Source organism: Callospermophilus lateralis, unplaced genomic scaffold (assembly GCF_048772815.1).
Source record: "Callospermophilus lateralis isolate mCalLat2 unplaced genomic scaffold, mCalLat2.hap1 Scaffold_261, whole genome shotgun sequence".
Classification (NCBI taxonomy): Eukaryota; Metazoa; Chordata; class Mammalia; order Rodentia; family Sciuridae; genus Callospermophilus; species Callospermophilus lateralis.
The window spans coordinates 1,172,230-1,244,318 of record NW_027513386.1 but is presented as its reverse complement, the minus strand read 5'-3'; the positions used below and the strand labels follow the sequence as shown (position 1 = coordinate 1,244,318).

Here is a 72,089-nt window from a genome sequence, read left to right as displayed (position 1 = left end):
TCAGCACAGGTGAAGAGTCAGTCACAATGATGAACTGGCGAAAATATAGGGAAGCAGATATCAATAGAGACATTACAAAATCAGGCAAAGTATATAGTGAGTGATAGGATTAGACATTTTCACCAGGGCTCAGTTTGAATATATAATCTTAGGAAGAAACAAATATGTAGTCACCATTACGATTAATATTTGAGAGCATTAGGCAATCTGGCCATGATATTTTTAGTATTCCATGCTCAAGTTCCATTTAGGCTTTGGAAAAACCATCAGTGTGACCTTTGCAATTTGTTTCCAGATTATTACTGTGATAAAATGTATGTGTATATCAGGTGACATGAGTATTTCTTCCACCATTACGGGGAGCAATATTTTGAAAACTTATAAATTAGTACTGGAGATATAAATAGGTTTACCCTGTGTTGATGAATATAGAGATGATGCATGAATAGACCATACTGTGAATAAATTATATAACTAGTTCCAACTTTAAATAATGGATCGAATTGATATCTGTAAATATACAGGAAATATTATATTGATATACATGCATTCATTGCAACCAGTTATATATCTAATGGGAATATTAGGGTTACGGTTTATCATGAAGAGTGTGTGAGTTTTGCTTCAAACATGATTATGGAATCGAAAATAACGTGTTTTGAAAGAAGTCTAGTGAAAAGACCAGTAAAGAAACATGGAGGAATACTTGTGTTCTGTAAGGAGGAGGTGATTGAAAGTGAACCAAATGCATATATATATGAAAACTTGTTGATGAAATGATATATCCTATGATGTCCATAACCTGAAGAAATAGTAATGTACCAGTGTTGAGTAAAAATGAATTTCAAAATACACATGATGTCCAATAGAAATCTACTTGCATTTATGTTAAACTGGGTCAGTTACTGTAGAAATATTAGGATTTGTAAGCACCATTCACTGAATTTAGTTTTCAGTACTCGGAAACAAATATGTATTTCAGGTGGTTGAATATTTCTGAGAATAATGTTGTGAAATGTTGATTATAATGCCACACACAGGAACATGAATGAATTTAGGCAGTGTATAATAAGACACATATATTTCATATTTTGGAAAATCTGGATATATATATATATATATATATATATATATATATATATATATAGAGAGAGAGAGAGAGAGAGAGAGAGAGAGAGAGAGAGAGAGAAAGAGAGAGAGACAAACATGCACCCCCACACACACATTAAAATGTAGCAATATATATTCCAATCGAAATTCATCATTTAAAATAATTCTTCCACATATCCAAGTATATTCATTTTACTGAACATGGAATAATGTATAATATTTTTTATTAGGAAGCTCACCCATTGGTTGAATTTTCAGTTCCATCAGTATTTAGGGGGCGTGATCTCTTCTCACAATTTGTATATTTGAAAATCAGTGAGCTCACAAGAATGTACGTGTGATACCAGGTAGGATTCATTATATGCATAAAAAAAAAACTACATGTGCTGATAGGCTACAGAGAAAGGAAGACAAGAATTAACATATGTTTTAACTTTAAAAACTCATGGAGAAGTATTACAATGAAAAGTTGACTAGATTTATAACACATACGCTTGATAAAGCATAAGGCATGTCCTAGTTTACACCATGCCTCCTATGAATGGCCTGTATTTCTATTCTGTTATGTTTCTTTTTCTCCATCATATTAGGATAGGTAGTGAGAGTTTAGTAGTGTATGGATTAGTGTCAGGGATTCAGTATTTCAAATGGAAAATAGGAGAATCAATCAAATGTGAATGCAAATATGTGCTAGAAAAAAATCTTCTCACTCTCCTCCAGAACAATGCGTTGACATTAGCTTCGTCCCTATTAAGACACAATTAGAGGAGAAGAATAAGAAAATCTGTGAATACATATCTGGAATGGAATATGCTCAGGAGTTCACAACCTGAAAGGAGGTACAGAAGTTTCCAAAAGTAAGGGACAGCGTAAAGACCCCACAAACATGGAGCTCTGCCAGCCTAAATACTTCTTGAGAAACTGCCTCTGAGGTGGGGCATTTGAAATATATGTTGTTGTCAGAAGATTTAGCTTCCTTTGTAGTGAGACCATCAAAGCTGGGTCTGCATCTATGTTACCTGGAGGATATGGTTTCTGATTTTCCAATGAACTTGAGGCAGCAGTGCTAAATTCTCTCTTTGTAGGTAAACTGTGGCAACTGGGGGCTAAGTGTCTCTCCATGTGGACTGTAGAGCCCTTTGGTCATCCTCCAATGTGCGATTCAAATTATACAGGAACCATTAATGTTGAGGAAGCTCATTTCAATGAAAGCTCTGGAGAACACTCACAGGCAAGTATTCCCAAAGAGTGGCCAAAAGGTCACATGAAGCCAGGCCAATTGAGGTCTACAATGTGAGGTCAATGAGTGTTTTGACTCTCAACTATGGCTGCCAAGTCTTTCAGAATAAAATCAGGTAATATCCTGGCTGAGATTCCCAGTGCTCTGTGGAAAGACACCCTGGGCCTTGATCTCAGTTTCCAAGGGTGACTCTCATGCGTGGCCTCCTAAAATCCCAAAACAATTCATGGCAATACTTCTCTGAGGTCAGTTCCAGAACTCAGTCTCTAAAAGGAATCACACCAGAGTTCAAACCCAGGTGGACCTAGTCATCTCTTCCAACCACCAAACCAATGACCACAATTAAAATCAAAACACTCCCACATGGCCCTCACCTTCTTCCATATTGACACTCATCAGTACCTATGCCCGGAGCTTTCCATGAGGGGAACAGCCCAAGAGAGTGTCCAAAATAAGCTTCCTTGCCCCTCATTTGCCTAAAGTCAGGGTGGCCTGGACACCCTTCCTGTGAACCAGGATTGATCAATATTCCTGGTATTCATACTGCTCCATTTCTGCAATTTGAGGCCTACTGACTGTGTTGTTTAGATTCTTTATGTGAATTGGAGTCATGAGAATACCCAAGCACCTATGAGATAGCCTCTTCAGGGGTATGAAGAACTCATTTGACACAAAGGATCCCTATTCTCACTTGATAGAGGTCAGGAATATTACAGAGGAAGGCGAGAGGCTTCATCCACAATGACTGATATTTTTGCCATTTTGGTTTTGGATGCACACATGGGATCTTTTTTTAGATCGATCAGGTGCTGAACATCTAAACTACAGCCTCACACAGGGCCAAGAGGCTTATTCAGACACAGCCCTTTCAAAAGCAATTAAGCAAAGAGCCAGAGGTGATGCCCATTCCTTTCCATTTGAAAACTCTTTTCTTCAATCTTCACACAGATTTGGGCTGAGGCAAAGACCTTTCTGACATTTAGGGAAACAGAACAATAGGTAATCAAAAGGCCCCAAGCAGGGTTTCTCCACTGAGACTTTCCTGGTCACTCTGATATCTGAGTTTTCTGAGATCCTTGCCATTCCCTTCAGCTATCCAGTACATGGCCATGTCACCGAGGTTGGAGGTGGCACATATCTTGTACAAAAAGCATGAAACTAATGTTGAGAGTGGCCAGAATTCAGGAAATAATGGGAACTAGAAAGATAGCAGGTTTTGCCCATGGATAAGGCAAGCATCAGTCCATTCAGTAATTGGGCAATGAATGCTGGGAAGCTTTCTACTAAACAGGACACATAAATTGAGCCATTTTCTTTTCTAATATCTACAACCAAGGACACAGTGGGATACACAGACATAAAAACAGTCTCCTTTTCAAATGACTTACTAGAAACAGTCAACTCCAAACCAAACAAACCTCTTTTTTTGCCTATTCTCAGAACATGAGACAAAACCACAAAATGACATTCACACACACCAAGGCACCTCCTTCCCCCAAGTAGGTCTGTTACTATCCGGAGTGTCCTCTGACTAGTAGGCCATACGATGTTCCCTAGAAATGGCCAGTCCTGTGACAGATCTGGTCTCCTTTGCCAATTCTGTGAAGTTGTCAGGAGGCAGTGGTGAGCCATTTCCTGCCCTCTCAGGAAAGGACCATCCTCAAAGCTTTCTTGGCATTTGGCCACCCTCACATCAGTAGGTACCAAGGAAGACTGACTCTGTTCTTGGTAAATCCAAACAAGTGAGAGCAGTGGAACTGGGACAGGGACTGACTCTGGGTGCCTGGCTTCCTGAATCACAAAATTTAGAGAGTTACATCACCAAGGAAGTGAGGTGAGGTCACTTACTTCAGTAAATGATTGAGGTCACCGCCTTGGCCTCCACTTTGTCCTAACAGTTGCTTCCTAGGGTCTCAGGAAATGGAGGCTTCCCCTATTTCCTGTGACATTTTCACAAGTTAGAATGGTACAGAAACCATAGGCACCTGGGAACAGCTCTCCACACAGGCCTTGTTTGATAAATCTTCCCTACATTAAGAAGAGATAGGATGATTCAGACACATCCTTACATCCTGATCGGGTTGTTTGCAAAAGAAGAAGACTTTTGCTGGCTCAGGTCCTACAGAGCTGCCTACATCTTTTCCAGGGATCATTTCTGCATGGATTTTGAGGTACTAAGCAGTTGGAAGATCTCCTAACTTCCCGTATTGTAAGACCTACTTTGTCTCTGCTCTTCTTTAAAATGAGATTGAGTGAACAGTGTATGGTTATGGTTAATAGCATGTTTGATTTGGGTTAGGAATCATTTTGTTGGATGAATAATGATATTGGTAACCTGCGATATTAATAAGAATATAGAGGTGAAATATAAGTATGAAAACAGAAATCTAGGTAATATTTGAAGCCCAGAAGGATTTGGGCCCTTGATTGGGATGCTTAGCTTGAATTATGTTCTGCACCGAGGTCTCAGTTAAATCGATATACAATGGCATAAGACCCTGTACCTCAGATGATTGAATGTAGAAGAGAACATCTAGTCAAAAAGGGATAGTCTGTAGGATTAGGACGATAGTCAGTTGGTTTAAGAGAAAGAGTGAGTCTAGGATTTGGACCAAAAGTTCTTTAGCAATAGGGTTTCGGTTAGAGAGTGAATATAAATGAAACCACATGTGAAGAGTCAGGCACAATGATGAACTGGGGAAAATATGTAGGAAAGCAGACATCAATAGAGACATTAGGAAATCAGGCAAAGTATAACGTGAGTGATAGGATTAGACATTTTCAACAGGCTTGAGGTTGAATATATAATCTTAAGAAGAAACAAATATGTAGTCACCAATAGGGTTGACATTTGAGAGCATTAGGCAACCCGGACATGGATGTTTTTACTAATCCATGTTCAATTTCCATTGATGCTTTGGTACAATCATAAGTGTGACCTTTTCATTTTGTGTCCAGAATATTACTGTGATAATATGTACATGTATATCAGGTGACATGAGTATTTCTTCCACCATTTCTGGGAGCAATATTTTGAAAATTTATAAATTAGTACTAAGGATACTAATAGGTTTACCCTCTGTTGGTGAATATAGAGATGATGCATTAATAGACCATACTGTGAATAAATTATATGACTGGTTCCAGATTTAAATAATGGATTGTATTGATATCTGAAAATATATAGGAAATCTTATATTGATATACATACATTCATTTCAACCAGTTATATATCTAATGGTAATATTAGGGTTACCGTTTATCATGAATAGTGTGTGAATTTTGCGTCAAAAATGATTATGGAATCAAAAAAAATATGTTTAGAAAGAGGTTTAGTGAAAAGATCAGTCAAGAAACATGGAGGAATATATGTGTTCCGAAGAAGAAAGTGATTGAAAGTGAAAAAAATGTTTATAAATTTGTGAACTTGTGAATGAAAAGATATACCTTATGATGTCCATAAACTGAAGAAGTAATAACGTACCAGGTTTCAATAAAAATGAACTTTAACAAAAACATCATATCCCATTGGAATCTACTTGCATTGATGGTAAACTGGGTCAGTTACTGTAGAAATATTAGGATTTGTTAGCACCATTCCCTGAAGTTAGTTTTCAGTACTAGGAAACAAATATGTATTTTAGTGGATGTATATTTCTGAGAATAATCTTGTGAAAAATTGGTTATAAATCCCCATACAGGAACATGAATGAATTTAGGCAGTGTATAGAAAGACACATATATTTCATATTTTGAAAATTTGGAGTCTATATATATATATATAGACACACAAACACACACACATTATAACGTAGCAATATATATGCCAGTCGAAATTCATCATGAAAAATAACTCATCCGCATATCCAAAAATATTCATTTTACTGAACATGGATGTATGTATAATGTTGTTCATCTAGGAAGCTCACTCATGGGTTGAATTTTCAGTTCCAACATCATTTAGGAGGAGTGATCTCTTCTCACAATTTGTATCTGCCAAGTCAGCCACCTCAGAAGAATGTACGTGTGAAACCAGGTAGGATTCTATTTGTGCATATAAAAATACATGTGCTTAAAAGACTACAGATAAAGAAATGCAGGAATTCACATATTTCTTACCTTTAAAAACACATGGAGAATTATTTCAACAAATAATTGACAAGATTTATAACTCCTACCTTATATCATGCAAAAGGCAAGTACAACTATACACCATGACTCTTCTGAACTGCTTGTATTTCTATTCTGTTTGGGTTATTTTTCTCATCATATTAGTATTAGTAGTAAGAGTCTAGTAGAGTATGGGTTAGTATCAGGGATTCAGTATTTCGAATGAAAAATTGGAAAATGAATCCAATGTGTATGCAAATATGTGCTACAAAAAAATCTTCCCCCTCTCATCTAGAACAATGACTTGACATTACCTTTGCCCCAAGTAAGTCACAATTAGTGGAGAAGAGTTAGAAAATCTGTGAACACATATCTGGAATGGAAAATGCTCATGAGTTCACAATCTTGGAGGTGGTAGAGGAGTTTCCAAAAGTAAGTGACATGGTAAACACTCCACAGACATGGAGCTCTGGTGGCCTAAACACTTCTTGAGAAACTGCCTTTGAGGTTGGGCACTTGAAATATACGTTGTTTTCAGGAGCTTTAGCTTCCTTTATAGTGAGACCATCAAAGCTGGGTCTGCATGTATTTGACCTGGAGGACATGGTTTCTGATTTTCCAATGAACATGAGGCAGCAGTGCTGAATTTTCTCTTTGTAGGTAAACTGTTGCCACTGGGGGATAAGTTTCTCCCCGTGAGGACTGTGAAGCCATTTGGTCATTTTCCAATTTTTGTGGTGTTTCTTGCTGCTGCACTGGTAGTTTGATCTTGGCTTCACGAAATACATGGAGTTCAACTGGGACACAGTGCTGGAGGGAGTTCTGTCACGTCTGGTAGGTCAGGGTCTGCAGTAGAATGTACCAACCAGGATTCTATCCCACATAGCTTGCCCCCTTGACAACAGCAACCTGATTTTTAACATTACCTTGAAACTTCTCCATATAACAAGATGCCTTTATATAGAATGGTCTGCTGGCTGCACCATGTCTGTCTCAAGCCATTTGAAAGACAATGGCAGATCCACATTGCACCGCCACAGATATTTTATCACACACCTGCCCACCACTGCTCTAGGCCCACTACTCAGCAGGCTCCAAATTACTGGCATCTCTGTTCTACACATTTTCATGAAACCTGGTCAATCAAGGCACTGTCTGGTATACTCATGATCAGCAAAAGGATATCCAAAGGTTCTCCAATGCCATCTGGTCATGGGAACTTCTAAACATTCATGGTATTTATCTAGCCATTTTTCACAGATGAAGTTGCTGGCACTGCGGGTTTCAATTCATTCAGGAACCATTAAATGTTGAGGAAGCTCATTTCAATAAAAGATCTGGAGAATTCTCACAGGCAAGGCTTCCCAAAGAGTGGCCAAAAGGTCACAAGAAGCCAGGCAAATTGAGGTATACAATGTGAGGTCTATGTGTGTTTTGACTCTCAACTATGGCTGCCAAGTATTTCAGAATAAAATCATGTGATATCCTGGCTGAGATTCCCAGTACTCTTGGGAAAGCCAGCCTGGGCCTAAATCTCAGTTTCCAAGGGCGACTCTTATGTGTGGCCTCCTGAAATCACAACACAATTCATGGCAATACTTCTCTGAGGTCAGTTCCAGAACGCATTCTCCAAGGGGAATCACACCAGTGTTAAAGCCCAGTTGGACCCAGTCATCTCTTCCAACTGCCACACAAATGACCACAATTAAAACCAAAACACTCCCACATGGCCCTCATCTTCTTCCACATAGACACTGCTCATAACCTCTGGCTAGAGTTTTCCATGCATGAGGGGTGCAGCCCAAGACAGTGCCCAAAATAAGCTCCCTTGCCCCTCATTTGCCTAAATTCAGTGTGGCCTGGACACCCTTCCTGTGAACCAGGAGTGATTAAATAGGCCTGCCATTAATACTGCTCCACTTCTCCATTTTGAGGCCTTCTTACTGTGGGGTTTAGATCCTTCTTTTTTAAAAATATTTGAAATTTAATTGGAAAGTTAAAAAAAATGAATTGCAGAATATTAAATTTCTTATGGAAAAGCCTTCATCTTGTTTGTGAAGGAAACCTTGATGCCTTGCCAATCTGATTATATGGAGACACTCAAAAATTTCTGTTACATACTACATGGATGAATGGCTACAGCACATAGTTTTTTCAAACTGAAAGGCAGATAACAGCAAGTAAGATAACAAATAAAAGACAATTTTATTAAAAAATAAAGTTGTAAAATGTCTCAAATATTGGAAATTAAATTCCTTTTTTTTTTCTTTTTTTTGGATGTTCAAAACATTATAAAGCTCATGCTATATCATCTTTCATACATTTGACTCAATTGGGTTATGAACTCCCCTTTGTACCCCAATACAAATCGCAGAATCACATAAGTTACACACTCACTCATTTTTACATAATGGCATATTAATGATTGTTGTATTCTGTTACATTTCCTATCCCCTACTACCCCCCTCCCCTCTCCTCCCATCTACTCTCTCTACCTCATCTGCTGTTGTTCAATTCTCTTCCTTGTTTTCCCCCTTTCCCCTCACAACCTCTTATATGTAATTTTGTGTAACATTTAGTGTCTCCTACCATTTCCATATGCTTTCACTTCTCTCTCCCTTTCTCTCCCCCCTCTCATCTCCGTTTAGTGTTAATGTTTTCCTCATTCTCTTCTTCGCTGTTCTGTTCTTATTTGCTCTCTTTATATCAAAGAAAACATTTGGCATTTGTTTTTGAAGGATTGGCTAGCTTCGCTTAACATGATCTGTTCTAATGCCATCCATTTCCCTTCAAATTCTATGATTTTGTCATTTTTAGTGCTGCATAATACTCCACTGTGTATAGATGCCCCTTTTGTATCCATTCGTCTATTGAAGGTCATCTAGGTTGGTTCCACAGTGTAGCTATTGTGAATTGTGCCGCTATGATCATTGATCTGCCACTATCCCTAAAGTGCGCTCTTTTAAGATCCTCAGGGAATAGTCCGAGAAGGGCAATAGCTGGGTCAAATGGTGGATCCATTCCCAGCTTTCCCAGGAATCTCCATACTGCTTTCCAAATTGGCCTCAACAATTTGCAGTCCCACCAGCAGTGTACAAGTGTACCCTTTTCCCCACACCCTCGCCAAAACTTATTGTTGTTTGATTTCATAATGGCTGCCAATCATACTGAAGTGAGATGATATCTTAGGGTGGTTTTGACTTGCATTTCCCTGACTGCTAGAGGTGGTGGGCATTTTTTCATGTACTTGTTGATGGATTGTATTTCCTCCTCTGTGAAGTGTCCTTTCAGGTCCTTGGCCCATTTGTGGATTGGGTTATTTGTTATCTTATTGTTTAATTTTGTGAGTTCTTTGTATATTCTAGATATTAGGGCTCTATCTGAAGTGTGAGGGGTAAAAATTTGTTCCCAGGATGTAGGCTCTCTATTTACCTCTCTTATTGTTTCTCTTGCTGAGAAAAAATCTTTTTAGTTTGAGTAAGTCCCATTTGTTGATTCTTGTTATTAACTCTTGTGCGATGGGTGTCCTATTTAAGAATTTGGAGCCCAACCCCACGGTATGTACATTGTAGCCAACATTTTCTTCTATAGGATGCAGTGTCTCTGATTTTATATCTAGCTCCTTGATCCATTTTGAGTTAACTTTTTTGCATGGCGAGAGAAAGGGATTCAGTTTCATTTTGTTGCATGTGGATTTCCAGTTTTCCCTGCGCCATTTGTTGAAGATGCTATCCTTCCTCCATTGCATGCTTTTAGCCCCTTTATCAAATATAAGAAAGTTGTAATTTTGCTGATTGGTTTCTGTGTCCTCTATTCTGTACCATTGGTCCACCTGCCTGTTTTGGTACCAGTACCACACTGGTTTTATTACTATTGCTTTGTAGTACAGTTTGAACTCTGGTATCTCTATAATTCCAGATTCACACTTCCTGCTTAGAGTTGCTTTTGCTATTCTGGGTCTTTTGTTTTTCCATTAGAATTTCATGATTGCTTTATCTTTTTCTACAAGAAATGCTTTTGGGATTTTGATTGGCATCGCTTTAAACCCGTAGAGAACTTTGGGTAATATCGCCATTTTGATGATGTTAGTTCTGCCTATCCATGAACAGGGTTCATTTTTACATCTTCTAAGATCTTCTTTTATCTCTCTCTTCAGGGTTCTGTAGTTTTTGTTATATAAATCTTTCACCTCTTTTGTTAGGTTGATTCCCAAATATCTTATTTTATTTGAGTATATTGTGAATGGAGTGGTCCCTCATTTCCATTTCAGAAGTTTTGTTGCTGATATACAGGAATGACTTTGATTTATGCGTGTTGATTTTATATCCTGCCACTTTGCTGAATTCATTGATTAACTCTAGCCTTTTCTTTGTAGACCCTTTTGGGTCTGTTAAATATATTATCATGTCATCTGCAAATAGCGATAATTTAAATTCTTCTTTTCCTATTTTTATGCCATTAATTTCTTGTGTCTGTCTAATTGCTCTGGCTAGTATTTCAAGAACTAAATTGAATAGAAGTGGTGATAGAGGGCATCCCCATCTTGTTCCAGATTTTAGAGGGAATGCCTTCAGTTTTTCTCCATTTAGGATGATGGTAGCCTGAGTTTTAGCATATATAGCTTTTACAATGTTGAGGTAAGTTTCTGTTATCCCTAGTTTTTCTAGTGTTTTGAGCATAAACGGATGCTGAACTTTGTCAAATGCTTTTTCTGCATCTATCGAGTGATCATATGGTTCTTGTCTTTAAATCTATTGATGTGGTGAATGGCATTTATTGATTTCTGTATATTGAACTATCCTTGCATTCCAGGGATGAATCCTACTTGATCATGTTGCACAATTTTTTTGATATGCTTTTGTATTTGATTCGCCAGGATTTAATTGAGAAGTTTTGCATCGAAGTTCATTAGAGATATTGGTCTGTAGTTTTCTTTCTTTAAAGTGTCTTTGTCTGGTTTCGGGGTCAGGGTGATGTTGGCCTCATAGAATGAATTTGGAAGAGCTCTTTCTTTTTGTATTTCTTGAAATAGCATGAAAAATATTGGTATTAATTCTTCCTTGAAGGTTTTGTAGAACTCTGCTGTATACCCATCTGGTCCAGGGCTTTTTTGGTTGGTAGTCCGTTGATGGCTTCTTCTATTTCTTCCTTTGTTATTGGTCTCTTTAAATTGTGTGTGTTTTCCTGACTCAATCTGGGCAGATCGTATGACTCAAGAAATTTATCGATATCTTCACTATCTTATATTTTATTGGAATATAGTGTTTCCAAATACTTTCTAATTATCTTCTGTATTTCTGTAGTGTCTGTTGTGATATTGCCTTTTTCATCCCGTATGTTAGTAATTTGAGTTCTCTCTCTTCTTCTCTTCATTAGCATGGCTAAGGGCCTGTCGATCTTATTTATTTTTTCAAAGAACCAACTTTTAGTTTTATCAATTTTTTCAATTTTTTTGTTTCAATTTTGTTGATTTCTGCTCTAAATTTAATTATTTCTTGTCTTCTACTACATTTGCTGTTGTTTTGCTCTTCCTTTTCTAGTTTTTTGAGGTGTAGTGTGAGTTCATTTATTTGTTGGTTTTTCTTTTTCTGAGGAAAGAACTCCAAGAAATGAATTTCCCTCTTAAAACTGCTTTCACTGTGTTCCATAGATTCTGGTACATTGTGTCTGTATTGTCATTTGTCTCCAATAATTTTTTTAACTCCTCCTTTATGTCTTCTGTCACCCATTGATCATTCAGTAACATGTTGTTCATTTTCCATCTGATGTAGGATTTTTTCTTCCTTCTTTTATCATTGATTTCCAGTTTCATTCCATTGTGATCAGATATGGTGCATGGTATTATTTCCATACCTTTATATTTACTAAGAATTGCCCTATGGCATAATATATCTTTGAGTAGGATCCATGTGCTGCTACGGAGAAGAACGTGTATCCACTTGATGATGGTTGATATATTCTATATATGTCGGTTAAGTCTAGGTTATTGATTGTGCTTTTGAGTTCTATAGTTTCTTTATTCAGTTTCTGTCTAGAGGATCTGTCTAATGCCGAGAGTGGTGTGTTGAAGTCACCCATAATTATTGTGTTGTAGTCTATTTGACTCTTGAACTTGAGGAGAGTTTGTTTTATGAACGTTGCAGCTCCATTGCTTGGTGCACACAAATTGATAATTGTTATGTCTTGTTGGTGGATGGTTCCTTTTAACAGAATATAGTGTCCTTCTTTATCCCTTTTGATTAACTTAGGTTTGAAGTTGATTTTATTCCATATGAGTATGGCCACTCCTTCTTGCTTCTGAGGGCCATGTGAGTGGTATGATTTTTCCCAACCTTTTACCTTCACCCTGTGTATGTCTTTTCCTATCATATGAGTCTCCTGAAGGCAACATACTGTTGGATTTGTTTTTTTGATCCACGTTACTAGCCCATGTATCTTGATTGGTGAGTTTAGGCCATTAACATTGAAGGTTACAATTGAAATATGATTTGTACTTACAGTCATGTTTATTTATTTATTATATTTTAGTTTGGCTAGTTTTTACTTTTATGGTTATTTTCCTGCCCCTTTACTGAGGTACCTCCCACTGTTAGTTTTGAGCACTATTTTTCAATTCTTCTTATTGTAGTATTTTGCTCAAAATGCTTTTCAGTGCTGGTTTTCTGGCTGTGAATTCTTTTAGCTTTTGTTTCCTGTGAAAGACTTTAATTTCATTTTAAAATCTGAAGCTTAATTTTGCTGGATACAGTATTCTTGGTTGGAATCCATTATTTTTCAGCATTTGAAATACATTGTTCTAGGATCTTCTCACTTTCAATGTCTGTGATGAAAAATCAGTCGTTAACCTAATTGGTTTACCCCTCAATGTAATCTGCCTCCTTTCTCTTATAGCGCTTAATATTCTCTCCTTGTTCTGTATGTTGGCTATCTTCATAATTATATGTCTTGGAGTTGGACTATTATGGTTTTGAATGTTTGGGATCCTGTAGGCTTCCAGGATTTGGCAATCCAATCCATCTTTCATCTCTAGGATGTTTTCTAGAATTGCCACTGATGCGAGGGGAATTGAAAGTTAGGTGTCTCTAGTTTTACCCGAGTCTTTATGCAGGCTCGCTCTGATAATCCCTCCCCCAGAAAGCCTAGGAGAGATTTTATGCAAATTCCCCGCTGTATGAGAGATGAGCTGAGTAACATACACCTGTTTTATTGTTGCAATCTGTTGGAGAGTGGCCGTGGTTACTTCAGCTCTTCAAGATGGTGGCCGCTGGTTTTCTTGGTGGAGTTTCCTTTGTGGGGGATAGAACTTTACCACTTTCTTCCCCGTCTGAAATCCTGAACTCAGCCCGGGGCTCAGTGGGGGCTCTACAGGCATGATTCCACAGAATCCGCAGCAACATTTCTCCCTACTTGCAGGTCGCTTCTCAGTGGTGCCCCGCCATCTGTAACAGCGGGCCTGGCTGCACGATTCAATCAGCCCGGTTCTCCGGTCGCACAGTTGGCTATTAGGAACCCCGGCATTCTATTGATTTGATTTTTTCCTCTTGCCCCTCCCCCAGTGCTGGCTAGACAGGTTTCATTTTCACCACTGATGGGAGGGGGAGTTAAAGGTCAGTTGCCTCTAGTTTTCCCCCATTTTTATGCAGGCTCGCTCTCATCATCTCTCCCCCGGAAAGCCTATAAGAGATTTTATGCGAAATCCACGATGTATGGGAGATGAGCTGAGTAACACACACCTGCTTTATTGTTGCAATCTCTAGGAGAGTGGCTGTGGTTACTTCAGCTCTCCAAGATGGTGGCCTTTGGTTTCCTTGGAGGAGTTTCCATTTTGGGAATTATAACTGTACCACTTTCTTCCCCGTCTGAAATCCTGAACTCAGCTAAGGCCTCAGTGGGGGCTCTACCGGCAGGATTCCACAGAATCCGCATCAACGTTTCTCCCTGCTTATTGGTCGCATCTTGGTGGTGCCGCGCCGTCTGTAGCCACTGGGCGAGACGTGCGGATCAGTCAGATCGGATATTGAATCGCACAGTTGGCTCGTGTTTGAGACACAATTACCGAACCATGGTGCTAGAAATCCTTCTTATAGGTTTTGGTGCACCCCCATTTTGCTGTAATTTTTTAACAAGATAGTTTTTTGTCGTTCTAACTCGTTATTCATGGGTGCAGTGGTGCAGTACACTGGGTGTGATGCACTCTATTCACGGCCATCTTGCAATGACGAAATATTATGATTTGTATGCACCATTTACTGAAGTTTGTTTTCAGTATTAGAAAACAAATATGAATTTCAGGTGGATGAATATTTCTGAGAATAATCTTGTGAAAAGTTGATTATAAATCCACATACATGAATATGAATGATTTTAGGGAGTGTATTATATGACGCATACATTTCATATTTTGAAAAATCTGGAGAGTATATATATATATATATATATATATATATATATATATATATACATACATACACACACACACAAACACACACACACACAGACATTAAAAAGTAGCAATATATATGCCAATCGAAATTCATCATGAAATATATATCATCCACATATCCAAAAAAATACATTTTACTAAAAATGGATTTATGTATAATGTTCAACTAGGAAGCTCAACCATCGGTTGAATATTCAGTTCCAACAACGTTTGGGAGGAGTGATCTCTTCTCACAATTTGTATCTGCCAAGTCACCCACCTCAGAAGAAGGTACGCGTGATACCAGGTAGGATTCTATATGTGCATTTAAAAATACATGTGCTAAATAGGCTACAGAGAGACAGGAATTCACATATTTCTTAACTTCAAAACACATGGTGAACTATTTCAATAAACATTGACTACATTTATAACTTCTACTCTATATAATGCAAAAGGGAAGTCCAACTATACACCATGCCTCCTCTGAACTGCTTGTATTTCTATTCTGTTTGGGTTACCATTCTCCATCATATTAGGATTAGTAGTCAGAGTCTAGTAGGGAATGGGTTAGTGTCAGTGATTCAGTATTTCGAATGGAAAATAGAAAAATAAACCCAATGTGTTTTCAAATATGTGCTACACTAAAATCTTCCCACTCTCATCCAGAATAATGCCTTGATATTACCCTCGCCTGAAGTAATGCACAATTAGAGGAGAAGAGTTAGAAAATCTGTGAACACATATCTGAAATAGGATATGCTCAGGAGTTCACAAGCTTGGAGGTGGTGGAGGAGTTTCCAAAAGTAAGGGACATGGTAAACACTCCACAAACATGGAGCTCTGCAGGCCTAAGGACTTCTTGAGAAACTTCCTCTAAATTTGGGCATTTGAAATATATGTTTTTGTCAGCAGCCTTAGCTTCCTATGTAGTGAGAGCATCAAAACTGGGTCTGCATCTATGTGACCTGGAGGACATGGTATCTTATTTTTCAATGAACATGAGGCAGCAGTGCTGAATTCTCACTTTGAAGGTAAACTGTGGCAACTGGGGTCTAAGTGTCTCTCCGAGTTGACTGTGAAGCCATTTGGTCATCCTCTAGTTTTCCTGGTGTGTCTTGCTGCTGCACTGGGAGTTTGGTATTTGCTTCACGAAATACAAGGAGTTCAACTGGGACATAGTGCTGGAGGGAGTTCTGTCACATGCGGTGGGTCAGGATCTGTAGGAGAATGCACGAATGAGGCTTCTATCCCACATAGCTTGCCCCCTTGACCATAGCAACCTGATTCTGAACATTGCCCTGAAACCTCTCCATATAACAAGATGCCTTAACATATAAGGGTCTGCTGGCTGAGCCATGTCAGTCACAAGCCATTTGGAAGCCAATGGCAGATTCACATGGCCCCAGCACAGATGTTTTATCACACACCTGCCCACCACTGCTTTAGGCCCGCTACTAAGCAGGCTCCATCTTACTGGCATCTCTGTTCTACATCATTTTCATGAAACCCAGTCAATCACGCATTGTCTGGTATACTCATGATCAGCAAACGGACATCAAAAGGTTCTCCAGTGCCACCTGGTAATGAAAATTTTAAAAATCCCATGGCATTTATCTAGCCATTTTTCCAGGATGAAGTTGGAGCACTATGATTTTCAATTCATTCAGGAACCATTAAATGTTGAGGAAGCTCATTTCAATGAAAGCTCTGGAGAACACACACAGGCACGTCTTCTAAAAAAGTGGCCAAAAGGTCATATGAAGCCAGGCCCATTGAGGTCTACAATGTGAGATCCATGTGTATTTTGATTCTCAACTATGGCTGCCAAGTCTGTCAGAATTAAATCATGTGATGTCCTGGCTGAGATTCACCGTGCCTTGTGGAAAGCCTTCCTGGGCATACATCTCAATTCCAAGTGTTACTCTCATGCATGGCCTCCTAAAATCCCAACACAACTCATGGCAATACTTCTCTGAGGTCAGTTCCAGAACTCAGTCTCTAAGGAGAATCACACCAGAGTTCAAGCCCAGGTGGAGCTAGTCATCATTTTCAACTGTCCAACTAATAACCACAATTAAAATCAAAACACTTCCACATGGCTCTCATCTTCTTCCATGTAGACACTCATTATAACCTCTGGCTGGAAGATTCCATGAGGGGCGCAGCCCAAGAAAGTGTTCAAAATATGCTCCCTTGTACCCCCTCATTTGCTTAAAGTCGGGGTGGCCTGAACACCTTCCTGTGAACCAGGAGTGATCAAGTAGGCCTGCCATTAATACTGCTCTCTTTCTCCAATTTGAGGACTACTGACTGTGGGGTTTAGATTCTTCATGTTAATTGGAAACATGAGAAAACCCAAGCACCTTTGAGCTTCCCTCTTCAGGGCTTTGAAGAAATCATTTGACCCAAAGGATCCCTATTCTCACTTGATGGAGGTCAGGAACCTTACAGAGGAAGGCGAGAGACTTCATCCAAAATGACTGTTCTTTTGGCCATTTTGGGTTTGGATGAAAACATTGGATCCATCAGGTGCTGAGAATCTAACTACAGCCTCACACAGGGCCAAGAGGCTAATTCAGACATATCCATTTCCAAAGCAAATAAGCAAAAAGCCACAGGTGATGCCCATTCATTTCCATTTGAAACTGTTTTCTTCAGGCTTCACAAAGGAGTGGCCTGAGGCAAGGACCTTCCTGAAATTCAGGGCAACAAACAATAGGTAAACAAATGGCACAAAGCAGGGTTTCTCCACTGAGACTTTCCTGGTCACACTGATATCTGAGTTTTCTGAGATGCTCGCCATTCCCGTCAGCTATCCAGTACATGGCCATATCACAGAGCTTGTAGGTGGTACATATCTTGGACACAAAACCATTAGCCTAATCTCGAGAGTGGCCAGAATTCAGGAAGAAAACAGAAACTTCGGAAGATAGCAGGTGTTGCCCTTCAAAAAGGCAATCCGCAGTCCAATTATAATTTGGGCAGGATGAATGCTGGGAAGCTTTCTACTAAACAGGACACATCCATTGATGCATTCTATTTTCTAATGTCTACAATCACGGACAGAGTGGGATACACAGATATAGAAGCACTCCCTTGTCAAACGACTTACTAGAAACAGTCAACGCCAATCCAAAGAAACTGTTTTTCCTACCTATTCTCAGAACTTGAGACAAAACCACAAAACCACACCCACACCCACAAAAGCACCTCCTTCCCCCAAGTAGGTCTGTGACTCTCAAGAGTGTCCTCTGAATGATTGGCCACATTATATTCCCCCAAAATGGCCTCTCCTGTCTCAAATCTGGTCTCCTTGGCCAACTCTGTGAAGTTGTCAGGAGTCATAGGTGAGCCACTACCTGCTTTCTCAGGTATGGCCCCTCTTCAGAGCTTTCCTGGCATTTGGACATCCTCACATCTGTAGGCACTAAGAAAGACTGACTCTGTCCTTGGTAAATTGAAACAAGTTAGACCACTGGGACTGAGACTGCGACTGACTCTGGGTGCCTCTATTCCTGGATCACAAGTTCAGAGAGTTGCATCACCAAGGAGGTGAGGTGAGGTCACTTCCTTCAGGAACTCAATGAGGTCACTGCCTTTGCAACCACTTTGTCCTGACAGTTTCTTCTAAGGGTCCCATGAGATGGAGGCTCTCCCTACCCTCTGTGACACGTTCACAAGTTAGAATGATATATCAACCATAGGCACCTGGGAACAGCTCTTCACACAGGCCTTGTTTGGTCCACCTTCTCTACATTTAGAAGATAGAGGTTGTTGGTTGATTCAGACACATCCCTTCATCCTGACCAGGTTGTTTGCCATGGAATTTGACTTTTGCTCTCTCAGGTCCTTCATAGCTGCCTACATCTTCTCCAGGGATCATTTGTGCATGGACCTTTGATGTTCTCAGCAGGTGGAAGATCCCCTACATTCCTTTATTGTAAGACCAACTCTGTCCCTCCTCTTCTGTAAAGTTAGATTGAGGGAACAGTGTATGTTTAGGGTTAATATCATGTTTGATTTGGGTTAGGAATCTCTCTGCCTGATAAATAATGGTATTGGGAACCTGTGATATTTACAAGAATATATAGGTGAAATACAGGTATGAAAACAGAAATCTAGGTAAGATTTGAAACCAGAAGGGCATTGGGCCCTTGGGTGAGATACTTAGGTTTGAATTATGTTCTGCATACATGTCTCAGATAAATTGAAATACAATGGATTAGGACCTCATACCTTGGATGATTGATTGTCGAAGAGTACATCGAGTCAAAAAGCGAGAGTCAGTAGGATTAGGAAGATAGTCAGTAGGTTTAGAAATAAGAGTGAATATAGGATTTGGACCAAAATTTCCTTAGCAATAGCGTCTAGGGTAGACAGTGAATGTATATGTCAGCATATGTAGTGTCAGACACAAAAATGATGAACTGGGGAAAATATGTAGAAAAGCAGATATCAACAGAGATATTAGGAAATCAGGCAAAGTATAAAGTGAGTGATAGGATTAGACATTTTCAACAGGCTTGAGGTTTACTATATAATCTGAGGAAGAAACAAATATGCAGTCACCAATAGGATTTACATTTGAGAGCATTAGGCAACCTGGACACTGTTGTTCTAGTAATCCATGCTCACTTTCCATTTAAGCTTTGATAAAATCATGAGTGTGACCTTTGCTTTTTGTGTCCAGAATATTACTGTGATAATATATATATATATATATATATATATATATATAGATAGATAGATATAGATATAGATATAGATATAGATATAGATAGATAAGGTGACATGAGTATTTCTTCCAACATTTATGGTAGCAATATTTTGAAGAGGTATAAATTAGTATTGGGGGGACAAATAGGTGTACACTGTGTCTAAGAATATAGAGATAATGCATTAATTGACCATACTGTGAATAAATAGCATAACTAATTCCAACTTTAAATAATGGATTGAATTGAAATGTGAAAATATACAGGAAATCTTATATTGATATACATACATTCATTCCAACCAGATATACATCAAATGGTAATATTAATGTTATGGTTTATCTTGAAGAGTGTGTGAGTTTAGTTTCGAAACTGATTATGGAAATCGAAAATAATGTGCTTGGAAAGAAGTCTCATGAAAAGACGAGTCAAGTAACATGGAGGAATACATGTGTTCTGAAGCAGGAAGTGATTGAAAGTGAAACAAATTCCTATAAATTTCTGAACTTTTAGATGAAATATATATCCTATGATGTGCAAAAACTGAAGAAATAGTAATGTACCAGTGTTGAATTAAAATGAATGTCAAAATACAAATCATGTCCCATAGGAATCTACTTGCATTGATGTTAAACTGGATCATTTACTGTAGGAATATTAGGATATGTAAGCACCGTTTATTGAAGTTAGTTTTCAGTACGGGAAACAAATATGTATTTCAGGTGGATGAGTATTTCTGAGAATAATCTTGTGAAAAGTTGATTATAAATCCACATACATGAACATGAATGAATTTGTGGAGTGTATATAAGACACATATATTTCATATTTTATAAAATGTGGAGTGTATATATATATATATATATATATATATATATATATATATATATACAAAAAACACAAAAATACATTAAAAATATCAATATGTATATGCCAATCGTAATTCTTCCTGTAATATAAATCATCCACAGATGCAAAAATATTTATTTTGCTAAAGATGGATTTATGTATAATATTGATGTACTAGGAGCTCACGCATAGTTTAAATTTTCAGTTCCAACACCGTTTAGGAGAAGTGATATCTTTTCACAATTTGTTTCTGCCAAGTCAGCCAACTCATAAAAATGTACGTGTGATACCAGGTAGAATTCTATATGTGCATTTAAAAAATACATGTGCTGAGGAGGCTACAGAGAAAGGGAGACAAGAATTCACATATTTGTTAACTTTAAAAACACATGGAGGACTATTTCAATTAAAAATTGAGTTGATTTATAAAACCTACCCTTTATCATGCAAAGGGAAGTCCAACTATACACCATGCCTTCTCTGAAATGCTTGTATTTTCATTCTGTTTGGGTATCTTTCTCCATCATATTAGGATTAGTAGTCAGAGTCTAGTAAGGTATGAGTTCGTGTCAGGGATACAGTATTTCAAATGGAAAATTGTAAAATGGATCAATGTGTATGCAAATGTGTGCTACAAAAAAAATTTTCCCACTCTCATTCAGAACAATGCCTTGAATTACCTTCATCATAAGTAAGACACAATTAGAGGAGAAGAGTTAGAAAATCTTTGAATACATATCTGAAATGGAAAATTCTCAGGAATTTACAAACTTGGAGATGGTAGAGGAGTTTCCAAAAGTAAGAGACAGTGTAAAAACTCCACAAACATGGAAAATTGCCTGCCTAAAGACGTCTGGAGAAACTGCCTGTAGTTTGGGCACTTGAAATACATGTTGTTGTCAGGAGCTTTGAAATACATGTTGTTGTCAGGAGCTTTAGCTTCCTTTCTAATGAGACCATCAAAGCTGGGTCTGCATCTCTGTGATCTGAAGAACATGGTTTATTATTTTCCAATGAACATGAAGCAGCAGTGCTGAATTCTCTTTGTAGTGAGAGCATCAAAGCTGGGTCTGCATCTATGTGACCTGGAGGACATGGATTCTTATTTTACAATGAACATGAGGCAGCAGTGCTGAATTCTATCTTTGTAGGTAACCTGTGGCCACTGGGGGCTAAGTGTCTCCCCATGTGGACTGTGAAGTTATTTTATCATCCTCCACTTTTCATAGTGTTTTTTGCTGCTGCACTTGGAGTTTGGTACTTCCTTCACGAAATACAAGGAGTTCAACTGGGACACCATGCTGAAGGAAGTTCTGTCACGTGTGGTGGGTCAGGGTCTGCAGGAGAATGCACCAACAGGGCTTGTATACCACATAGGTTGCCCCCTTGACCATAGCAACCTAATTCTGAACATTGCCCTGAAACCTCTCCATATAACAAGATGCCTTTACATATAAGGGTCTGCTGACTACACCATGTCAGTCACAAGCCATTTGGAAGCCAATGGCAGATCCATATGACCCCACAACAGATGTTATATCACACACTTGTTCACCACTGCTCTAGGCCCACTACTTAGTAGGCATCAACTTAATGGCATCTCTGTTCTCCACCATTTTCATGAAACCCAGTCAATCAAGGCACTGTCTGGTACAGTCATGATCAGCAATAGGACATCCAAAGGTTCTTCAGTGCCACCTGGTCATTGGAATTTCAAAAATTTCATGGTATTTATCTAGCCAATTTTCAAGGATGAATTTGGAGGCACTGTGGGTTTCAATTCATTCAGGAATCATTCAATGGTGTGGAAGCTCATTTCAATTAAAGTTTTGGAGAACTCGCACAGCCAAGGCCTCCCAAAGAGTGGCCAAAAGGTCACATGAATCCAGGCCCATTGAGGTCTACAATTGAGGTCCCTGTGTGTTTTGACTAGCAAATATGGCTTCCAAGTCATTCAGAATAAAATTATGTGATATCCTGGCTGAGATTCCCAGTGCTCTGTGAAAAGCCACCCTGGGCCTAGATCTCCGATTCCAAGGGCGAATCTCATGCGTGGCCTCCTAAAACTTCTTTGATGTCTGATCCAGAACTCAGTCTTTAAGGGGAATGACACCAGAGTTCAAGCCCAGGTGGATCCAGTCATCTCTTCCAACTGCCACACAAATGACCACAATTAAAACCAAAACACTCCCACATGTCCCTCATCTTCTTAAATATAGACACTCATCACAACCTCTGGCTGGAGGTTTCAATGCGAGACGCATCCCAAAAGAGTGTCCTAAATATTCTTCCTTACCCCTCATTCGCCTAAAGTCAGGGTGGCATGGACACCCTTCCTGTGAACCTAAAGTGATCCACTAGGTCTGCCGTTAATACTGCTCTGCTTCTCCAAATTGAGGCCTACTGACGCTCAGGGATACATTCTTTATGTGATTTGGAGTCATAAGAAAACACAAGCACCTCTGCAGGGCTTCGAAGAACTCATTTGACCCAAAGGATCCCTATTCTCACTTGATAGAGGTCAGGAACCTAACAGGGGAAGGCAAGAGACTCTTAAACAATGAAAGATTTTTGGCCATTTTGCTTTTGATTGCACACATGGAATCTATCTTCAGATCTATCATGTGCTGAGAATCTAAGCCACAACCTCATACAGGGCCAAGAGGCTCATTCAGACACATCCCTTTCCAAAGCAATTAAGCAAAGAGTCACAGATTATGCCCATTTATTTCCATTTGAAAACTGTTTTATTCAGGCTTCACAAAGGGGTGGCCTGAGGCAAAGACCTTCCTGACATTCAGGGCAACAGAACCATAGGTAAGCAAATGAACTAAAGCAGGGTTTCTACACTGAGAGTTTACTGGTAACACTGATATCTGAGTTTTCTAAGATGTTCCCATTCTCTACAGCTCTCAAGTACATGGACATGTCACAGAGCTTGGAGGTGTTACATATCTTGGACACAAAACCATGAGCCTATTCTGAAGAGTGGCCAGAATTCAGGAAGAAAATAGGAACTTAGGAATTTACTAGGTGTTGCCCATCCATAAGGCACGCCACAGTCCATTCATAAATTAGGCAGGATGAATTCTGGGAAGTTTTCTACTAGACAGGACAAATCCATTGATGCATTCTCTCTTCTAATGTTTACAACCACGGACACACTGGGATACACAGACATAGAAACACTAGCATTGTCAAACGACTTACTAGAAACAGTCCACTCCAATCAAAACAAAGAGCGTTTCCTTCCTATTCTCAGAACTTGAGCAAAAACCACAAACTCACACCCAAACTCAAAAAGGCACCTCCTTAACCCAAGTATGTCTGTGACTATCCAGAGTGTCCTCTACCTGGTGGGCCATACTATGTTCCTCTGAAATGGCCTGTCCGGTCCCAGATCTGGTCTCCTTGGCAAACTATGTGAAGTTGTCAGGAGCCGGCAGTGAACCAATAGCTGCTTTCTCAGGAAAGGTCCCTCTTCAGAGCTCTTCTGGCATTTGACCATCCTCATATCAGTAGGTACCAAGAAAGACTGACACTGTCCTTGGTAAATCCAAACAAGTGAGACCACTGGGACTGGGACTGGGACTGGCTCTGGGTGCCTGGCTTCCTGGATCTCAAGTTCAGAGATTTCCATCACCAAGGAAGTGAGGTGAGGTCACTTACTTCAGGAAATGAATGAGGTCACTGCCTTTGCCACCACTTTGTCCTAACAGTTGCTTCCAAGGGTCCCATGAGATGGAGGCTGCTCCTACTTCCTGTGACACTTTCACAAGTTAGAATGGTATATCAACCATAGGTACCTAAGAACAGCTTTCCACACAGGCATGGTTTGATCAGTCTTCTCTACATTAGGAAAGGAGAGGCTGATTCAGACACATCCCTTCATACTGACCAGGTTGTTTGACATGGAATATGACTTTTGCTCTCTTAGTTCCTTCATAGCTGCCTGAAACTTCTCCAGGGTATCATTTCTACATGGACCTTTGATGTTCTCAGCAGGTGGAAGATACCCTACATTATTGTATTGTAAGACAAACTCTGTCCTGGCTAATCTGTAAACTTAGATTGAGGGAACAGTGTATGGTTAGGGTAGTAACAGGTTCGAATTTGGTTAGGAATCATACTGAGAAATGAACAATGGTATTGGGAACTTGCGATATTTACAAGAATATATTGGTGAAATATAAGTATGAAAACAGATATTTAGATAAGATTTGAATCCAAGAAGGGCATTGGGCTCTTGATTGGGATACTTAGCTTTGAATTATATTCTGCACAGATGTCTCAGATAAATCAATATACAATGGCATAGGACCTTGTACCTTGGATGATTGATTGTCGAAGAGATCATCCAGTCAAAAAGGTATAGTCGGTAGGATTAGGAAGATAGTTGTAGGTTTAGAAAAAAGAGTGAGTATAGAATTTGGACTAAAATTTCTTTAGCAATAGGGTTTCAGATAGAGAGTGAATGTAAATGTCAGCACATGTGAAGAGTCAGTCACAATGATGAACTCGTGAAAATATGTAGGAAAGCAGATATCAATAGAGACATTAGGAAATCAGGCAAAATACAAAGTGAGTGATAGGATTAGACATTTTCAACAGGGTTGAGGTTCAATATATAATCTTAGGAAGAAACAAATATGTAGTCACCAATAGGATTGATTTGAGAGCATTAGGCAACCTGGACATGGATGTTTTTAGTAATCCATGCTCACTTTCCATTTAGAATTTGGTGAAAGGTTATAAAATAGGTAATTGTCACTTCCTGGTTTTCTGTATGCTGAACAAAACACTGATGAAATCTTTAGGACTGTTTGCTAATCTTGTTTCCAGAATGTGCTGTCACCAACTGCCAAACTGCAGAATGTACACCCTCACCCGTTTGTACGCAAACCGCCCCCTTGCCCTCAACCATCAATAAACTTCCCTCCCTGCCCTCTCCAAGGAAAGTGTATAAGTTCTGCTTACGCTGTTCTCATTGCTCTCTGCTCTATTCAAGTGATCTGTGAGCTTCAGAATGCTGGACTTCCAGTAAATCCTTTACTGTTGCATGAGACATTCTCTTGGTGGTCTCTTCCTCCGACGCTAGCCCGAACTTTACATCTGGAGGCACCAACGAGATCCAGCAACGGCGGACGAAAGACCCCAAAGGGGCTCCTTTCAGGGTAAGTAAGGCGACTCTTTCTGGTTTCAGGTTTCAGGTTAGGGTTTGCCAAAATCGCTATCAGTGATGAGCGTGAGCTCTCTCTGACGGTGGCTGACAGATGTGTCACAGAGCCACAGGCCACGTCCCTGGGACACGCCTGAGAGGACTCAGGAAATCAAGGAACAATAGTCTCCTCAACTCAGTGATATTTTGTTTTGGATTTGGTATTGCCAGTCCATCAGGTTTTGCTGGGTACTCAGTCCTGGTCTCAGTATTGGATGTCCATTGCCTGTCTTTATTGTCTTGTCTTCTCTGTGTAGTGTGCCATTGCTTTCACTGCTTGTGTATCTCTCATTTTGGGACAGAGCACTTCAATACCTCTCTTCCTGATCCTTGATCAGTGGACCAAAGTTCGCTTAAGGGTCCAGAATCTTTCTTTTTCAGTAAAACGCTGGACCTGGCAGACTCTCTGTGCCTCAGAATGACACACCTTTGGAGTTGGATGGCCCCCAGAACGATGTTTCTACTTCCCACAAATTTGAAAAATCAGAGATATTGTCTTTCAGCTGGGGCCACATAGGCATCCAGATCAATAGCCATATATCTTAACTTGGCAGGACCTCTGCAAATCTCCTCCTACATGGGAGAAGCCTTTTCTTGTCCCTGCCCCCGCTCCTACTCCTTCCACCATGATTCTATCTCTCAAACCCTCTGCTCCTCCTCCTCCACTCTCTGTTCTCCCTGAGTCTCAAGACTCTACTAGACTCTCCTCCCCCTTCTTATCCCCTGCCCTCGTCCCCAAAACCCAACAACCTCTAAGTAATTCCAATGCTGCTGACTCAGCCTCTCCGCCATTGGAGGAAGTTAGGCCGGCCCAGCGCCCTCCAGATGACTCCCCCGCGTCACACACTGCCCCTCCTTTCTTGGAGGAAGCTGGCCGGCTAAAAGAACTCAAAGAACTCCCTGGCGTTTTCACACGTGCCTACTTGGGATGACTGCCAACAAATCCTAGGGACTCTCTTCATGACAGAGAAATGAGAGAGAAAACTCCTGGAAGCTAGAAAAAAATATCCTCGGACCAGATGGGTGACCAACACAACTTCCCAACATAATCAAAGCCGGCTTCCCCTTGAACTGACCCAAGTGGGACCCTGACAACTTTGAAGGTAGGGAGCATCTGTCCACTTATTGCCGGGCCGTAATAGTGGGTTTCCAACCGGTCGGTAGGCAACCAAATAATTTGGCCAGGTTAAGAGAGAATATTCAAGGGCCTGGTGAATATCCCTCTTTGATTCTAGAGAGAATTATGGAGGCATATAGGAGATTTACTCCTTTTGTTCCTCAGGCAGAGGATCAAAATGCATCTGTCATGATGGCCTTCATTGGGCAAGCTGCCCTGGATATTAAAAGAAAGTTACAATACGTAGATGGATTACAAGATATGACCTTGAGAGATTTAGTCTGAGAAGCCGAGAAAGTATAGTATAAGTGAGAAACAGAGAGAAAGAAAGGGAGAAAAGGGAAGATGAGAGATGCAAGAGACAGACTAAGGCATTGACTAAGGTCCTGGTCACAACAATAAATAGGACAGAAATTAAGAAACAGGGAGACAGGAAGGGATACCTTGGTGCACACCAGAGGCCACCCCTGGCCTCAGATCAATGTGCCTACTGTAAAGAAAAAGAACACTGGGCCAAAGAGTGCCCTAGAAAGAGACAGCCACGCCAGCCAGCCATTCTGACTCTGGAGGATGACTAAGAAAGTCGGGGCTCAGATCCCTTCCCTGAGCTCAGGGTAACTTTTGAAGTGGAGAGGATCCCAGTAAACTTTGAAGTGGATACAGGGGCAGTATACTCAGCCCTTAAGGCCCCACTGGGCCCACTATCAAATTAAAGGTCTCTAGTTCAAAGGGCTAAAGGCAGTAAATATCAGACTTAGACAACTAAGAGGACCATGGACATGGGGAAAGGAAAAATCCATCACTCCTTCCTAGTAATCCCAGAATTCCTGTCCCCATTGATGGGCAGAGATCGGCTCAGTAAGCTCTGGGCCAAAACAACTTTTAACCCCGAAGGCCCCAAAATGAAATTTCTTAATCATTCAGTAAAAACTCCTATAGTCTTGGCTTTATAAATGTCAGTAGAAGATGAACAGCAACTCTTCACACCCCCAAGACTGATCAAACAGGCAAGCTACCCCAGAAATGGAACACGGATTTCCCAGATGCTTGGGCAAAAACTGCGGGGTTAGGCCTAGCTGTGAAATAACCTCCAAGATCAGTGGAGTTAAAAACCTCAGCCTCCCCAATCAATGTCAAACAATATCCTCTGAGCAAAAAAGGTAAAGATGGGATAAGGCCCCATATTCAGAAATATCTGGCCTTAGGGTCCTAAGGCCCTGTCAATCGGCCTGGAACACTCCCCTGCTACCAGTAAAAAAAGCCAGGAAACGGGGACTATCCCCATTTAAAGACCTAAGAGAGATCAACAACAGAGTGCAGGACATTCACCCCACAGTAACTAATCCGTAGAATCTGCTTATCACTCTGAACCCTGAGCAGAAATGGTATACTGTTCTGGACTTAAAAGGTGCTATCTTTTGCTTGCCTCTGCATAAAGTTAGTCAGTTGCTGTTTGCCTGCTAGTGGGTAGACCCAGAAAACGGAACGTCTGGTCAACTAACTTGGATTAGACTCCCACAGGGGTTCAAAAACTCTCCCACTCTCTTTGATGAAGCCCTCCACAGAGATCTCAACAACTTCAGAACTACGCAGCCTGAAGTCACCCAGCTTCAATACGTGGATGACCTGCTACTGGCAGCCAACACCAAGGAAAACTGTGAGTCTGGGACCAAAGCACTATTATATGAGCTTCCTCAACTCGGGTATAGAGCTTCTGCGCAAAAGACCCAAATTTGCCAGCAAGAAGTAATCTTCCTGGGCTATTCCCTTAGGGGCGGTAAACGATAGCTCACTGAGCCCAGAAATCAAACGGTTGTGCAGATACCACCCCCATCTAGCAGCAGACAACACAAGATAGTTTCTTGGGACTACTGGGTTTTGCAGTTTATGGATTCCTGTGTTTGCGTCCTTAACTTCTCCTTTATACCCGCTGTTAAAGGGAGATGCCCAATTCCAATGGACCCCGGAGAACCAGCAAGCTTTTGATAACATCTAACGACACTGGCACTGAACTCCTCAACTTGACTGAGCCAAGCCTGCAATTTCAGAAAGCCCTACACTACGTTAAAAATGTACATCAAGTTACACAACTTGGTTCAAAGAAACTGCAGGCATTCCTGAAGGATCAAGAACAGAGTTTTCCACTAACCGACTCACAGCGAAAGGAAATAACTGAATGGGTAACAAAAGCCTGTCCGGTCTGTCAATAGGTTAATGCTTATCTTTCCAAGCTTCCTGCAGGAAAGCACCAATGAGGAACCAGTTCAAGACAATTCTGGGAAGTGGACTTTACTGAAATTAAGCCAGCAACTTATGGACTTAAATATCTCCTAGTCTTTGTAGATACATTTTCAGGATGTATCGAAGCCTTCCCCACAAAAAAAAAATGCACAAATGGTGGTCAAGAAGATGCTGAAAGATATTTTTCCAAGATACGGCCTGCCTAAGGTAATAGTGTCTGATTATGGCCCAGCATTCATGGCCCAAGTAAGTCAGGGGTTAGCCAGGACCCTGGGGATAAATTGGAAGTTACATTTTGCTTATAGACCCCCAGCTCAGGACAGGTAAAAAAAAAATAAATAGAACCATTAAAGAGACCTTAACAAAATTAAGCTTAGAGAGTGGCATAAAAGTTTGGACTATGCTCCTGCATTATGCACTGTTTCATGCAAGAAATACTCCCTTTCTTTCTTTGTGTAACCTCACCCACTATGAAATTCTCTATGGGGCCCCTCCTCCACTAAGGGACCTAACCCCAACTCTAAGACCTAATGATCCCTTCAACACCCTCTTGTTTGACAGACTTAAAACTCTTGAAAGAACTCAGCAATACCTCTCGAAACAGCTCTCCACTGCCTACCAACCTGGTGAAGAGGGGACTCCACATCGATATCAAATAAGAGACTTCCTCTACATAAGACAACATCAGGTGTCATCCCTGGAACCCCGCTGGACAGGACCATACCAGCTGCTACTTATAAAACCTACAGTGGTAAAGGTAGACGGAATCACTTCCTGTATCCTAATTCTCATCTCAAGCCTGCACCCTGTCCAGAATCTGGCTGGAAACTGGAAAAGACTGGTAACCATTTCAAATTGCATATTCGCCATGTGGATAAGGCTATAGACTCTCCCCTTGGCCACCAGTAGTCCTAACCCTCATCAGCCTGTTCAGCAGCGATGGCTGATCAAAAATTCTACCTGACAAGAAGTATGGTCTATCTCGCATACAGCCCCCTTAGGGACCTGGTGGCCATCTCTCCACCAAGACATTTGTCAGCTGGCTATCCGTCTTTCCTATTGGGATATCTCTGATGAAGAGGATCCCACTAAAATTCCATTAAATCCCTTCCGTACCATAGATAATGGAAACAAACATTATGGATGTAGGGACATGCGAGCCAGATGCAGGTTGGCTAGCCTAGACTACTATGTTTGCCCAGCAGACTATCAAAGCCATAAACAGCCATGGCTGTGTGGGGGAAAAGCCGACTTCTTCAGTAAATAATGGGGATGTGAGCATACCGGGGCTGCCTGGTGGAACCCAAACTCCTCATCAAATTTAGTACACAGCATTGGCGATATTACCAATTAGACAACCAAAACCGATGGCCCCCAGAGGGGTCTCTAAATCCTCAAATTCTGTGTGACCGTTTCAACTTTGGCAAGTGTTCTAAAGAATCCATCCTTTTGGAATTTCCTTCCAAGGAAATTCCCCTATGTGTAGGCCTTTTCCCTCCTATGCTCACATCCTGAACTATGCTTCTCCAATAGATCCTCACCCCCCGCCTTCTGCTCCAGACTCTCTGCTGTCACTCCCACATCAGCAACCTGATTTCTCCGTTCCAATTACTAGATCAAAACCCCAAACCTCCCCTGGTTCTCAGACAATTGCCCCCTTGCTGAGCTTGCAGGTACTGAGGTACCCTTCCACCCACTCACTCCACTCTTCTCCTGTCAGTGCCCGCACCAGGTCCCACCAGGTCCTCTTACCAGCTAACCCAAAGCTCAAACCAGCTGAGGAGTGCCCTCAGACACCTATCCAAGATGTAATGAAAATGGCCTTTAAAGTTGCTTTGTCATCACTGAAAACAGGTTACGAAGAATTTAAAGTCCCTCACAGGCTTTTTGGGATACTCACTCCCATCTTCCCCTCTGCTCTACCTGTTCTACTGATCAAGTTTTGTTGCCAGGAAAATCCCAAACCCCTTTCCCATTATTCTTTTATATCTCTTTTTCCTCATTCTCAGAATCATGGTGCTGCTCTCACCCCCACGCCCCGCCTTCCCCATCTTCCCCCTCTGTACCAGGCCCACAGAAAAATCTTAAATGGCCTTCTCCAGAAGTCTTCATGATGGCTGACTTTAGTACTTTCAACAACAGAGTCCCTATAGAAGAGTTCAGTGTAGATAAACTTCCTCCTTTTGTGTTGCTCTGTTCTACTTGGACACTGGCTGGAAAAATTAGCACTCCTAAGCTAGACACCCCCTTACTAGTTTTTGACAAAATATGTGAACAAGGCCTCTGGCCTTGAGCTGGGGCTTCCAAAGATGGCTACATTTCTAAGATAAAGAAGTTTACAACTGGGCTCCATGGTACCAGCTGGCAGGAAGAAAAAAAAAAGAGAAGAAAAAGCTCTCCCCCTCCCAGGTGTCCTTTAAAAGTTAACTTGCCCAGAGCAGAGGAAAAAAAAAACAGAAACAAAAACTGTGTTTTGAGAACTTCTGCAGACTGTGAATTTCTGAGCCACTTATGTTACATGTTGGGTACAAAATTCTGAAACTACCTAAACTTGGGGTTCAGGGGATTAATTGATTACAACAGAAGCAATGCCCTCTAAATTCGGTTGCAAACAAATAGGACTGTTTCTCTGTCTTCTGTGCTATCTTAGGTGCCTTGAATTGTCCGTCCCTACAACAGTATAATTCTATATACTTAAGCATTGTTTATGTTTTCATAAAATGATCAACATATGGGATTCAGTATGTAATGGTGCAGATGTTTCCCAGAGTGCTCTATCATGACACAGGATCATTTAAAAATTCAATAGGGGGGGCATACAAACTGGTTCCACCGGAAACCTGTATCCCTCACTTTCTCCATCCTATTAGGAATAGGAGTTGCTGCAGGGGTGGGCACAGGAACCACTGCCCTAGTCGATGGGACACAACAAATGACCCAATTAGAAGCAGCAATAGACCAAAACTTAAAGGTATTAAAAACCTCCATCACAGCTTTACAGGAATCTTTAACCTCTCTCTCTGAAGTTGTTTTACAGAACAGTCGAGGGTTTGACCTCCTCTTCATGAGAGAAGCGGCCTTTGTCCTGCATTGAGGGAAGAATGTTGTTATTATGCAGACCACACTGGAGTTGCAAAAGAATCTATGATTAAATTAAGAAGACGCCTTGTAGAGCATCAACAAGAGAGAGAGGCCCAAAAAGGTTGGTTTGAGTCTTGGTTCACAGAGTCCCCCTGGTTAACTACGCTCTTATCAGCCCTGGCCGGTCCATTAATAATCCTCATATTATTGCTAACTGTTGGACCTTGTTTGCTCAACCATCTAGTTTCCTTTCTCCAAGCTCAAATTGGACAAGTTAAAATTATGGTAATAAGAAAACAATATACCACACTAGCAGACATAAAATGTGACACCCCCAATGATCACTTTTATGATTAAAAGTAACCAAAAGAAGAAGTGGGGAATGAAAGTTTAACAAAATAGGTATTTGTCACTTCCAGTTTTTCGGTATGTTTAACAAAACACTGTTGATATCTTGAGAACGGTTTGCTTATCTTGTTCCCTGAATGTGCTGTACCAACTGCAAAACTGTAGAATGTACTCCCTCACCCGTTTGCATGCAAACTGCCCACTCGCCCTGAGCCATCAATAATCTTCCCTCCCTGCCCTCTCCAAGGAAAGTATATAAGCTCTGCTTAAGCTGTTCTCAGGGCTCTCTGCTCTATTCAAGGGAGCTCTGAGCCCCAGCATGCTGGACGCCCATAAACCCTTGGCTGTTGCATGAGAAAGTCTCTTGTGGTCTCTTCCTCCGACACTCGCCTGACCTTTACATTGGTAAAATAATAAGTGTGACCTTTGCTTTTTGTGTCCAGAATATTACTGTGATAAAATGTATATGTAGATAAGGTGACTTGAGTATATCTTCCGCAATTTCTGGGAGCAACATTTTGACGATGTACAAATTAGTATTGGGTGTACAAATAGGTGTACCCTATGACTATGAATATAGGAAAAAATGCATGAATAGACCGTACTGTGAATAAATAATATAATGGGTTCCAAATTTAAATAATGCATTCAATTCATATCTGAAAATATACAGGAAATCTTATATTGATACACATACATTCATTCCAACCACTTATACATCTAAAGGTAATATTAGGTTTATGGTTTATCATGAAGAGTGTGTGAGTTTTGCTTCAAAAGTGGTTACGGAAAGTCTCAAAAGGGAATCACACCTGTGTTCAAGCCCAGGTGGATCCATTCACCTCTTCCAAGTGCCACACAAATTACCACAATTCAAAACAAAATGCTCCCACATGGTCCTTATCTTCTTCCTTGTAGACACTCATCATAAACTCTGGATGGAGGTTTCCATGAGGGGCGAGGTCAAGACAGTTTCCAAAATAACCTCCCTTGCCCCTCATTTGCCTAAAGTCTGTGTGGCCTTCAAATCCAGACTGTGAATCAGGAGTGATCAAATAGGCCTGCAGTTAATACTGCTTGCCTTCTCCAATTTGAGGCCTACTGTCTGTGGGGTATAGATTCTTTATGTGAATTGGAGTCATGAGAAAACCCAAGAGCATATGTGCTAGCCTCTGCAGGGCTTTGAAGAACTCATTTGACCCAAAGGATTCCTATTCTCAATTGATGGATGTCAGGAACCCTAGAGAGGAAGGTGGCAGTCTTCATCCACAATGACTGCTTTTTGGCCATTTTAGTTTTGGATGCACCCATGGGATCTTTTTTTAGATCCATCAGTTGCTGAGAATCTAAGACACAGCCTCACACAGGGCCAAGAGGCTGATTCAGACACAACCCTTTCCAAAGCAATTAAGCAAAGAGCCCCAGGTGATGCACATTCATTTCCATTTTAAAACTGTTTTCTTCAGGCTTCACAAAGGGGTGGCCTGAGGCAAAGAATTTCCTGACATTCAGGGCAAGAGAACAATAGGTAAGCAAAAGGTGCAAAGCAGGGTTTCTCCACTGAGATTTAATGGTCATTCTGATATCTGATTTTTCTGAGATGCTCGCCATTCCCTTGAGCTATCCAGTACATGGCCATGCCACAGAGCTTGGAGGTGGTACATACCTTAGACACAAAACCATATGCCTATTCTGGAGAGGTGCCAGAATTCTGGAAGAAAACTGGAACTTAGGAAGATTCCAGTTGTTACCCACCGATAAGGCAATCTGAAGTCCATTCAAAAATCGGGCAGTGTGAATGCTGGGAAGCTTTCTACTAGACAGGACACATCCATTGATGCATTCTCTTTTCTAATGTCTACCACCACTGACACAGTGTGATAAACAGATATAGAAACACTCGCTTTGTCAAATGACTTACTAGAAACAGTTCATTTCACACCAAAAAAAGCGCCTTGCCTACCTATTCTCAGAACATGAGACAAAACCAAAAACCCACCCCCACATTCACAAAGGCACCTCCTTCCCCAAGAAGGTCTGCGACTATCTTGATTGTCCTCTGATTGGTGGGCAATACTATGTTCCCCTGAAATGGCCTTACCTGTCTCAGTTCTGGTCTCCTTGGCCAACTTTGTGAATGTGTCAGGACCCAGAGGTGAGCCACTACCTGCTTTCTCAGGAAAGGCTCCTCTTCAGAGCTTTGCTTGAATCTGGCCATTCTCACATCCGTAGGTACCAGGAAAGACTGACTCTGTCATTGGTAAACCCAAACAAGTGAGACCACTGGGACTGGGACTCAGACTGCCTCTGGTGCCTGGCTTCATGAATCCCAAGTTCAGAGATTTCCATCACCAAAGAAGTGAGGTGAGGTCCCTTCCTTCAGGAACTGAATGAGGTCACTGCCTTGACAACCACTTTGTCCTAACAGTTGCTTCCAAGGGTCCCATGAGACAGAATCTGCTCCTAATACCTGTGACAATTTCACAAGTTAGAATGGTATATCAACCATAGGCACCCAGGAAAATCTCTCCAGACAGGCCAGATTTGGCTTCCAAGTGTCAGATGAGAAACAGGCTGCCCCTACTTCCTGTGACACTTTCACAAGTTAGAATGGTATATCAACCATAGGCACCCAGAAACTGCTACCCACACAGGCCTGGTTTGGTCCATCTTCTCTGTATTAAGAAGAGAGAGGCTGATTCAGACAGAACCCTTCATTCTGACCAGGTTGTTTCCCATTGAAAATGACTTTTGCTCTCTCAGGTCCTTCATAGCTGCGTATATATTCTCCAGTGATCATTTCTGCAAGGAACTTTGAGGTTCTCATTAGGGGGAAGTTCCCCTACATTCCTTTATTGTAAGACCAACTCTGTCACTCCTCTCTGTAAATTTGGATTTAGGGAACAGTGTATGCTTAGGGTTAATAACATGTTTTATTTGTGTTAGGAATCATTTTGCTGGATGAATAATGGTATTGGGCACCTGCAATATTTATAAGAATATATATTTGAAATGTAAGTATGAAAACAGAAATCTAGGTAAGATTTGAAGCCAGGAAGGGCATTAGGCCCTTGATTGGGATATTTAGCTTTGAATTACATTTTGCATTGTGGTATCAGATAAACCTATACACAATGGAATAAAAACTTGTACCTCAGATGCCTGAATGTCGAAGAGAACATCCAGTCAAAAAGGGATAGTCAGTAGGTTTAGGAAGATCCTAGGTTTCGGAAGAAGAGTGAGTCTTCGAGTTGGACCAATAGTTTTTTAGCAATAGGGTTTCCTTTAGAGAGTGAATGTAAATGTCAGCACATATGAAGAGTCAGTCACAAAGATAAACTGGGAAACTTATGTAGGAAAGCAGATATCAATAGAGACATTAGGAAATCAGGCAAAGTGTGAATTGAGTGATAGTATTAGACATTTTCAACAGGCTTGAGGTTGAATATATAATCTTAGGAAGAAACAAATATGTAGTCACCAATAGTATTGACATTTGAGGGCATTAGGCAACCTGGAAATTGATGTTATTAGTAATATATACTCACTTTCAATTTAGGCTTTGGTACATTCATAAGTGGGACCTTTGCATTTGTGTCCAGAATATTACTGTGATAAAATGTACATGTAGATCAGGTGACATGAGTATTTCTTCCACCATTATGAGGAGCAATATTTTTAAAACCTATAAATTAGTATTGGGTAAACAAATAGGTGTACCCTGTTTTGATGAATATAGAGATGATGCATGAATAGAGCATACTGTGAATAAATAATATAACTGGATCCAACTTTAGAAATTGGAATTGGAATAAATTGATATCTGAAAATATACAGGATATCTTATATTGATAATGGTATACATACATTCATTACAACCAGCTATACATCTAATCGTAATATTAGGTTTATGGTTTATCATGAAGAGTGTGTGAGGTTTGCTTCAAAAGTGATTATGGAAATCGAAAATAATGTGTTTGGAAAGAAGTCTCATGAAAGACCAGTCAAGAAACCTGGAGGAATACATGTGTTCTGGAGCAGGAAGTGATTGAAAGTGAAACAGATGTTTTAAATTTTGAAATTTTGGATAAAATATTTATCCAATGATGTGCATAAACTGAAGAAATAGTAGTGCACCAGTGTTGAATAAAAATGAACGTCAAAATACACATCACGTCCCATAGTAATCTACTAGCCTTGATGTTAAACTGGGTAAGTGACTGTAGAAATATTAGAATTTGTATGCACCTTTCACTGAAGGTAGTTCTCAGTTCTAGGAAACAAATATGTATTTCAGGTGAGTGAATATTTCTGAGAATAATCTTGTGAAAAGTTGACTATAAATCCACATATATGAATATGAATGTATTTACGGAGTGTATAATAAGACATATATTTCATATTTTGGAAAATATATATATATACACACACACACACACACACACACACACACAAAACACACACAGACATTAAAAATTAGGAATATATATGCCAATCCAAATTCATGGTGAAATATAAATCGTCCAGAGGTCCAAAAATTTTAATTTTACTGAACATGGATTTATGAATAATGTTGTTCAACTACGAAGGTCACCCATAGGTTGAATTTTAATATCCAACAGGGTTTATGAGGAGTGATCTCTTCTTATAATTTGTATCTGCCAAGTCAGCCACCTCACAAGAACGTACATGTGATACCAGGTAGGATTCTACATGTGCATATAAAAATACATGTTCTCAATAGGCAACAGAGAAAGGGAGACAGGAATTCACATATTTATTAACTTTAAAAACACATGGAGATCTATTTCAATTAAAACTTAACTAGATTTTTAACACCTATGCTACATAATGCAAATAGCAACTACAACTATACACCATGCCTCCACTGAACTGCTTGTATTTCTATTCTGTTTGGTTTATTTTTCTCCATCATATTAGGATTAGTAGTCAGAGTCTAGTAGTTTATGAGTTAGTTTCAGGGATTCAGTATTTTGAATGGAAATTTGGAAATTGAATCCAATGTGTATGCAAACATGTGCTACACAAATATGTTCCCACTCTCATCCACAACAATGCCTTGACATTACCTTCGCCCCAAGTAAGACACAATTAGAGGAGAAGAGTTAGAAAATCTGTGAATGCATATCTGGAATGGAATACGCTCAGGAGTTCACAATCTTGGAGGTGGTAGAGCAGTTTCCAAAAGTAAGGGACATGGTAACCACTCCACAAACATGGAGCTCTGCTGGCCTAAAGACTTCTTGAGAAACTGCCTCTGAGGTTGGGCACTTGAAATATATGTTGTTGTCAGGAGCTTTAGCTTCCTTTCTAGTGAGATCATCAAAGCTGGGTCTGCATCTATGTGACCTGGAGGACATGGATTCTTATTTTACAATGAACATGAGGCAGCAGTGCTGAATTCTCTCTTTGTAGGTAAACTGTGGCCAGTGGGGGCTAAGTGGTTCCCCGTGTGGACTGTGAAGCCATTTGGTCCTCCTCCACTTTTCGTGGTGGTTTTTGCTGCTGCACTGGAACTTTGACATTTGCTTCACAAAATACAACAATTTCAACTGGGAAACAGTGCTGGAGAGAGTTCTGCCTCATGTGGTGGGTCAGGGTCTGCAGGAGAATGCACCATCCAGGCTTCTTTCCCACATAGCTTGCACCCTTGACCATATCAACCTGATTCTGAACATTGCCCTGAAACCTCTCAAAATAACAAGATGCCTTTACAAATAAGGGTCTACTGGCTGCACCATGTCAGTCACAAGCTATTTGGAAACCAATGGCCAAACCACATTCTCCCACCACAGATATTTTATCACACACCTGCCCAACACTGCTCTAGGCCCACTACTCAGCAGGCTCCAACTTACTGACATCTCTGTTATACATTATTTTCATGAAACCCAGTGAATCATGGCACTCTCTGGTATACTCATAATCAGCAACAGGACATCCAAAAATTCTCCAGTGCCCCCTGGTCATGGTAATTTCAAAAATTTCATGGTGTTTATCTTGCCATTTTTCAAGGATGAAGTTGGAGGCACTCTGGGTTTCAAAAACCATTAAATGTTGAGGAAGCTCATTTGAGTGAAACTCTGGAGAAGTCTCATAAACAAGACTTCCCAGAGAGTGGACAAAAGGCCTCATGAATCCAGGCCAATTGAGGTCTACAATGTGAGCTCCATGTGTGTTTTGACTCTCAACTATGGCTGCCAAGTCTTTAAGAATAAAATCATGGGATATCTTGGCTGAGATTCCAAGTGCTCTGTGGAAAGCCAACCTGGGCCTTGACCTCAGTTTATAAGGGCGACTCTCATGCGTGGCCTCCTAAAATCCCAACTCAACTCATGGCAATACTTCTCTGAGGTCAGTTCCAGAACTCAGTCTCTAAGGGGATTCACACCAGAGTTCAAACCCAGGTGGACCCAGTCATCTCTTCCAGTCGCCACACAAATGACCACAATTTAAACCAAAATACTCCCACATGGCCCTCATCTTCTTCCATATAGATACTCATCATAAACTCTATTTGGAGGTTTCTATGAGGGGCGCTGGACAAGACAGTGTCCAAAATAAGTTCCCTTGCCTGTCATTTGCCAAAAGTCAGGGTGGCCTGGACACCCTTCCTGTGACCAGGAGTGATCAAATAGGCCTACCATTAATACTGTTCTGCTTCTCCAATTTGAGGCCTACTGACTGTGGGGTTTAGATTCTTTATGTGGATTGGGGTCATGAGAAAACCGAAGCACCAATGGGCTGGACTCTGCAGGGCTTTGAAGAACTAATTTGACCCAAAGGATTCCTATTCTCACTTGATGGAGTTCACTAACCTTACAGAGGATGGCGAGAGACTTCATCCATAATGAATGCTCTTTTGGCCATTTTGGTTTTGGATGCCCACATGGCATCTTTAGAACCATCAGCTGCTGAGAATTTAAGCCACAGCCTCACACAGGGCCAACAGGCTGATTCAGACACATCCCTTTTGAAATCAATTACTCAAAGAGGTACAGGTGATGCCCATTCATTTCCATTAGAGAACTGCTTTATTCAGGCTTCACAAAGGTGTGGCCTTAGGCAAAGACCTTCCTGACACTCAGTGGTATAGAACAACAGGTAAGCAAAAAGCCCAAAGCAGGGTTTCTCCACTGCGACTTTTCTGGTCACACTGATGTCTGAGTTTTCTGAGATTCTCGCCATTCCTTTCAGCTATCCAGTACATGGCCATGTCACAGAGCTTGGAGGGGGTACATATCTTGGTCACAAAACCATGAGCCTATTCTGGAGAGTGGCCAGAATTCAGTAAGAAAACAGAAACTTAGGAAGGTAGCAGGTCTTGCCCATCAATAAGGCAAGCCTCCTTTCTTTCATAAATTGGGCAGGATGAGTGTTGGTAAGATTTTTCCTAGACAGGACACATCCATTGATGCATTTTCTATTGTAATGTCTACAACCACGGACACAGTGGGATACACAGACATAGAAACACTCGCCTTGTCAAATGACTTTCTAGAAACAGACCATTCCAAACAAAAGAAACCGCTTTTCCTACCTATTCTCAGAACATGAGACAAAACCACAAACCCATACTCATTCCCATAAAGGCACCTCCTTCCCTCAAGTAGGTCTGTGACTATCTGGAGTCTCCTCTGCCTGGTTGGCCATAGTTTGTTCCCACGAAATGGCCTGTTTGTTCTCAAATCTGGACTCCTTGGCCCACTCTGTGAAGTTATCAGGAGCCAGTGGTAAGCCACTACCTGCTTTCTCAGGAAAGACCTCTCTTCAGAATTTTCATGGCATTTGGCCATACTCACATCTGTAGGTACCAAGAAAGACTGACTCTCTCCATGATAAATCCAAAACAAGTGAGACGTCTGTGACTGTTACTGGGCCTGCCTCTGGGTGCCTGGTTTCCGGGATACCAAGTTCAGAGAGTTCCATCACCAAAGAAGTGAAGTAGGTCACTTCCTTCATGAACTGAATGAGCTCACAGCCTTGGCAACCTCTTTGTCCTAACAGTTTCTTCCTTGGGTCCCATGAGATGGAGGCTGCCCCTACTTCCTCTGACACTTTCACAAGTTTGAATGGTATATCAACCATAGGTACCAGGGGAAAGATCTCCACACAGGCCTGGTTTGGTCCATTTGCTCTACATTAAAAAGAGAGAGGCTGATTCAGACACATTCCTTCATCCTGACCAGGTTGTTTGCCATGGAATATGACTTTTGCTCTCTCGGGTCCTTCATAGCAGTTTACATCTTCTTCAGGGATTATTTCTGCATGGATCTTTGAGATTCTCAGCAAGTGGAAGATCTCCTACATTCCTGTATTGTAAGACCAAGTCTGTCCCTGCACTGCTGTAAAGTTAGATTGAGGGAACAGTGAATGGTTAATAACATGTTCGATTTGGGTTAGGAATCATTCTTCAAGATGAATAATGGTATAGGGAACCTGTGATATATAGAATATATAGGTGAAATATAAGTATGGAAACAGAAATCTAGGGAAGATTTGAAGCCAAGTAGGCCATTGGGCCCTTGAGTGGGATACTTAGCTTTGAATTATATTCTGCACAGATGTCTCAGATAAATCGATATACAATGAAATAGGATCTTGTACCTTGGATGATGGAATAACAAGCAGAACATCCAGTCAAAAAATGATAGTCTGTAGGATTAGCAAGATAGTCATTAGGTTTAGAAAGAAGAGTGAGTATAGAATTTGTACCAAAAGTTCTTTTTTTTTCTAAATTAATTTTTATTGTAGGTTGTTCAAAACATTACATAGTTTTTGATATATCATATTTCACACTTTGATTCAAGTGGGATATGAGCTCCCATTTTTACCCCATATACAGATTGCAGAATCACATCAGTTGCACAACCATTGATTTACATATTGCCATTCTGGTGTCTGTTGTATTCTGCTGCCTTTCCTATCCTCTACTATCCCCCCTCCCCCCTCCCCTTCCCTCTTCTCTCTCTACCCATCTCTACTGTAATTCATTTCTCCCCCTTATATTTTTCCTCCTTTCCCCTCACTTCCTCTTGTATGTAATTTTGTATAACCCTGAGGGTCTCCTTCCATTTACATGCAATTTCCCTTCTCGCTCCCTTTCCCTCCTACCTCTCATCCCTGTTTAATGTTAATCTTCTTCTCATGCTCTTCATCCCTACTCTGTTCTTAGTTACTCTCCTTATATCAAAGAAGACATTTGGCATTTGTTTTTAAGGGATTGGCCAGCTTCACTTAGCATAATCTGCTCTAATGCCATCCATTTCCCTCCAAATTCTATGATTTTGTCATTTCTTAATGCAGAGTAAAACTCCATTGTGTATAAATGCCACATTTTTTTATCCATTCGTCTATTGAAGGGCATATAGGTTGGTTCCACAGTCTTGCTATTGTGAATTGTGCTGCAATGAACATGGATGTAGCAGTGTCCCTATAGTGTGCTCTTTTTAGGTCTTTAGGGAATAGACCGAGTAGGGGAATAGCTGGATCAAACGGTGGTTCCATTCCGAGCTTTCCAAGAAATCTCCATATTGCTTTCCAAATTGGCCGCAACAATTTGCAGTCCCACCAGCAATGTACAAGAGTACCCTTTTCCCCAAATCCTCGCCAGCACTTGTTGTTGTTTGACTTCCTAATGGCTGCCAATCTTACTGGAGTGAGATGGTATCTTAGGGTGGTTTTGATTTGCATTTCTTTGACTGCTAGAGATGGTGAGCATTTTTTCATATACTTGTTCATTGATTGTATGTCCTCCTCTGAGAAATTTCTGTTCAGGTCTTGGCCCATTTGTTCATTGGGTTATTTGTTATCTCATTGTCTAATTTTTTTAGTTCTTTGTATATTCTGGATATTAGGGCTCTGTCTGAAGTGTGAGGAGTAAAGATTTGTTCCCAGGAGGTTGGCTCCCTATTTACCTCTCTTACTGTTTCTTTTGCTGAGAAAAAACTTTTTAGTTTGAGTAAGTCCCATTTGTTGATTCTAGTTATTAACTGTTGTGCTGTGGGTGTCCTATTGAGGAATTTGGAGCCCGACCCCACAGTATGTAGATCATAGCCAACTTTTTCTTCTATCAGAGGCCATGTCTCTGATTTGATATCAAGTTCCGTGATCCACTTTGAGTTAACTTTTGTGCAAGGCGAGAGAAAGAGATTCAGTTTCATTTTGTTGCATATGGATTTCCAGTTTTCCCAACACCATTTGCTATCCTTCCTCCGTTGCATGCTTTAGCCCCTTTATCGAATATAAGGTAGTTGTACATTTGTGGATTGGTTTCTGTGTCCTCTATTCTGTACCATTGGTCCACCCGCCTGTTTTGGTACCAGTACCATGCTGTTTTTGTTACTATTGCTCTGTAGTATAGTTTGAAGTCTGGTATAGCTATACCGCCTGATTCACACTTCCTGCTTAGCATTGTTTTTGCTATTCTGGGTCTTTTATTTTTCCATATGAATTTCATGATTGCTTTCTCTATTTCTACAAGAAATGCCGTTGGGATTTTGATTGGCATTGCATTAAACCTATAGAGAACTTTTGGTAATATCGCCATTTTGATGATGTTAGTTCTGCCTATCCATGAACAGGGTATATTTTTCCATCTTCTAAGATCTTCTTCTATTTCTCTCTTTAGGGTTCTGTAGTTTTCATTGTATAAGTCTTTCACCTCTTTTGTTAGGTTGATTCCCAAGTATTTTTTTTTTTTGAGGATATTGTGAATGGGGTGGTTGTCCTCATTTCCATTTCAGAGGATTTGTCGCTGATATACAGGAATGCCTTTGATTTATGCGTGTTGATTTTATATCCAGCCACTTTGCTGAATTCATTAATTAGCTCTAATAGTTTCTTTGTAGACCCTTTTGGGTCTGCTAGGTATAGAATCATGTCATCTGCAAATAGTGATAATTTGAGTTCTTCTTTTCCTATTTTTATGCCTTTAATTTCTTTTGTCTGTCTAATTGCTCTGGCCAGTGATTCGAGAACTATGTTGAACAGAAGTGGTGAGAGAGGGCATCCCTGTCTTGTTCCAGATTTTAGAGGGAATACCTTCAGTTTTTCTCCATTCAGAATGATGCTAGCCTGAGGCTTAGCATAGATTGCTTTTACAATATTGAGGTATGTTCCTGTTATCCCTAGTTTTTCTAGAGTTTTGAACATAAAGGGATGCTGTACTTTGTCGAATGCTTTTTCTGCATCTATCGAGATGATCATATGGTTCTTATTTTTAAGCCTATTGATGTGGTGAATAACATTTATTGATTTCCGTATATTGAACCAACCTTGCATCCCAGGGATAAATCCTACCTGATCATGGTGCACAATTTTTTTGATATGTTTTTCTTTCCGGTTTGCCAGAAGTTTATTGAGGATTTTTGCATCTAGGTTCATTAGAGATATTGGTCTGTAGTTTTCTTTCTTTGAAGTGTCTTTGTCTGGTTTGGGAATCAGGGTGATGTTGGCATCATAGAATGAAATTGGAAGTTCTCCCTCTTTTTCTATTTCCTGAAATAGCATGAAAAGTATTGGTATTAGTTCCTCTTTAAAGGTTTTGTAAAACTCTGCTGTATACCCATCCGGTCCTGGGCTTTTCTTAGTTGGTAATCTTTTGATGGTTTCTTCTATTTCCTCAATTGATATTGGTCTGTTTAGGTTGTCAATATCCTCCTGACTCAATCTGGGCAAATCATATGACTTAAGAAATTTATTGATGCCTTCACTATCTTCTATTTAATTGGAATATAAGGATTCAAAATAATTTCTGATAATCTTCTGAATTTCTGAAGTGTCTGTTGTGATATTGCCTTTTTCATCCCGTATGCTAGTAATTTGAGTTCTCTCTCTTCTTCTCTTCGTTAGCGTGGCTAAGGGTCTGTCGATTTTATTTATTTTTTCAAAGAACCAACTTTTAGTTTTGTCAATTTTTTCAATTGTTTCTTTTGTTTTGATTTCATTAATTTCAGCTCTGATTTTAATTATTTCTTGTCTTCTACTTCTTTTGCTGTTGTTTTGCTCTTCTTTTTCTAGGATTTTGAGTTGAAGAATTAGATCATTTATTTGTTGTTTTTTTCTTTTTTTAAGGAATGAACTCCAAGCAATAAATTTTCCTCTTAGAACTGCTTTCAATGTGTCCCATATATTCCAATATGTTGTGTCTGTGTTTTCATTTATCTCTATGAATATTTTAATTTCCTCCTTGATGTCTTCTATAACCCATTGATCATTCAGTAACCTATTGTTCATTCTCCAAGTGATGCATGATTTTTCCTTCCTTCTTTTATCGTTGATTTTCAATTTCATTCCTTTATGATCAGATAAGATGCATGGTATTATCTCTACTCCTTTATATTGTCTAAGAGTTGCCCTGTGACATAATATATGATCTATTTTTGAGAAGGATCCATGTGCTGCTGAGAAAAAAGTGTAACTGCTTGATCTTGGGTGGTATATTTTATATATGTCAATTATGTCTAGGTTATTAATTATGTTATTGTGTTCTATAGTTTCCTTATTCAACTTTTGTTTGGAAGATTTGTCCAGTGGTGAGAAAGGTGTGTAGAAATATGCCTTTAACTTGTTTCTTTTTTAAATAAGACTTTTTTTGGGGGGGGGAAAATCCAGTTTGAAATATAGCAACACTTTTTTGGCAAGGCAATAACCAAAATCTAAAACAGCATAAGCTACATGTCCAAATGTAAAAGGCATTGAATAAACCACAATATGTTTTTTTTTTCTTTTTTGGGGGGGTGCACGACATACTGAACACAAGATAGAATGTCTCAACATTTTGAAATTATAATTTAAACCTTAAGGCTAAAAGCTGAAAAACTGCTGAGTTCTTGTTAGATATTAAATGCACCTTTCCCTGTTTCCCCCAAATAAAATCAGAATTTATTATTTAATCACACCTCAAAGTTTGAGTTTTCTCTTGGTATAAAGCAACCACTACATACACATTAAAATACTTATTTGTTAATTTAATAATTTTTCCCTGGCTCATCCAACGTGCAATGCACATGACTCCAAAGACTAAAATTTGGGGCTAGTGTACATGAACTGAAAAATCACAACTCCAAACTTCAAAATTAGTTCTTAAAATTATTTATAGGACACTCAGATTATTTTTATTTCTCAACAAGATGTTGCACTGTCATTTGATTATCAGTCTACCTCAGCACAAAAAAATTACAGATGCCAATTTGAGGGACTAAAAAAATTCAAAAGTACTAGATTTAACAGCTCAGTAAGATCATTACAAACAAGTTTGTTTACATTCTGCTGAAAAACTCTGAATGGTCTCAGCACCTACCAAAATCTACCAGGCTCCAAGGACCATGTCATGTTAAATGATGGCACCACTTTTTAAAAGGAGCCAATTACTTTAGCTAAGTCATTCAGAGCCCAAAATCTGAAGAATGACCAAAATCAAATCTTTATTTTTTATAACTGTATAAATGTGATCCAAATGTGTCCACCACTAGTTTTTCCAAAAGAAACCTGCTATAAATAAGCAAACTACATTTGCTCACTGATGTGTGTATGGACTTCCTAGATGTCTCATTGGGCTAATTACAGACCACTCACAGTAATATATTTTCAGTATTAAAGTGTAGCATGATGTTAAGCCATTTTAGCTTTCACACATACATGTTGCACTTCTGGCTGATAATGGAGAAAAATTTGCAGCGTTACGCTGTTATGCTAGGTTGCATCCATTCTTTTAAATGGCGTCAATATCAATGTCATCATCTTTGTTGTCAGACTTCACAGTTTCAACTTTCGGTACACTGGCAATCTTTGAGTACACCACCTCAATGTTCTCATCTTCATCTTCTTCACCACCAGAAGATTCTTCCTCTGCTTCCTTCAACCACTTTATAAATGGTTCTGCTTTGAAACGAATCTCTTTGGCAAGTTCTTTTGATACATATTTTTTAGAGGCCTTTTCCGACCAGCTGATGATGACCTCCTCTTCTAAAAGGTCTGCGTCATACATTTCCTTCAAGATATGTGGAATCTTAGAGAGGAGCTGAGCTTGATGCATTGCCACCACACACTCCAAACCATGAAGAAGGTATGGTTGAGCTTTTTTGTTATTGTGACAAAATCATAAGAAATGGCACCTGTATTTCTTAATCTGTTCTCTAATTTTCTCATTAAAAAGAACTTCAGTTAGAACAAGAGGGCCCATGGCTTTTACATCCAGCCTTTCTGCTTCTGCGACAATTTCTTTGTCTGATGAGTCAATGATACCCTCTTCTTTTTTTTCTTAACAAAATAAAACAGAATATTGACACGCTCTTCTACAGTTCTTTCCAAATCATCACTGAGTGTCAGAACTTTTGCGTGGTCACTAATTTCATCCATTCTACGCCTCTGAGCTTCTTCAGTTGAATGCTCTCCCCAATCTTCATCCTCCTCTTCTCCCTCAGCATTTGGAGGAGGACTGATTTCATTTGGTGGTGGTGGTAGTGGTGTCTCACTGCTGGATACAGAACCATTTTCCTTGTCTTTGCCCTTTCTATTTTTCTTTTCCTTTTCTTTCTTTCCTGGACCACTGTCACTATTCTCAGGTGGGTTTTTGAGAATAAATGTGCAGAGTTTTTGATGTGTGTCAAGCATGCCTCGGTAGCCACAGGCTTTACAAGAATTACCTATTGTTTGCTTCTTTGGATTGACATGCAGTTCTGTTTCAGGATTCTCACACTCAGGACAGAGAACAAATTTTTTAAAGAATCCATCCAACATGTCTTGCAGCTTATTCGCCTCATGAGATCCATTGACAATGTAACGGTCATTCTTAACATCAAACTGGGTCTGTGCTCCCAGCTCACAACCAAAATATTTGGTGGCATACGTTGGAGGCCGATTAAGCACCTTTGCAACGTCAACCATGTTGACTATAACTGTCTTGATTCCATTTCCTTTTCCCTCAACCTTGGCAATCAGACGGGGCATCTTGTAGCGATAGAACTGGTCTGACACGCTGCGGTTGACATTGACAAACATTTTGGCTTATTAGTGGCTTTATCAATAAGATGAAGAGATCTTTGATTGCAACTTTTTGGTATCTTCTGTCTGGAGAAGAAGGGATGACATAAACGACTGCAAGAGTTCTCGGTCTCTGACATGAAAAAATTTTCGCTGCTGAGGCTGTAAGCTCCTTGCTTGTATGCTATGTTTCCCCAATACAGGTACCAATGGCTGCGCAACAGCTGATTTTCGTCAAATAAAGACATAAACCCAATGCGGCTCGCCCGGAACTGGGAGGAAGAGGCGCTGGAAACCGGGTCCGGAGCGGCAGGGCGGGCGAGCGGAGGGCGGCCGGGCAGGTGCCGCCGCCGAGCAGCGGGAAGGGCTTTCCCAGCGACGTCCGCGTCCACACCGGCAGCGCCGATCCTGGCGACCTCTGGAATCTTCTCGCTCTGACTACCAAAAGTTCTTTACAAATAGGGTTTCGGGTGGAGAGTGAATGTAAATGTCAGCACATGTGAAGAGTCAGTCACATGATGAATTGTGGAAAATATGTAGGAAAGCAGATATAAATAGAGACATTAGGAAATCAGCAAAAGTATAAAGTGTGTAATTTGTTTGATATTTTCAAACGGGTTGAGTTTGAATGTATAATCTTAGGAAGAAACAAATATTTTGTCACAAATTGCATTGATCTTTGAGAGCATTAGGTAACCAGGACATGGATGTTTTCATTAATCCATGCTCACTTTCCATGTAGGCTTTGGTAAAATCATAAGTGTGACCTTTGCATTTTGTATCCAGAATATTATTGTGAAAATGTATATGTAGATAAGGTGATATGAGTATTTCTTTCACCATTTCTGTAGCAATATTTTGTAGACGTATAAATTAGTATTCCGGGTACAAATAGGTGTACCCTGTGTCTATGAATATGCAGATAATGTATGAATAGATCATACTTTGTGTAAATAATATAACTGGTTCCACTTAAAATAATGCATTGAATTGATATCTGAAAACATAAAAGAAATCTCATATTGATATACAATCATTCATACCAACCAGTTATACATCTAATGGTAATATTAGGGTTATGTTTTATTCTGAAAGGTCTGTGAGTTTTGCTTCAAAAGTGATTATGCAAAGCAAAAATAATGTGTTTGGAAAGAAGTTTCATGAAAAGAATAGTCAAGAAACCTGGAGGTATACATGTGTTCTGAAGCAGGAAGTGATTGAACGTGAAACACATGCCTATAAATTTGCAAAATATTGGATGAAATATATATTGTATGATGTGCATTAACTGCAGAAATAGTAATGTACCAGTGTTGAATAAAAATGAACATCAAAATACACATCATGTCCCATAGAAATCTACTTGCATTGATGTTAATCTGGGTCAGTTACTGTAGAGTAGAATTTTTAGGATATTTATGCACCATTCACTGAAGTTAGTTTTCAGTACTAGGAAAAAAAATACGTATTTCAGGTGGATGAATATTTCTGAGAATAATCTTGTGAAAATTTGATTATAAATCCACATAAATCACAAAACATTTTAAACACAAAACACACACGGACATTAAAATGTAGCAATATATATGCCAATTTAAATTCATCTTGAAATATATATCATCCACTGATCCAAAACTATTTATTTAATGAACTTGGATTTATGTATAATGTTGTTCAGCTAGGAAGCTCCCCAAATAGATTGAATTTACTGTTCCAACAGTGTTTAGGAGGAGTGATCTTCTAAATGTGTATGCAAATATGTGCTACACAAAAATCTTCCCACTCTCATCCAGGACAATGCCTTGATATTACCTTCACCCCAAGTAATACGCAATTGGAGGAGAAGAGTTCGAAAATCTGTGAATACATATCTGGAATGTAAAATGCTCAGGAGTTCACAACCTTGCAGGTTGCAGAGGAGTTTTCAAAAGTAAGGGACTGGCTTGATAGACCCAACCTGATCTTTTATTAAAATTGGGAGCCATCTTGCCAGAAAGCCGTGAAAAGATAATTTTGGCTTTACTATAAATTACTGCAAATTCTGAACCTGCTTGGAATGCCTGCCCGTGCCTTGAACTCATCCATGCCTGGCTCTCTGACCAGATAACAGTGCTCTCTGAAACATTAGTGACACCTCATAAATATTTTCCTTCCCAGGCCAGTAAACGACCCTCTCTGAGGCTCTAATGGTCCTCATAATTTCTGATGTTGGGGCCAGCAAAAAAAATGTAAACTACCATTAGTGTGATGTTTTCAAAGTTCTGTTATCTGTAAGCCCCTTTTGTGTAACTTTCTGGGCTATATAGCTGTGCTGCAGGAAAGGTGGTGTTGCTGTCTTGTTCCCGCCATTTTGGGATGGAGAGGCAGCCCAGCCGGTTTTAATAATAAGCTTGCCTTAATTTGATTTTAATTGGAGTCAGTGGTCTTTTCTTGTTTCCTGGTCTAACATTTTGGAGTTCCCCTGTGAGATGAGGCTGCCCGATCTGATCACAAAACCAGACTACTGAAAATTCTGAAGCTGGCCTTCCCTCCAGGGCACCGGGCTGGAGAGCCACTCTAGGGGGTGCACAATTTGAGATGTTACAAGGCCTTGGGGTGAGCCTTCAGTCTGGGGAGCACTGCAGTGAACCACCGCACTAAAACTATTAGCAAGCACCTGGTAGAGGAGGCCTCCATAGGTAAGTGACGCCTTTATAACATCTGATATCTGGTTAAGGGAGATCTTTTCTGATGACAGAGAGGTGGCCTGGGGAGGCTCACATTCACTCCTTTCCAGGACAGTACTGACAATCGTTCTATCCTCTGTTCTGTTCTGTAGGGAATTCCTCTGGAAGGGTAGAGAGGTGCGAGGGGCACGCAGGCGCTCCTACCCCGGAGCTTTAGCAAGACGTTGCATTGCTCCTCTGTTTTTCTGTTTCTTCACCGGGTTTCTGTTTCTTTGTGTTTTGTTCTGTGTTCTATATGTTTTTTGTTTGTTTGTTTTTGTGCGTTTATTTGTGTGATTTCTGTGGTAAAATCTTAAGGATATTGGACGTGAAAATGGGTAAAAAAGCAAGTAAGCCTGAAACCCCTTTGGGCTGTGTTTTAAGGAACTGCGATGAACTTTACCACCCTTTGTTAAGCAAGATGAGAGAAGCCCCTAACTGGCTGCCTGGAGCACACCCACTCCAGATGGCAATGCCTGCTGGGGAACGAAGAACTGAGTATATCCCAGGTTAACAAGTGAAACTCCTTAAAAACCCCTGGTGCCTCCAGATCAAGAGAGTCACAACCTTTGGGCAGAGTCCCCTTGTTTTTCCTTTGTTAGCAAAGCAATAAACCTCCCATTTTATTTTTCTCAAAACCCTGTCCTCATTATTAAATTGGCTTTAATTGGTTTCAAGTTCAGGAACCGAACTTTATGTTAAAAATTTTGATACCCCCCCCGTCCCAGAACTTTTTAAGAGCTGACTACTGAAATGTTAGGAGATGGAGCATGCTTGGGGTGGAACCAAAACAGAAGAGCTAATCCTGTAAGTAAAAGGAGGGACTGAGGGACTCCCAGCATCTGCCAAAGCCCTGTTGCTTCAGGGAATTCCCTCCTTCGTCCCCTGCACTGCAAGGATTATGCCACCTCTGATCTCTTAAAAAAGAGAAAAAGAAAAAGGGGACACTAAATGCAGTAAAGTCACCATGGAGACCCTTGGATTTACATTTCAGGTTGCTCCGCTGTGAAAACATCTGGTCCCCTTGTGGGGACATCTGTGGTGCCACTGGTGTAGGAGATTTTTCTCTTATATGCTCTGTTGTAAAGGCTTCTGTCTGTCAGACATAGTCTGGAGTTCCTTTGTTTCTGTCTTGTGGCTTTTTTCTGGCCCTTTAAGACATGTGAAATAATCTGTTGATATTATAAATTGTTTTCTGAGAATGATCTTAGCTGAATGTGTGTCTAAATGATGATGTTTCATTGTAACAATCTGGTATCTGAATGGGTTTTTGAAGCATTGCACAATCTTGCAGTTAAAAGTCGGGTTTAGGTAATTGTTTAGTTTATGATTTCAGATAATTCATGCCAAAGAACTTAAATACTTAGGATGGAAAACTAAAGAACTCTACTTCCAAGTTGGCAAGTAACTTCCCAATCATTCAGTCTTTTTTTCACGAATTTTGAATTGGGTAGCCTGGAAAAATGTCACTGTGTGTGCCAGTGCATTAATTTGGACTAGGATACTGAATCATAGTATGGTATCTGTTGACAAAACAACTTGTAATTATATAAAATTTTGTGAATTGTATTTTAAACTTGTATCATAATTTTCAACATCCTAACCAGAAAATTATGGTTAAAATGCCTTAGGTCTGAGGTGTCTGCTCAGAATAGCCATTTTTTCCTGCTCCTTCCAGACCTCACCCAGGACTTATTTTCAAATGCAAATGAAAGAAGCCTGTAAACTCAAAAGAAGACTGATATGAGGCCTAAGGGGAAAAAAGGTATGTTGTGTGGTATTTACTAATCACTGGCCAGTCATTTTATCTAGGACTCATTATTTTTTCCATAGATTCTTTATTTATTTTTTGAGCTCATGATTTTGATCCTACAGACCTAGGTTAATGTTTTTCTGATCAGTTCTATCTTTGACCAACTGTGGAATTTTTAAAACATTGCAATGGAGATTTCACCTGTTAAAAGCTACAAGGCCTTCACTATTATTATGTGTGCACACTTTTGTTATGTGTTGCATGTCTATATATATACATATGTCCATATATCATATATATGATACACAAATTAACATATATAATAAACACTTATATTAAAAAATCACTCATAAAAACAATTTTAAAAAGTGGATCCAAAGATCTTTAATTCACGTGATTTAAATGTTTCAATTATAAATTGGATAACAGATAAATATAAATGTCTTTAAATTTAAGCTTACAAGTTTTTCTAGGTGTTCAAATATCTAATAAAATATTAATGTCTACAAATGGTCTGATATGCCTTTGTTCTAGGACTTTTCCTTCAACCAATAAATATGGTTTACACTGTTCAGTACATTTTTCTAATATTTTGATAAATAAGTAAAGTAAATTTGATATGGGATTACTCATTCATGAGTACTTTTGTTTGATATCTGATTGATATACTAAAGTCTGTATAAGTACGCATTATATCAAGCTGGTGTTCTGAAGTTGTATGGTAAATAAAATATATATTGGGGATTTATTTAACTGTTATCAATAAGATATGTAAAGTTTTATGTTACTTTTTACATTGTGGAACAATTTAAATATATTTTTAAGTTAATGATACCCTAATCTATGTAAAGGTTAAAAACTTCCAGCTGTTCTTTAATTCATGTTTTAAATGTGATATCATATGGTGTTAGCTAATGTTCATGTGACCTCAAACAATTTGTGTAAACTTTGTAAAATGATATTTAAAAAAACAAAGATCAGCTTTAGCACTAAAACACTTAAGATTTATAAAGAGCCCTGCCTTGCCTGAGATAAGGCTCTGTGTCCCATCTTACTACATGTGAGAATGACTACGAAAGCAGTAGGTCAGATTTATTTCATTTAAAGTTATATTCAAAAGGTTTTTTTTTCTATCAAGATTAATAGGATCTCAAAAATGGGATATAATGTATAACTCACCCAAAAAATTCAGGGTAGCTATTACATGAACTAAGTATTTTTACTCTTGTTAAAAATTTTTATTTTGTAATTTCCTTATAAGTGATCTAATGATTTCCTGTTGGTGTTTTACAGACGTGTTGCTTTAAGAACAGAACATGGGTTAATTTAAGATAATAAGTCATCACCTACAAGACAGACAGAATAATAAGATCGCAATTAATAAAATATAAATTATTATAAAGTTATAGACATTAACAGGCTGTTAAAATTTATTTGCTGGTTGTTTCAGATTAGGATTTAAAATTAAATTTAAGAGAAAAGGGCCAAGAAAACCAATATTTGGCTCTTGCCCACTGAGTCAGTCTGAATCCAGGAAACAGGGGACTTCTCTAAGAGCTTTGCAACTCTGGGCCACATAACCTCCTGATCAGGGAGATTAATGAGACCACTGGAGAACATAAAGCCAATCAGTGCATTTGCTACAAAGAGGAGAGTCATCAGAGAAGGGAGACATCCCTGATTCTTCCGAGAGAAGCCACATGGTCAAGCAAGACCTGGACCCACCTAGCGCAAATGGCACTAGCAGAACTGAGAAGCTGCTCTCAAGTTTCCCCAGGAATGACTCCCATGAAAGCTCAGCTGACTGTTAACAATAGATAGAAACAAAAGTCAGTTTGACTGCTTCATCTTAAACACTTAGAAAAGACAGTTGAAAGCAAAATACATCCATTCCTGTGTACTTTATATAATAATAATAACAACAATAATAATAATAATAATAATAATAATAATAATAATAATATTTTTACGTATACACTTTATGTTAGCCTCCCAAAATAAGTAAGACTGGAGGGTACAAAGAAGGATTCTCAGACAGGAATGCCTGATAACTATAAAGAGAGACTATCAGGAGGAGCTACCAGAGGCAGAAGTTTTTAGTTTAAGGCCTACAGATATTCCTAACCTACACAGGTAGGCTTGGTGTTTGCTAGTACGATTATCCAGCCCTGAGTAACAAAATTAAATGTTTCTCTATTAGACACAGAGGTCATACTAGTGAAAGGATTTTGCAAGATCAGATGACATTAAATTATTAAACTGTATCTTATGGTGAGGGACAATTGTACAATAAATGTTAAATATTAAGTTGACAGTCCTGATAACTGGGGATATTAAAGATTGGTGAGGAAACTTCATACAGTGACATGTTCCAGCTGCTGCAACATTTATTCAGTACGCATGTTTTTTGTTTCTCTCATTGAAGAACCCATCCCCAGATGACTTTACAACCTGTTCTTCCCCAACCAGACTTCAAAACGAATTGACTTCTAAAAGGCAACTCATGTCCCTCAACTGACTTCAAAAAGGCAACTCATGTCCCTCACACCATGCACCCTCACGTCACCCTCTCTCAGCTCAAAAGAAGCCAAAATGAGAGACGACTCTCTACTTACACCAATGGAGACAAAAATAAATAGACTATCAATATAAGTAATTAATTAAGTCAGGTAATATCAGGGAGACCGGTTTTCGGTGAATTCTAAATTTTTGGAGTCTGTTACCCGAGGGATTAAAATTTCCTCAGTGCTCTTCCCCTACCCTATCAAAGATTTGAAAGGGACACATAAAAAAAGGGTGGAATGATAGACCCAACCTTATCTTTTATTAAAATTGGGAGCCATCTTGCAACAAAGCCATGAAAAGATCATTTTGGCTTTACTATAAATTACTGCAAATTCTGAACCTGCTTGGAATGCCTGCCCATGCCTTGAACTCACCCATGCATGGCTCTCTGACCCGATAGCAGCCCTCTCTGAAAATTTAGTCACACCTCATAAATATTGGCTTTCCGTGGCCAGACAATGACCCTCTCTGAGGCTCTAATGGTCCTCATAAATTTTGATGTTGGGGCTAGCAAAAAAAAAATGTAAACTACCATTAGTGTGATGCTTGTAAGAGTTCTGTTATCTGTAACCCCACTTTTGTGTAACTTTCTGGGCTATAAAGCTGGGCTGTAGGAAAGATGTGGTTGCTCTCTTGTTCCCGCCATTTTGGGAGGGAGAGGCAGCCCAGTTGGTGGAAATAATAAGCTTGCTTTAATTTGATTTTAATTCGAGTCAGTGTTTGTTTCTTACATCCTGGTCTAACAGGTAAACACTCCACAAACATAGAGCTCTGCCCGCCTAAAGACTTCTTGAGAAACTGCCTCTGAGGTTGGGTACTTGAAATATATGCTGTTGTCAGGAGCTTTAGCTTCTTTTCTAGTGAGACCATTAAAGCTGGGTGTGCATCTATGTGACTGGAGGGCATAGTTTCTTATTTTCCAATGAAAATGAGTCAGCAGTGCTTAATTCTCTCTTTGTAGGTAAACTGTGACCACTGGGGGCTAAGTGTCTCCCCGTGTGGACTGTGAAGCCATTTGGTCATCCTCCATTTAGGTGGTGTTTCTTGGTGCTGCACTGAAAGTTTGGTATTTACATCACAAAATACAAGGAGTTCAACTGGGACACAGTGCTGGAGGGAGTTCTGTCACATGTGGTGTGTCAGGGACTGCAGGAGAATGCACTAACCAGGCTTCTATCCCACATAGCTTTCCCATTGACCATATCAACCTGATTCTGATCATTTCCTTGAAACCTCTCCATATAACAAGATGCTTTTACATATAAGGGTCTCCTAGCTGCACCATGTCAGCCACAAGGCATTTGGAAGTCAACTGGAGTTCCACGTGGCCACACCTCAGATATTTAATCACACACCTGCACACCACAGCTCTGGGCCCACCACTCAGCAGTCTCAACTTACTGGCATCTCTGTTCTTCACCATTTTCATGAAACCCAGTCAATCAAGGCACTGTCTGGTACACTCATTATCAGCAACAGGAGATTCAAAGGTTCTCCAGTGCCAACTGGTCATGGGAGTTTCAAAAATTTAAGGGTATTTATGTAGCCACATTTCAAGGATAAAGTTGGAGGCACTGTGTGTTTCAATTCATTCAGGAACCATTAAATGTTGAGGAACCTCATTTCAATGAATGCTCTGGAGAACTCTCAAAGGCAAGGCTTCCCAAAGAGTAGCCAAAAGGTCACATGAAGCAAGGCCCATTGAGGTCTACAATGTGAGGTCCATGTGTGTTTTGAATCTCAACTATGGCTGCCAAGTCTTTCAGAATAAAATCATGTGATATCCTGCCTGAAATTCCCAGTGATCAGTCGAAAGCCAGCCTTGGCCTTGATCTCAGTTGCCAAGGGGGACTCTCACTCTCAAAACATTCCCACATGGCCCTCATCTTCTTCCACATAGACTCTCATTATAACCTCTGGCTGGAGATTCCCATGAGGGGTGCAGTGCAAGAGAGTGTCTAAAATAAGCTCCCTTGGCGCTCATTTGCCTAAAGTCAGGGTGGCCTGGACACCATTTCCGTGAACCAGGAGTGATCAAATAGGCCTGCCTTTACTACTGCTCTGCATCTCCAATTTGAGGCCTACTGACTGTGGGGTTTAGATTCTTTATGTGAATTGGAATCATGAGAAAATCCAAGCACCTCTGCATTGCTTGGAACAATTTATTTGACCCAAAGGATCCCTATACTCACTTGATGAATGGCTGCAACCTAATAGAGGAAGGAGAGAGACATCATCCACAATGACTGAATTTTGCCATTTTGGTTTTGGATGCACACATGGGATCTTTCTTTAGATCCATCCGGTGCTGAGAATCTAAGCCACAGCCTCACACAGGGCCAAGAGTCTGATTCAGACACATCCCTTTCAAAGCAATTAAGCAAAGAGCCACAGGTGATGCCCATTCATTTCCCTATGAAAACTGTTTTCTTCATGCTTCACAAAGGGGTGGCCTGAGGCAAAGACCTTCCTGTCATTCAGTGAAACAGAAAAATAGGTAAGCAAAAGGCACAAAGGATGGTTTCTCTACTGAGACTTACCTGGTCACACTGATATCTGAGTTTTCTAAGATGCTCGCCATTACCTTCAGCTATTCAGTACATAGCCATGTGACAGAGCTTGAGGTGGTACCTATCTTGGACACAAAACCATGAGACTATTCTGCAGACTGGCCAGAATTCAGGAAGAAATCTGGAACTTAGGAAGATAGTAGGTGTTGCCCATCGATAAGGCAACCTGCAGTCCAGTCATAAATTGGGCAGGATGAATGCTGGGAAGCTTTCTACTAGACAGGACACATACATTGATGCATTCTCTTTTCTAATGTCTACAACCACGGACACAGTGGGATACACAGACATAGAAACACTCGCCTTGTCAAACGACTGTCTAGAAACAGTCCGCTGCAAACCAGACATACCACCTTTTCTACCTATTCTCAGAAAATGAGACAATACCACAAACTCACACCCACAAACACAAAGGCACCTCCTTCCCCCAAGTAAGTCTGTGAATATCCAGAGTGTCCTCTGACTGGCGGGCCATACTATGTTCCCCCAAAATGGCCTGTACTGTGTCAGATCTGGTTTCCTTGGCCAACTCTGTGAAGTTGTTAGGAGCCAGCGGTGAGCCACTACCTACTTACTCAGGAAAGGCCCGTCTTCAGAGCTCTCCTGGCATTTGGCCATCCTCACATCAGTAGGTACCAAGAAAAACAGAATCTGTCATTGGAAAAATTAAACCTAAACAAGTAAGCCCACTGGGACTGGGACTGGGACTGGCTCTGGGTGCCTGGCTTCCTGGATCCCAAGTTCAGAGAGTTCCATCACCAAAGAAGTAAGGTAGGTCTCTTCCTTCAGGAACTGAATGAGGTCAATGCCTTGGCAAACACTTTGTCCTAACAGTTGCTTCCAAGGGTCCCATGAGATGGAGGCTGCCCCTAATTTCTGTGACACTGTCACAAGTTAGAATGGTATATCAACCATAAGCACACGGGAACAGCTCTCCATACAGGCCTGGTTTGGTCCATCTTCTCTACATTGAGAAGAAAGTGGCTGATTCAGACACACCACATCATCCTGACAAGGTTGTTTGCCATGGAAGATGACTTTAGCTCTTTCAGGTCCTTCAAGCTGCCTACCTCTTTTCCAGGGATCATGTCTGCATGGACCTTTGAGGTTCTCAGCAGGTGGAAGATCCCCTACATTCCTGTATTGTAAGACCAACTCTGTCCCTGCTCTTCTGTAAAGTTAGATTGAGGAAACAGTGTATGTTTAGGGTCAATAACATGTTGGATTTGGTTTAGGAATCGTTCTGCAGAATGAATAATGGTATTTGAAACTGCAATATTTACAAGAATATATATGTGAAATATAAGTATGAAACCATAAATCTAGGTAACATTTGAAGCCCAGAAGGGCATTGGACCAATGATTCTGATACTTAGGATTGAATTACATTCTGCACAGAGGTCTCAGATAAATCAATATACAATGGCATAAGAACTTGTACCTTGCATGATTGAACGTAGAAGAGAACATTCAGTCAAAAAAAGGGTAGTCGGTAGGATTAGGAAGATAGTCGGTAGGTTTACAAAGAAGAGTGAGTATAGGATTAGGAACAAAAGTTTACTTGCAACAGGTTATCGATTAGAGTGTGAATGTAAATGTCAGCACATGTGAAGAGTCAGTCACAATGATGAATTGGGAAAAATATGTAGGAAACAGATAGCAATAGAGCCATTATGAAATCAGGCAATGTATAAAGTGAGGGATAGGATTAGACATTTTCAGTAGGGTTGAGTTTGAATATATAATCTTAAGAAGAAACAAATATGTAGTCACCAATAAAATTGACATTTGAGAGCATTAGGCAACCTGGAAATGGATGTTTTTAGTAACCCATGTTTACTTTCCATTTAGACTTTTGTACAAGCATAAGCGTGACCTTTGCATTTTGTGTTCCGAATATTTCTGTGATTAAATGTATAAGTAGATCAGGTGACATGAGTATTTCTTCCATCATTTCAGGGAGCAATATTTTCAAGACGTAAAAATTAGTATTGGGGGTACAAAGAAGTGTACACTGCGTCTATGAATATAGAGATAATGCATGAATAGACCATACTGTGAATAAATAATATAACTCGTTCCACTTTAAATAATGGATTGAATTTTTATCTGAAAATATATAAGAAATCCTATATTGGTATGCAATCATTAATTCCAACCAGTTATACATCTAATGGTAATATCAGAGTTATAATGTATCATGAAGTTTATGTGAGTTTTGCTTCAAAAGTGATTATGGAAATTGAAAATAATGTGTTTGGAAAGAAGTCTCATGAAAAGACCAGTAAGGATACATGGAAGAATACATGTGTCCTGAAGCAGGAAGTGATTGAAAGTGAAACAAATTCCTATAAATTTGCGAACTGGTGGGGAAATCTTAAGGGCCCCTCCCAGCTCTCCCTTGAGCATGATAGCCAGACCGAGGGAATTAGGAGTGGCACGGGACTCGTGGCGCAGACCTCCAGGCCACTGCTCCCACCAGTGCTGACAATTGAGGTCTCTTGCTCCAGCTTCCGGGGGCATGGCTTCCGGAGAGCAAACAAATTTGCTGGGGGTTCTCAGGCCCAAGCTCTACAAACTTAGGGTCTGAGGGAGACAAACAGGAGAGTGTGCCCAGGTGTTCATGAAAACTGGGCTCCCAGGAGCAGCAGACCTGGCATGTAGCCAGTATTGTGGTGAGTGTCACAGGTGAACGGGGCCTGGCTTGAGGAAACACAAGAGAAGGCCCTAGGCACTCAGGATTGAACAACCACCCAGTCTGGGAGGAAGAGCTGCTGCACAGTGATTGGTTCCCACCTATTGAGAGGAGAAGCTTGGCCCAGTGGGCACAGCTCCACCTACTGGAAGAGAAGTTTATTGCAATCTATGACTGCATTTATTATTATTATTATTATTTTAATTTGGGTTTTTTGTTTGTTTGTTTGTTTTGTTTTCTTCCATTTTCATTTTTTTTGTTGTTGTTCTTTAACTTTTTTAAAATGTTTTTAATTTTTTTAATTTTTTATTTTTTTGTTATTATTTTTTTAAATTTAACTCTTAATTTTATATTATCATTATCATTTTTTAAAAAAAATTATTTTCTTTCTTTATTTTCTATTTTTTTCTATTGTCTTTTCATTTCCTTTCCATTTTCTTATTTCCCCTTCCTTGAATTCTACCTGCCTACTCTCATTCTCTTTAGTGACTTGTTCCCTTCCCTTCTAAAATCTTTCCTCCCAAGCATCAAATAAATTTATAAGAGTTTAGGGAGTGTATAATAAGACACATATTTCATATTTTGAAAAATCTTGAGAGTGTATACACACACACACACACACACACACAGAGACATTAAAAATAGCAATATATATGCAAACGAAATTCACCATGAAATATATATCATCCACAGATACAAAAATATTTATTTTACTGAACATGGATTTATGTATAATGTTGTTCAACTAGGAAGCTCACTCACATTTGAATAATCAGTTCAAGCAGTGTTTAGGAGGAGTGATCTCTTCTTCCAATTTGTATCTGCCAAGTCAGCCACCTCACAAGAATGTACGTGTGGTACCTGGAAGGATTCAATATGTGCATATAAAAATACGTGTGCTGAATAGGCTACAGAGAAAGAAGGACAGGAATTCACTTATTTGTTAACTTTAAAAACACATGGAGAACTATTTCAACAAATAATTGACTAGATTTATAACTGCTACGCTATATCATGCAAAAGGCAACTCCAACTATAAAACATGCCTCCTCTGAACTGCTTGTATTTCTATTCTGTTTGTGTTATTTTTCTCCATCATATTAGAATTAGTAGTCAGAGTCTAGTAGGGAATGTGTTCATGTCAGGGATTCAGTATATCTAATGGTAAATAGGTAATTGAATACAATGTGTATGCAAATATGTGCTACACAAAAATCTTCCCATTCTCATCCAGAACAATGCCTTGACATTACCTTCTCTTCAAGTAAGACACAATTAGAGGAGAAGAGTTAGAAAATCTGTGAATATATATGAGGAATGGAAAATGCTCAGGAGTTCACAACTTTGGAGGTAGTAGAGGAGTTTCAAAAAGTAAGGGACAGGGTAAACACTCCACAAACATGGAGCTCTGCTGGCCTAAGTACTTTTTTAGAAACTGTCTCTAAGGGTGGGCACTTGAAATATATGATGTTGTCAGGAGATTTAGTTCCTTTGTAGAGAGACCATCAAAGCTGGGTCTGCATCTATGTGACCTGGAGGACAGGGTAAACACTCCACAAACATGGAGCTCTGCTGGCCTAAGTACTTTTTTAGAAACTGCCTCTAAGGGTGGGCACTTGAAATATATGATGTTGTCAGGAGATTTAGTTCCTTTGTAGAGAGACCATCAAAGCTGGGTCTGCATCTATGTGACCTGGAGGACATGTTTCTTATTTTCCAATGAACATGAGGAAGCAGTGCTGAATTTTCTCTTTGTAGGTAAACTATGGCCACTGGGGTCTAAGTGTCTCTCAGTGTGGACTCTGAAGCCCCTTGGTCATCCTCCACTTTTCGTGGTGTTTCTCGCTCCTCCATTGAGAGTTTGGTATTTGCTTCACAAAATACAAAGAGTTAAAATGAATTACAGTGGTGGAGGGAGTTCTTTAAGGTGTGGTGAGTCAGGGTCTGCAGGAGAATGCACCAACCAAGGTTCTATCCCACATAGATTGCCCCCGTTAGAATAGCAACATTATTCTGAACATTGCACTGAATCCTTTCCATATAACAAGATGCCTTTACATATATGTGTCTGCTGGCTGCACCATGTAAGTCACAAGCCATTTGGAAGCCAATGGCAGATCCACATGGCCCCACCACAGATGTTTTATCACACAATTGCGTACCACTGCTCTAGGCCAACTACTCACCAGGCTCCAACTTACTGGTATATCTGTTCCACACCATTTTCATGAAACCCAGTCAATCAAGGCAGTGTCTGGTATAATCAGGATCAGAAACAGGACATCAAAAGGTTCTCCAGTGCCATCTGATCATGGAAATATGAAAAATTTCATGGTAATTTTCTAGCCATTTTTCACGGATGAAGTTTGAGGCTCTGAGGGATTCAATTAATTCAGGAACCATTAAATGGTGAAGAGCTAATTTCAATGAAAGCTCTGGAGCACTCTCACAGGCAAGGCTTTCCTAAGAGTGTCCAAAACGTCACATGAAGCCAGGCCCATTGAGATATACAATGTGAGGTCCATGTGTGTTTTGAAACTCAAATATGGCTGCCAAATCTTTAAGATTAATTTCATGTAATATCCGGGCTGAGATTCCCAGTGTTCTTTGGAAATCCAACCTAGGCCTAGATCTCAGGTTCCATGGGCGACTCTCATACGTGGTCTTCTAAAATCACAACACAATTCATGGCAATAATTCTCTGAGATCAGTTTCAGAACTCAGTCTCTAAGGGGAATCACACCAGAGTTCAAACCCAGGTGGACCAGGCATCTCTTCAAACCGCCACACAAATGACCACAATTAAAACCAAAACACTCCCACATTTTCCTCATCTTCTTCCATATAGACACTCCTTATAACTTCTGTGTGGAGTTTTCCATGAGGGGCACAGCCCAAGACAGTGTCCAAAATAAGCTCCTGTTCCCCTCATTTGCCTAACGTCAAGGTGGCCTGGACACACTTCCTGTAAACTAGGAGTGATCAAATAGACCTGCCGTTAATACTGCTCGGCTTTTCCAATTTGAGGCCTTCTGACCCTACGGTTTAGATTCTTTATGTGAATTTGAGTCATGAGGAAACCCAAGCACCTCTGCTGAGATTTGAAGAACTCATTTGGCCCAAAGGATCCCTATTCTCACTTGATGGAGGTCAGGATCCTAACAGAGGAAGGTAAGAGAATTCATTCACAATGAGTGAACTTTTTGCCATTTTGCTTTTGGATGCACACATGGGATCTTTCTTTAGATCCATCAGGTGTTGAGAATCTAAGCCACAGTCTCACACAGGGCCAAGAGGCTGATTCAGACACATCCCTTTCCAAAGCAATTAAGCAAAGAGACACTGGTGATGCCCATTCATTTCCATTTGAAAACTGTTTTCTTCAGGCTTCCAAAAGAAGTGGCCTGAGTCAAAGACATCCTGATATTCAGGGCAACAGAACAATAGGTTAGCAAAAGGCCCAAAGCAGGTTTTCTCCACAGAGACTTTCCTGGTCACACTGATATCTGAGTTTTCTGAAATGCTGGCCATTCCTTTCAGGTATCCAGTACATGGCCATGTCACAGAGATTGGAGGTGGTACATACCTTGCACACAAAACCAAGAGCCTATTCTGGAGAGTGGCCAGAATTTAGGAAGAAAACAGGGTCATAGACAGGTAGTAGGTGTTGCCCATCCATATGGAAACCGCACTCCATTCTTAAATTGGGCAGGATGAATGCTGGGAAGCTTTCTACTAGAGAGGACACATCCATTGATGCATTCTCTTTTCTAATGTATAAAACCACGGACACAGTGGGATACACAAACATAGAAACACTCACCTTGTAAAACGACTTACTAGAAAGAGTTCACTGCAAACCAAACAAACCTCCTTTCCTACCTATTCTCAGAACAGAGACAAAACCACACACCCACACTCACAAAGGCACCACCTTCCCCCAAGTAGGGCTACGACTGTCTGGAGTTTCCTCTGACTGGTGGACCATACTATGTTCCCCGGTAATGGTCTGTCCTGTTTCAGATCTGGTCTCCTTGTCCAACTCTGTGAAGCAGTCAGGAGGCAGCAGTGAGCCATTACCTGCTTAGTCAGGAAAGGCTCCTCTTCAGATCTTTCCTGTCATTTGGCCATCTTCACATCAGTCGGTACCAAGAAGACTGACTCTGTCCTTGGTGATTCCAAACAAATGAAACCACTGGGACTGGGACTGGGACTGGATCTGGGTGCCTGGCCTCCTGGATTTCAAGTTCAGAAAGTTCCATCAAGAAGGAAGTGAGGTAGGTCACTTTCTTCAAGAACTGAATGAGGTCACTGCCTTGGCAACCACTTTGTCCTAACAGTTGCTTCCAAGGATCCCATGAGATGTAGGCTACCCCTACTTCCTTTGACACTTTCACAACTTAGAATGGTATATCAACCTTAGGCACCCGGGATCGGCTCTCCACACAAACCTGGTTTGGTCCATCTTCTCTACATTAAGAATAGAGAGGCTGATTAAGACACAACCCTTCATCCTGACCAGGTTGTTTGCCATGGAAAATGACTTTTGGTCTCTCAGGTCCTTAATTTCTGCCTACATCTTCTCAAGGAATCATTTCTGCATGGAACTTTGAGGTTCTCAACAGGTGGGGGATTCCCTACATTCCTGTATTGTAAGAACAAATCTGTCCCTGCTCTTCTGTAAAGTTAGATTGAGTGAACAGTGTATGGTTAGGGCTAATATCATGATCAATTTGGGTTAGGAATCATTCTGCTGGATGAATAATGGTATTGAGAACCTGCGATATTTATAAGAATATAGAGGTTAAATATATGTATGAAAACAGAAATTAAAGTAAGATTTGAATCCGAGAAGGGCATTGGGCCCTTGTTTGGGATATTTAGCTTTGAATTACTATCTGCACAGAGGTCTCAAATAAATCGATATACAATGGCAGAGGAATTTGAAACTTGGATGATTGAATGTGGAAGAGAACATCCAGTCAAAAGGGATAGTCAGTAGCATTTGGAAGATAGTAGTTAGGTTTAGCAAGTAGAGTTAGTATAGGATATGTAACAAAAGTTCTTTAGCAATATTTTTTCGGGTAGAGAGTGAATGTAAATATCAGCACATATGAAGAGTCAGACACAATGATGAACTGGGAAAAATTTGTAGGAAAGCAGATATCAATAGAGACATTAGGAAATCAGGCAAAGTAAAAAGTGAGTGATAAGATAAGACATTTTCAACAGGATTGAGTTTGAATATATAATCTTAGGAAGAAACAAATATGTAGTCACCAATAGGATTGACATTTTAGAGCATTAGGCAACATGGACATGGATGTTGATAGTAATCCATGTTCACTTTCCATTTAGGCTTTGGTACAATCCTAAGTGGGACCTTTGCATTTTGTTTCCAGAATATTACTGTGATAAAATGTATATGTAGATCAGATGACATGATTATTTCTTCCACCATTTTTAGGAGCAGTATTTTGAAGACGTATAAATTAGCATTGGGGGTAAAAAGAGGTGTACCCTCTTTCTATGAATATACAGATAATGCATGAATAGACGTTAATTTCAATAAATAATATAACTTGTTCCACTTTAAATAATGGATTGAATTGATATCTGAAAATACATAGGAAATCTTATATTGATATGCAATCATTCATGACAACCAGTTATACACCTAATGTCAATATTAGGGTACGGTTTATCATGAAGTTTGTGTGAGTTTTGCTTCAAAAGTGATTATGGAAATCGAAAATAATGTGTTTGGAAAGAAGTCTCATGAAAAGGCCAGTCAAGGAACACCGAGGAATTCATGAGTTCTGAAGCAGGAAGTGATTGAAATTGAAAAAAACGACGATAAATTTGCTAACTTGTGGATGAAATATTATAATATGATATGAATTAACTGAAGAAATAGTAATTTATTAGTGTTGAATAAAAATGAACATCAAAATACACATCATGTCCCATAGGAATCTACTTGCATTGATGTTAAACTGGGTCAGTTACAGTAGAAATATTAGGATTCGTGTGCACCATTCACCAAAGTTTGTTTTTTTTTTAATTTTTATTGATGGTTGATCAAAACATTACATAGTTCTTGATATATCATACTCCACACTTTGATTCAAGTGGGTAATGAACTCCCATTTTTACCCCATATACAGATTGCAGAATCACATCAGTTACACATCCATTGATTTACATATTCCCATACTAGTGTCTGTTGTATTCTGCTGCTTTTCCTAACCTCTACCCTCCCCCCTCCCCACCCCTTCCCTCCTCTCTTCTTTCTCTACCCCTCTACTGTAATTCATTTGTCCCCCTTGTATTATTTTTCCCTTTCCCCTCACTTCCTCTTGTATGTAATTTTGATAACCCTGAGGGTCTCCTTCTATTTCCATGCAATTTCCCTTCTCTCTCCCTTTCCTTCCCTCCTCTCATCCCTGTTTAATGTTAATTTTCTCAAGCTCTAAGTCTATACTCTGTTCTTAGTTACTCTCCTTATATCAAAGAAGACATTTGGCATTTGTTTTTAGGGATTGGCTAGCTTCACTTAGCATAATATGCTCTAATGCCATCTATTTCCCTGCAAATTATATGATTTTGTCATTTTTAAATGCAGAGTAATACTCCGTTGTGTATAAATGCCACATTTTTTATCCATTCATCTATTGAAGGAAATATAAGTTGGTTACACAGTCTTGCTATTGTGAATTGTGCTGCTATGAACATTGATGTAGCAGTGTCCCTGTAGCATGTTCTTTTTTAGGTTTTTAGGGAATAGACCGAGAAGGGGAATAGCTGGGTTAAATGGTGGTTCCATTCCCAGCTTTCCAAGAAATCTACATAATGCTTTCCAAATTGGCTGCACCAATTTGCAGTACCACCAGCAATGTACAAGTGTACTCTTTTCCCCACATCCTCGCCAGCACTTGTTGTTGTTTGACTTCATAATTGCTGCCAATCTTACTGGAGTGAGATGGTATCTTAGGTTGGTTTTTATTTGCATTTCTCTGACTGCTAGAGATGGTGAGCATTTTTTCATGTACTTGTTGATCGGTTGTATGTCCTCATATGAGAAGTGACTCTTCAGGTCCTTGGCCCATTTGTTGAATGGGTTATTTGTTATCTTATTGTCTAATTTTTGAATTCTTGGTATACTCTGGATATTATGGCTCTATCTGAAGTGTGAGGAGTAAAGATTAGTTCCCAGGATGTAGGCTCCCTATTTACATGTCTTATTGTTTCTTTTGCTGAGAAAAAAAATTTAGTTTGAGTAAGTCCCATTTGTTGATTATAGTTATTAACTGTTGTGCTATGGGTGTCCTCTTGAGGAATTTGAAGCCCGAACTCACAGTATGTAGATCATAGCCAAATTTTTCTTCTATCAGATGCCGTGTCTCTGATTTGATATCAAGCTTCTTGATCCATTTTGATTTAACTTTTGTGCATGGCGAGAGAAAATGATTCAGTTTCATTTTGTTGCATATGGATTTTCATTTTTTCCAGTACCATTTGTTGAAGATGCTATCCTTTTTTCATTGCATGCTTTTAGCCTCTTTATCAAATATAAGATAATTGTAGTTTTGTGGATTGGTTTCTGTGTCCTCTATTCTGTACAATTGGTACACCCGCCTGTTTTGGTACCAGTACCATGCTGTTTTTGTTACGATTGCTCTGTTGTATAGTTTGAAGTCTGGTATCGCTATACCACCTGATTCACACTTCCTGCTTAGCATTGTTTGTGCTCTTCTGGGTCATTAATTTTTCCATTGGAATTTCATGATTGCTTTCTCTATTTCTACAAGAAATGCCATTGGGATTTTGATTGGCATTGCATTAAACCTTTAGAGAACTTTTGGTAATATCTCCATTTTGATGATGTTAGTTCTGCCTATCCATTAACAGGGTATATTTTTCCAACTTCTAAGATCTTCTTCTATTTCTCTCTTTAGGGTTCTGTAGTTTTCATGGTATAATATTTCACCTCTTTTGTTAGGTTGATTTCCAAGTATTTTTTTTTTTGAGAATATTGTGAATGGGGAGGTTGTCCTCATTTCCATTTCAGAGAATTTTTCGCTGAAATACAGAAATGGCTTTGAATTATGCGTGTTGATTTTATATCCTGCCACTTTGCTGAATTCAGTTATTAGCTCCAGTAGTTCCTTTGTAGACCCTTTTGGGTCTGCTAGGCATAGAATCATGTTATCTGCAAATAGTGATAATTTAAGTTCTTCTTTTCCTAATTTTATGCCTTTAATTTCTTTTGTCTTTCTAATTGCTCTGGCCAGTGTTTCGAGAACTATGTTGAACAGAAGTGGTGAGAGAGGGCATCCCTGTCTTGTTCCAGATTTTAGAGGGAATGCCTTCAATTTTTCTCCATTCAGAATGATCCCAGCCTGAGGCTTAGAATAGATTGCTTTTACAATATTGAGGTGTGTTCCTGTTATTGCTAGTTTTTCTAGAGTTTTGAACATAAAGGGATGCTGTACTTTGTTGAATGCTTTTTCTGCCTCTATCGAGATGATCATATGGTTCTTATTTTTAAGTCTATTGATGTGATGAATAACATTTATTGATTTCCGTATATTGAACAAGCCTTGCATCCCTTGATCATGGTGCACAATTTTTTTGATATGTTTTCATATCCTATTCACCAGAATTTTATTTAGGATTTTTGCATTTTTCCTGAAATAGCTTGAAAAGTATTGGTATTAGTTCCTCTTTAAAGGTTTTGTAAAACTCTGCTCTATACCCATACGGTCCTGGGCTTTTCTTAGTTGGTAGTCTTTTGATGGTTTCTTCTATTTCCTCAATTGATATTCGTCTGTTTAGGTTGTGTATATCCTCCTGTCTCAATCTGGGCAGATCATATGACTTAAGAAATTTATCTATGTCTTCACTTCTACTATTTTATTGGAGTATAAAAATTCAAAATAATTTCTGATTATCTTCTGTATTTCTGAATTGTCTCTTGTGATATTGCCTTTTTAATCCCGTATGCTAGTAATTTGAGTTCTCTCTCTTCTGCTCTTCGCTAGCATGGCTAAGGGTCTGTCAAATTTATTTATTTTTTCAAAGAACCAACTTTTAGTTTTGTCAATTTTTTCAATTGTTTCTTTTGTTTCAATTTCATTAATTTCAGCTCTGATTTTGATTATTTCTTGCCTTCTACATCTTTTGCTGTTGTTTTGCTCTTCTTTTTCTAGGATTTTAGATGAAGTATGAGAACATTTATTTGTTGTTGTTTTTTTTTTTTTATTTTTCTTAGGTATTAACTCCAAGCATTGAATTTTCCTTTTAGAACTGCTTTCAATGTGTCCCATTGATTCCGATATGTTTTGTCTGTGTTTTAATTTATCTCTAAGAATTTTTTTAATTTCCTCCTTGATCTTCTATAACCCATTGATCATTCAGTAACCTATTGATAATTCTCCAAGTGATGAATGATTTTTCCTTTTTTCTTATATGGTTGATTTTAGTTTCATTCCATTATGATCAGATAAGATGCCTGGTATTATTTCTACTCCTTTATATTGTCTAAGCGTTGCCCTGTGACATAATATATGATCTATTTTTGAGAAGAATCCATGTGCTGCTGAGAAAAAAGTGTAACTGCTTGATGTTGGGTGGTATATTCTATACATGTCAATTAAGTCTAGGTCATTAATTGTGTTATTGAGTTCTATAGTTTCCTTTTTCAACTTTTGTTTGGAAGATCTGTCCAGTGGTGAGAGAGGTGTGTTGAAGTCTCCCATGATTATTGTATGGTGGTCTATTAGACTCTTGATATTGAGAAGAGTTTGTTTGATGAACATAGCTGCAGCATTGTTTGGGGCATATATATTTATGATTGTTATGTCTTGTTGGTGTATGGTTTCCTTGAGCAGTATGTAGTGTCCTTCTTTATCCCTTTTGATTAACTTTGGCTCGAAATCTATTTTATTTGATATGAGTTTGGACACTCCTGCTTGTTTCCGAAGTCCATATGACTGACATGATTTTTCCAACCTTGCACCTTCAGTCTATGTATGTCTTTTCCTAACAAATGTGTCTCATTTAGGTGGCATATTGTTGGTTCTTGTTTTGTGATCCATTCTAGTAGCCTGTGTCTCTTAATTGGTGAGCTTAAGCCATTAACATTTCGGGATATTATTGAGATATGTGTTGTTCTTCCAGCCATATTTGTTTATTTATGTTACTAAACATGGTTTGTTTTCCTCCTTGATTATTTTCCCCCCTTTACTGTCCTACCTCCCATTGTTGGTTTCATTTTTATTTTCCATTTCCTCTTCCTGTAATGTTTGCTGAGGATGTTTTGAAGAGATGGTTTTCTAGCTGCAAATTTTTTTAACTTTTGTTTATCATGGAAGGTTTTAATTTCATCTTCCATCCTGAAGCTTAATTTCGCTGGATACATGATTCTTGATTGGAATTTTCTTTCACTGTTTGAAATATGTTATTCCAGGATCGTCTAGCTTTCAGAGTCTGTGTTGAATGATCAGCTGTTATCCTGATTGGTTTACCCCTGAATGTAATCTGCTTCCTTTATCTTGTAGTTTTTAAAATTCTCTCCTTATTCTGTATGTGGGGCATCTTCATTATAATGTGTCTAGGTGTGGATCCTTATGATTTTGCACATTCAGCATCCTGTAGGCTTCTAGGATTTGAGATTCTGTCTCATTCTTCAAGTCTGGGAAGTTTTCTCATATTATTTCATTGAATAGATTGCTCATTCCTTTGGTTTGGACCTCTATAGCTTCCTGTATCCCAATGACTCTTAACTTTGGTTTCTTTATGTTTTTCCATATTTCTTGAATGTTCTGCTCATGGTTTCTTAACAGTCTTGCTATTCTGTCTATGTTCTTTTCAAGTTGAAATACTTTGTCTTCATTGTCTGATGTTCTATCTTCTAAGTTTTCTACTCTGTTGGTAGTATTCTCAATTGAGTTTTTAAGTTGGTTCATTGCTTCCTGCATTTCTAGGATTTCTGTTTGTTTGTTTTTTATAACCTCTATCTCCCTGTATAGTTGATCTTTGGATACTTGATTTTTTATGTAATTCATTGTCAAAGTGATCTTTCATTGTATGATTTTGCTGTCTAATTTCTTCCTTGAGACTCCAGATCATCTGAAGCATGTATATCCTGAATTCTTTAGCTGACATTCCATCTGCTGCAGCTACTACCTCTTCTAAAGTTGAGTTAACCTGCGTTGCTTATGGTCCTTTCTTTCCTTGTCTTTTCATACTGCTCGCGTTACTTTCTGCTTGGTGAAACTGTTATGTTTTTGAAATTTTCCCCCTATATATTTATATTGCTCTTGTGTAGTGGAAAAGTCTCCATTGCTGGGGCGATCGGCAGCTGTGCTACTCCTCCAATTGGGGTGATCTGTCTACCACGCTGACCGGCCGCAGGGCCTGTTCTTCCTGTCGGACGCAGGTCTGCGTACCTTGCAGGCATGGGTGGCGGCTCTGCTCTGCACCTCCTCCAATTGGTGAGACATATCTACCACACCCACGGACACCTGGGCTGCTTCTGCCGGTCAGTGGCAGGTCTGGCATAGGACCTTGTACCTTGGATGATTGATTGTCAAACAGAACATCCAGTCAAAAAGGGATAGTCGTTAAGATTAGGAAGATATTTGTTAGGTTTAGAAAGGAGAGTGAGTATAGGATTTGGAACAAAAGTTCTTTAGCTATAGGGTTTCAGGTATAGAGTGAATGTAAATGTCAGCACATGTGAAGAGTTAGTAACAATGATGATCTCTGGAAAATATGTAGGAAAGCACATATAAATAAAGACGTTAGGAAATCTGGCAAAGTACAGTCCGTAGTGAAAGGTTAATAAAATAAGTACTTGTCACTTCCTGTTTTTCTGTATGCTTAACAAAACACTGTTGAAATCTTGAGAACTGTTTGCTAAACTTGTTTCCAGAATGTGCTGTCCCCAACTGCCCAACTGCAGAATTTACTCCCTCACCCGGGTGCACGCAAACCGCTCACTCGCCCAGACCCATCAATAAACTTCCCTCCCTGCGCTCTCAAAGGAAAGTATATAATCTCTGCTTAAGCTGTTCTCTGGGCTCTCTGCTCTATTCAAGTGAGCTCTGAGGCCCAGCATGCTGGACCCCCAATAAACCCTTTGCTTTTCCATGAGACAGTCTCTTGGTGGTCTCTTTCGCCGATTCTCGCCCGACCTTTCATATGGTGGTTCCACCGAGATCTGGCAGCGGTAGACAAGAGACCCCAAAGGGCTCCTCTCAGGGTAAGTAAGGTGATTCTATCTGGTTTCAGGTATCAGGTTAGGGCTTGGCAAAATGGCTGTCAATGAAGAGCAT

At 39.6% G+C, this 72,089-nt stretch overlaps 1 pseudogene; it reads right to left on the bottom strand.

Moving 5' to 3' along the window:
* Window positions 1-46,189: 46,189 nt before the first annotated feature.
* LOC143640437 (eukaryotic translation initiation factor 5 pseudogene) lies at window positions 46,190-47,478 on the bottom strand (annotated as a pseudogene).
* Between the last annotated feature and the right edge of the window lie 24,611 nt (window positions 47,479-72,089).